The 72089-nt window shown below is 44.7% G+C and overlaps 1 protein-coding gene and 1 long non-coding RNA gene across 2 annotated transcripts; one reads left to right on the top strand and one right to left on the bottom strand.

The window, feature by feature from the left end:
- The first annotated feature begins 12521 nt into the window (after positions 1-12521).
- LOC147429909 (uncharacterized) lies at positions 12522-62281 on the top strand. The gene is made up of 2 exons (XR_015185910.1): positions 12522-13105; positions 61565-62281. It is a non-coding gene; the product is annotated as an uncharacterized LOC147429909 (long non-coding RNA).
- On the bottom strand, positions 61022-64912 carry LOC147429908 (uncharacterized). Its single transcript, XM_086496102.1, has 7 exons — positions 63954-64912; positions 63809-63868; positions 63044-63115; positions 62764-62898; positions 62499-62624; positions 62363-62419; positions 61022-61434 (listed from the first exon to the last, which is right to left on the bottom strand). The coding sequence occupies exons 1-7, from the start codon at positions 64695-64697 to the stop codon at positions 61348-61350; spliced, it is 1281 nt and encodes a 426-aa protein (XP_086352228.1). The 5' UTR covers positions 64698-64912; the 3' UTR covers positions 61022-61347.
- Positions 64913-72089: the final 7177 nt, after the last annotated feature.

Genomic DNA, 72089 nt, shown 5'->3' with positions numbered 1-72089 from the left:
CCTAGTTTGACATATTTCGGCTACTTTGAGCTTGACATCAAGAATTGAAACGCTGTGTCCCGGCTCGCATTTTAAGTATATCCATTGAAGTAAAGCGTCCTCTTCCTCTGTTGCAAGTTGAGTGGGGGGGCCTTTCTTCTTAGTCTGCGTCCTCCTTTCTTCCCAATTAGATATGGCAGTTCTACTCATGCCAAATTGGAGAGAGCATTTGTGTAGAGATAGGCCATTTTCCCTTGCTTGAAGAGCCTTTTCCATGTCTTGCTCAGTCCAAGTGAGTTGATTACGCCTCTTTGGTTTAGCTATAGCATTCAGCGAGTCGTCAATGGGCTGAGGTATCATTGGTCGTGTGTTGATTGTAACCATCTTGGGCTTTGGAAACGTAGGCCTTGCCATGAGAGCAAGTGGAGGTTTAATGATGGTCTGCCCTTTTCTTGAACAGGGTTTAGTGGATGAAGCTCTTGTCCCCAGTCTGACCGTGCCCTCAAGATCCCTTGAAGAGGATGTTGAAGGACACAAAAGTGATGAGTTTAGTCTCCGAGATTTGCTACATCTTGCATGTTTGGGAGACAAGACTCTCTGCTTTCTCTTTCCTGTAATGCCTACACATAAAAGGAACAAATTACTTGTTGTGAATGTTTATGACAGCTTGTGAAGTTGTAATATATTACCTTTTCTTGTATGCTTTGGAGGTGGTGTAAATGATGAATTTTGTTTTCTCTTCGCCATAGTGTCTACACAGAGAAGCAGCTACTCATTTGATGTGAACACATAGAAATAGTAAGCTGTTTGATGTGGATTTTGGTTGTTGAACATATCTTGATATGAAAAAGATGATATTTGTAAGCAAGGCAATTAAAATTGTACTTTCTTACCTATTCCTGTTTGCTTTCGAGGAGGTGTAAATACTCCTTAACCGAGAACTTTCTCTTTGGAGTGGCCTTTTGGTGGGCTGCTTTCTCGACTATCCAGACTTTGTGCAGGAGTGGAAGATGTAGTTGATTTGGGGGTAATGAAGGGAGGTTTCTTGCGAGGCAGTTTGCACATAAAAATGGGCACTACGTGTACTCGCCCGCAACAACAAACGCGGCCGCCATGTTTGTGTAGCAACAAGGAGGTACAGAGTAGACCTTTGAGGGTGGGATGTCTTTCTAAAAGACACGCCTTGCACTCACATGGAGCAGATTGTGCCATTGAATTGATGTGGCATTCCTTATTGTTGAAACTTCTTTGTTGTGCTAGGCTGCTTTTGAGGCGCTTTTGCGGGTTGATAGTTGCTATGTTTTGGAAAGGTTGTGTCTTGTGGGCAAGGTTGGTGAATGGTTGACAGACTTTACAACTCATGGAGCTATGGATTTGGGCTTACTGGTTTCAATGAGTTGTTCTTGAATAACCGATCTTGTCAGTGTTCAAAGAGTTGTGGATTTGGGCTTGCTGGTTTCATTGAGCTGCTCTTGAATGGTTGGTTCTACTGGTTTGCATTCAGTCAAGGTATGGGTGATAGAAAGTGTGGTGAGCAAATCGTACACATTTGCATGTTTTGTCTGGGTTTTATCTAGAGAAGCGAGGGACTAGGGTAGAGGCTCAAGCGTGTCTAAATCTGTGTTTTTAGCTAATTTGGTGATGCATATCTCTATGATTCGGTGAAATCTCTTTCTAAATGTTTGCGCTAAATTTGAATAGTTGGTGGGTGTTGTTTTGGATTAAAAGACCAAGTCTTTACTATGATGAAGATCGCAGGCTGCTGATATGAGAAGACAGTGTGGTGGATCATAGAGATGATTGGAGTCGCATTGAAAACTTTGTAATTATCTTTTTGGTGGCGAGCGTGACCCAATACAGGGCAGCTACATGTATTTGAAATGGGAATTTTGCCACGTTAACAAAAGATCCATGTTTTGGTCTCGCTTTTTTCCACATGTGGCCTTTGTGTGCACCTAACTTTTGTCCCTCTATTGGTGCCCGGCACGCTATTGGCCCCTTTACCCTAGACCTTAAAAATCTAACCGACGGGGAAATGGCATAACCAATCTACCACACTTGGGTGATAGGAATAAAATACCATTTTCCTCTTTTTATTAGCCCGCACGCACACACACACACACACACACACACATCCATGAAGAAGATTGTTTTAACGTCATAGGAAACTATCCCAAGAGACCTTAAAGATCTATCCGACGAAGAGAGTTGAACTCAAGACCTGTTATTCAAGAGGGAAATGGTATAAGAAATCTACCACACTTGGTAGAAGAGAAGAGGAGGAGGAGGAGGAGAGACTATGGATTAAAGAGAAAAAAAATAAAACATACATGTATAGGAGCTAAGCATTGCCAACAAGGCGTCTGGAGACAAACGTTGGCACTACCTTTCACTCCGATTAGAGAGAGAGAGAGAGAGAGAGAGAGAGAGAGAGAGAGAGAGAGAGAGAGAGAGAGAGAGAGAGAGAGAGAGAGAGAGAGAGAGAAGGAGAGGACACGAGAGATAGACAAATAGATTGAATTATCGTCCATGAGGTCAGATATAACCTATGGGACCGAAAACTACAATAGGTTCTGCAAAGGGGTTGCAGGATACATCTCAATTAAGGACTAAGGGTCAAAAAAAAGGGGGGGGGGGGGGGGGGGGGGGGTAAGATAGGATTAACAAAACCTATGGAGAGGGGGGTGAGGAGGAAGCCGGTTTGGGAGTTTGGAACTCTTGAATAATGGATCTACCTCCGCGATAGACTGTCCATTTTTTTGTTGCGCATGCTTCTCACATCTTTTAGAGTTCTGCCTTCTTCTACTTGATCGCAATAGGCAACAAGTGCTCTTGAACTCGCCGAGCCTACGAGTAGAAGTGCAAATGCCAATTTGTATGGCCTCAATGCCCTTCCCTTGCTCTTCCCGACCACCTTCTCGAGCACAAGCTTAACTTTTACTCGCTATTTCATGTTAAGGCTTTCCCTAGAATTACAAAATAGTCTCTTCTAAACTCCTCAGTGTATGCGAATCCTTGGTACTACAAGCAGGAATCTCTTTGCATCTACAAAATTATCATCTAAACCTTCTTCAGGTGTGAACTCCTTCCAGTTGATAAAGTTTTCATCATCTTCATATACACATCAATTCTCTTCTTATGCACTTCTTGAATCAGCACCTTGCTTGCTTTATCAAAATAAACGAACAATTCCTCTGCACTTTCGACCTTGCTTGATAACCACATCAACTCGTGCTCGCTCTACTTCGTCCTTCCTTTGCTCGTGCTCCTTCCCTTTGCTCGACAGTTCTTCTCTCTCTCTCTCTCTCTCTCTCTCTCTCTCTCTCTCTCTCTTCTCTCTCTCTCTCTCTCTCTCTCTCTCTCTCTCTCTCTCTCTCTCTCTCTCTCTCTCTCTCTCTCTCTCTCTCTCTCTCTCTCTCTCTCTCTCTCTCTCTCTCTCTCTCTCTCTCTCTCTCTCTCTCTCTCTCTCTCTCTCTCTCTCTCTCTCTCTCTCTCTCCAGACGGCGCTTTGCCTCCTTGCCGCATGCCCTGGCGGCTCTCTGTCTTCACTTGCCGACCCACCACCCGGTGCTCTCAACTCCTGCAGTTGCCGACTCGACCACCTGGCTCTCACACCTGCGCTACTCTCGCTTTCAGAATGCCCTCACGCTGCCCTTGCTACTACAATTGACGCCACTTCCTTGATTTGCCACCAGATACACTGCTGCCTACCAACCAAGGCCACACCCAACTGCAACAAGCCCTCTGGCCTCTTTTCCTTGCTCGGATGACGGCTCCCTATCCGGCTTTCCCTGGTTTTTTTTCTCTACTGCTTGCTCGGCGGCACCATGCTTTTTCGCCCTCCAGCCGGCTTCCTCTTCAAGCGCTCGTCCTTCTCTGACTCCAGGGCACGCCCCTCCTTCTCTGATGGCGCGCTGTCTACTCTCGGCCCTGAACGACCAATCTTTGATGTCCCAATTGACGGCCAGCCCCACCACCTCGTTAGCTCTTGTCTTCTATAACCACCCTTGACGGCATGCCTTCCACCTGCTGCTTGACGGCCTTGCACCACCACTACCTCTTTTCCTTGCTACTCTCGGCCGTGGCTCTCTGACGGCTTAAACTCTGTCCCCCAGCGGCTCTTGTACGTCGCGCGCTCATCAACCTTTATGACGACGATTTTCCCATGCTTTTAAGTCACCCGACCCTTTATTATTAGGGAGCTCATCATTTTCTTATTCCCAAAATAACTTTTGTGTTCTATTAAACAGTAAGCAAGCATTCACATGCTCATGCCCCTTCAAGTTGGCCATCGCTATATTCAACGTATTCAGATCAATGAAAAAAATAAAGCCCATCAAGAACCTTTTGTGCTTTCACGAGCGCACCACCTTTGGCTTGTATAACAAACACTATGGTAGGTACAATGTGCACTGCCATCATTTTTGTAGCCTCCTTGACTTCGTCGATGTCTAGTTCGTAAAACACCACCATAGCTTTGATCTAGCTTAGCTCTTTAAGCACACATTATTCGTCACAAATATCGACCAAAGCTTCGCCAAGCGCAACCTTACGTTCATGAGTGCTTCAATCACTCTTGCATCATCGGCATGAGTGATACCGTCAGTCGAGGTCAAATCCCATAGCATAATCTTCACTCCGAAAAATTCTGACATTGACGACTTCAGACTCCAAGAAGTGATATAAAAAACCATTCCCACGCCACATGACGGCCATTGCAAGCTTTCCATAGTGCGAAAATGCTATGCTCCTAACCATATTCCGAGCCCTCATAAAAAACACTAAATATGTGACTCCTGTATGAAATTATCCATTTAGACGTACGACAGCACGACATCCACCCCCTTTGAACCTGCACATCCTCCGGTATGTGCCAACCATCTTCAAAATTTGTAAGTATAAAACTAGTTGGCATACAAGCAGTGGTCCATTGTAAGCCTGCTACCAATAACCTTAAAATTTTTGACTTCAGACAATCATAAGCCTCCAGGATCGAAGGGAAAACTCAAAAATTTTCCATCAATCAAGTAGATCCATCCAACAAAGCATAAGCATGATCCACTGCAAAGTCTTTAAATCTCTTGCCATAACCTGTAAGTATGATGAACACCACCTGGGTAATATGGTCTAAGAAGATGTTGCTTGAGTATGTGAGCTTCATAAAAAGCACATGAGCATACACTATCGGTCTCTGTCAACATCAAAAAACCTTGGTGTAAGCTTGTTCTTCCTGGATCAATCAGCAACAACCGATAACATTGTGCACCCAAAAGAACCAACCATATTCAACCTGCTTCTTAAGGACCTCAAAATCTCTTGGGTCGAATACCATAGCAAGCACATAGCATCTATGAGCCTCAGAGTAAAGTAAAACTTCCCTTGAATCATTATGCAATACCCAGTTTTCGTAAACATTTGACAGTTTTTGTCTCAACAAGCATATAAGAACACTGCATACCTTTTCCCGGTAACCATAATAGCACGGACATAAGCATAAGTAGAAAGAGTATATGGATCCAACCATAGCTAGAACCTCGTTGAAGAAACTGAAGAAGCATGTGCATCCTTTGCTTAATTGATAGTGATTCACCCCCTCCGACTTCATAGTTATCACGAACCTCTGAAAATATTGCATCAGTGTCAGAGTCATCATTACTTGGAACTCTAGCCTGACCATGAAAAGAGCTGTAAGTTGTGAATTTGCATCCACTTTTGGATCAGTAGAGCAGCGAATACTCTCATCATCTATCAAAGAATTGTGGGTTGCTTCCTCTTGCAGCTCATGAGAAATAACACAAGGAGAAACTTCGTGCCCAATATCCTGTACTTCAGTCATGTCAGAAATGTCAAGCACACACAAAACATCATCCAAGCAATCTTCTTAAATCTCTTCATCCTGTTCCACTTCACACACTTCTACGGTAGCCAAAGATCCATTGATATTCCCTGAAGACTCTTCATGCACCTCCTCTGAATAGGTACTAGCAGTAGAGAAATCATCCATAATATGTTGTTCATACATACCACAATCAGATAAAAAGACATCAATAATGGCATTCTCTTCTCTCAACCTTGACAACGAAGCATCTCTATTTGCATCTTCATCTTGCTCTGTGATATCAGTACGTGTAAACATATCGTCAGCAGCAATTGTAGACTCATATATACCCTCATGCACATCTTCTATTGACTCCATAATTTCTTGCACTTCATTAGTTACAGTATAAATGTTTTTATCAATGCAATCATAAACCTGTTGCTTTGCTTGACTTCACATGCTTTCATTGTGCTAAGAGGACCATCAACACCTTGTAAAGGAAGATCTTGAACTTCTTGAGAACAATCCATGCTGCAAAGATTACTAGTATGTGGAACACTGACAACAAAATTTTCACCTTCTTCACAAGAATCAATGATAGAAGCAGCTACCATATGAGCAAGCTTTGAAAATTTTTCATCAATGGATTTAGTATGAAATTTGTTATTTACCTGTGCTCGATTGCTTGAAGCATGATCCTCTGGGACAAAATTTGGTACTTGCAAAGCTGCATCTGCTTTAGCTTTACTTCTTGCATGAATCTGCTCCCAAAATTCATCATAGCTGATTGTCTGCAATTGATCTCCATCATCTTTATTGAAAGTAACCTGCTTTTTTTGATCCATCTGCTCTATTTCCAAGGCTATGTGTTGATCACCCACCTGTACAACTGCTTCTTCAAATTTTTTCCAATTATCTGCATACTTATTGATAAGCTTCTATATCTGATCACGTAATTCTGGAGCTACTAACCGGCCAAACTCCTTGATCATATGCTTAGTTGGAATATCCATAAGCTCCATCTCTGACCTGTAGCATGAAAGATATCCATCACTATCATAACCATCGAATGTGCCTCTTTCACCATAAACCTTATCCAATGCTTCTTCCACTTTTTCTTGCTTAATCTCCGCTTCATCTAAAAGAGAAAATCCTCGTGATAAATCTACGTGGCCCAAAGAAAATTGCTCATAAGTAACCTGATGCTGCTGCTGTTGCTGCAAGAAAGCATCCAATAGCTACATCATCTGCTGCACTTGAGACGTCGTCGTCATCCTCTCTACCAAAATTTTCCACCCCGGCTCGCTTCAGGTCGGGTTCACCGAAGATGTCGGGGGACTTTTATGTTCACGAGTTGAGCCGGGTCAGCACCGGGTTGCTCGCTGTGGGAAACGGTGAGAGAAAGATGCACATCTCAAGTGAATATAGCACAAAAGAACACCTTGCACACCTTGAATTGAATTACTTAATGAACTAAAATCTGAATACAAAAAAATAAACTTGATTGCAATAGGCAACAAGTGCTCTTGAACTCGCCGAGCCTATGAGCGGAAGTGCAAATGCCAATCTGTATGGCCTCAATGCCCTTCCCTTGCTCTTCCCGACCACCTTCTCGAGCACAAGCTTAACTTTTACTCGCTATTTCATGTTAAGGCTTTCCATAGAATTACAAAATAGTCTCTTCTAAACTCCTCGGTTTATGTGAATCCTTGGCATCTACAAGCAGGAATCTCTTTGCATCTACAACATTATCATATAAACCTTCTTCAGGTGTGAACTCCTTCCAGTTGATAAAGTTTTCATCATCTTCATATACACATCAATTCTCTTCTTATGCACTTCTTGAATTAGCACCTTGCTTGCTTGATCAAAATAAACGAACAATTCCTCTGCACTTTCGACCTTGCTTGATAACCTCATCAACTCGTGCTCGCTCTGCTTTTCATAACGCTCGGTCTTCCTTCCTTTGCTCGTGCTCCTTCCCTTTGCTCGACAGTTCTTCTCTCTCTCTCTCCAGACGGCGCTCTACCTCCTTGCCGCACGCCCTGGCGGCTCTCTGTCTCACTTGCCGACCCCACCACCGGTGCTCTCAACTCCTGCAGTTGCCGACTCGACCACCTGGCTCTCACACTTGCGCTACTCTCGCTTTAAGAATGCCCTCACGCTGACCTTGCTACTACAATTGATGCCACTTCCTTGATTTGCCACCAGATACACTGCTGCCTACCAACCAAGGCCACACCCAACTGCAACAAGCCCTCGGGCCTCTTTTCCTTGCTCGGATGGCGGCACCCTATCCAGATTTCCCTGGTTTTTTTTCTCTACCGCTTGCTGTCGACGGCACCATGATTTTTCGCCCTCCAGCCGGCTTCCTCTTCAAGCGCTCGTCCTTCTCTGACTCCAGGGCACGCCCCTCCTTCTCTGATGGCGCGCTGTCTACTCTCGGCCCTGAACGGCCAATCTCTGATGTCCCAATTGACGGCTGGCCCCGCCACCTCGTCAGCTCTTGTCTTTTATAACCACCCTTGACGACACACCTTCCACCTGCTGCTTGACGGCCTTGCACCACCACTACCTCTTTTCCTTGCTACTCTTGGCCGTGGCTCTCTGACGGCTTAAACTCTGTCCCCCAGCGGCTTCTGTACGTCGCGCGCTCATCAACCTTTATGACAACGATTTTCCCATGCTTTTTAGTCACCCGACCCTTTATTATTAGGGAGCTCATCATTTTCTTATTCCCAAAATAACTTATGTGTTCTATTAAACAGTAAGCAAGCATTCACATGCTCATACTCCTTCAAGTTGGCCATCGCTATATTCAACGTATTCGGATCGATGAAAAAAATAAAGCCCACCAAGAACCTTTTGTGCTTTCATGAGTGCACCACCTTTGGCTTGTATAACAAACACTATGGTAGGTACAATGTGCACTGCCATCATTTTTGTAGCCTCCTTGACTTCGTCGATGTCTAGTTCGTAAAACACCACCATAGCTTTGATCTAGCTTAGCTCTTTAAGCACACATTATTCGGCACAAATATCGACCAAAGCTTCGCCAATCGCAACCTTACGTTCATGAGTGCTTCAACCGCTCTTGCATCATCGGCATGAGTGATACCGTCAGTCGAGGTCAAATCCCATAGCATAATCTTCACTCCAAAAACTTCTGACATTGACGACTTCAGACTCCAAGAAGTGATATAAAAAATCGTTCCCACGCCACATGACGGCCATTGCAAGCTTCCATCGTTCGAAAATGCTATGCTCCTAACCATATTCCGAGCACTCATAAAAAACACTGAATATGTGACTCCTGTATGAAATTATCCATTTAGACGTACGACATCACGACATCGTGGGCAAGAGAATTGATTGTTACTGGATCCCATTGTACCATGTGAATTACAGATTGGATGCGGACAGAGGACTCATGAAACTTGAGGTCCCCTTCCCCCTTCCAGTCACTTGGGAGCCTGACAATGCGAACATTAAGGGCGATATCCTCTTGTCGTTGTCGTTCGCATAGTGTGAATGCCACCCGGTCTTCGACCTTGCGAGAGATTACCTCCCGTACTTGGCTTTTGATCTCCTTTGTGAGGGTGGTCTCGACTTTCTCCGTTACCTCAGTAAAATTGACTTCCATCTGTTTCACTTCCTCTTTATAATTTTCCATTGTGGCAAGCTGATCCTCGAGGGTTGCAAGCCTTTGTTTTAGCTGAGCATTCTCCTTACGGAGTGATTTGAATTCAATTTGAAGGCGGGTGATGATGTCCCCCTTCGGAGGTGTTGCCACGACTCCGGGGAAGCTAAGTTTACCGTGAGACGAGGCACGGGTAGCCATGGGACTCCCTTCTTAAGGAAAACACCCTTCTTGAGGTCGAATAACAAACGCCCTTCTTGGGAGGTTGATGTCGTGCAGGTTGTTGCCTTGCTTGGGAGGTTGTTGTCGTTGCAGATGTTGTCGTAGGGCAACAGGTTGGAATCGCAGCAAGTTGTTGCATCGTTGTCATGCCAGGTCGCACAGTTGTTGCACCAGGTTGCAGCAGGCCATTGCTTGATTTGGGGGACGGGGCTATGGATTAATGTATCCCCATAGGGCAGCCTCTTGTCCTCGGGGAGGCTGAGGGGGAGAGGATGATGACAAGTGTGACAGAGGCTAGGGTTACGATGCGAGAGAGAGAGAGAGAGAGAGAGAGAGAGAGAGAGAGAGAGAGAGAGAGAGAGAGAGAGAGAGAGAGAGAGAGAGAGAGAGAGAGAGAGAGAGAGAGAGAGAAGGAAACAAATAAGAAGAGAGATTATAGATTGAAGAGGAGAAAAATAAAACACACCTTAATTTGAAGGATGCTCCGTTGTACACGTGCTGAAACTCCCTCAATATTTTCCCTTCCTTTTTTGTCGAAAGACAGTGCCAAAAAAGGGCCAGCCACATCCACGCATTGTGTGGTGAGAATGAAGCCCAAGCACTCTCTCTTTCTCTTTCTAATTGTTCCCTTCGTGACAGTTTGAACGTGGCCCCGAACACCTCATGAGGCAGTGATCATGGGAGGCATTTGTTATCAGTTATTTTTCTTGATATGGTCACACGCTTAGATGTCCCTGGCATCATGCAACTATGCACACAAAATTGTAACTATGTTGAATTCATCATAGTTGCAATTGTAACCTGTTAATGCACTGATAACGAGACTTTGTCCGCAACCGGCAAGCGTTCGTGTTTCCACATACACGCGCTAGTCGTCTTCGATCGAGTTTTCAAAAATTGATAATTGTATTATGTATGACCACGTCCTGAATTGTGTACCAATCACATGGGCACATAGTGTCTCAACAATTTTAGCAAAATATCACTTCAAAGTTGAGTCACCCTTTGTATTTGTAAAAGTAAGGGCTTTACGGCCTGGTTCAAAGGAGGCGATGGAAATCCATTACACAGGGCGTCAAAGCTCGGTGGCAAAAGCTGATTCGATGTAGCTAAGATTGTCTTCCTTTGGCAACAACTGATTTGTTGTAGCTAAGATTGTCTTCCTTCGGGCCCGCCATTTTCCTTCCGACCTCCCCCCCCCCCCCCTCCCCCCCCTTGGAGGAGCTGATGGCCTCTCTCAACCTCTCTCTCTTTTTCACTCTTCATCGTTCAGACGAGGCGTTGGTAGACCTGCACCAAGCTTTTCTTCCTCCAGCCTTGTCTGCACCTAGCCTAAGAATATTATTGTGACAGACTGGTCTCATATTTATTTCTTGAGAAAAAGATCCTTCTATTAGTTAATAAACTGCCCATAGGGCTACAACCACCTCTACAACATAGGGCTACAACAATCATGATGGGGAGACTCTCCCAATGAAAAAATAGCATATGTTCAACGAGGCTAAATCAAGAGATGGGAGGAGGAAAAAGCCACATAGGTGGACGGTAGTGCCATCTGAGCACACCTTGGACCATGGTGAAAAAAGACCCAGGACGCCGGAGTTGAAGGAAAGCCTCTCTACGCTCTCACATGCATCATGAGCAGCTTGTAGTTGTGCCTCTCTCTTTGCCTACATCACTCAAAATGACAGAATAATACATTGCATCCATTTTGGCAACTCACAGACAATTCCATGATCAACATTCACTCACTTGACTAGTATTTATGGACAAAAAAGTGCTACCAGTATTTTGAAGGAAGCCAGTATCATCTCGAGCTCCGGTGCCGTCTAATAAAATGTCAAATGCAAATATATGAGAAGATGGAAGTCAACTCAGAACTTTTGGAAAATACTAAGACAAAAGAAAGTTGAACTAAGGATAAGAATTGAGAGGAGAAATCTCCAAAATAGTCAAGCTTGGCATCATCATCTAATGGGGCATTCTTATTGAAAACAAACCGCTCCCAATCAGCGTCAACGCCCTTAGCTGTGTCTTTGGAAACTGCAAAAGGCAAGGCCTTGTTTTCAAATGCCTGCCCCAACCTGTACATTACATTAATGGCAGCAGCGAGAGCAGTAGTTAAGTAGAACACGTAAACTGTGGGCAGGTTCCGTTCAAGCTAGCAAAAGCTTATAATTAACGTTGTAGGGAGTATTTGGACTGGTGTAGGAGAGCTCTCTCTTGATCACGAGTTGGTTATCTCTTCAATGATATTGAGTCGTGGCCACACTTCCGAAAAACAACCCTGCATCAAAGGCGTATGCAAGCAATACCACTTTCAGAGAAGAAACCATATTGGCTTACCGATACACACCACCCAGCTAGTAAGCGCTGCAAGAGAGACTCACAGGTAATGGAGAGCTTGAGTACATGAGGAGAGTCCAACAGTCGATACAAGCAACAAGCCCACGCACGCACTTTGTTGGGGGGGGGTGTACACAGTCCCCTCGTGTACCACCTTCCAGTGTACACAGTCCCCTCGTGCTTCCCTGCAATAACACAGCCGAGTGGGATAAGCGGCATCCAGATGGGGGCACGCCATTGGTTCTTCATGGGGTTTCCAATGGAAAACGAGTGGTAGCCCCCCGCCTTGTATTGGGCAATTATCACACTGACTAGTCACCACCTTTCGACACTTCCCATGCGGACTATTATCACCTCATGCAACCCCTTTTTTTAACACATGAATTCAAAAAACCTTAATTTATCCCACCTACCCTAAAAAAAAAAGCCACCAGCATACATTCACATGTAGAATGACACCTAGCGACCCTGGCCAATACCCCAAGTCCGCAAAATTTTTGAAATTTCCCACCCTTCACTCCTTAGGTGGCACTCTTTTGGCCCCTTTACCCTAGTTTCCTACGGCGTTAAAACAATCTTCTTCTTCTCCTCCTCTCTGTCTCTTTTATTGTCTTTTATTGGAGTGAAAGGCACCGTCTCCAATCGCCTTGTGAAGGTGACCTCTTTGTTGGTAGCAGGCTGAAGGATGGGCAGAAAACGAAATGCATTAGGCGGGCGAAATAATTAGTGGAAGGGAGGTTAAGATCTTGATCATGGTTGTTAGATAGCTGGTGACGAGGTGCTGATAATTTGCCATTTGGAGTGGAACTAACAGGAGCTCTGTGCATGGAGGAGGCAAGAATTTTTTGTGACTCTTGTCATAGGTGCCACAGACAGCAAGAAGGCAGCCACACAACCGAACCACAGACAGGATATTTCTATACTTGGTAGCACGTGAGTTGCAAGTTGGACAAGCATCTTTCATTAGGGCTCAGATGCAAAGGACAAATGCCTGTGGAGATGGTGGCCACCAAAGTGCGGCTGTGAAGACAGTTGCAAAGGCAGAGGGCCTGCGCTTCTTCTACCGCTCCAGCAAACAGACTTTTTTATGAGAGCTTGAGGTATTTTCCCATTCAAAGCATTTGGGTTTTCTAACTAGGCGAGTCTGTGGAAAAGGGTTACTATGTTTCGTGTTTTCGGGTGTTTTGGGGTTTAAGTTGAGCTTGACATTTATGTTTTTTGGAAAAATCACCTGGAACCTTGAACCAAGTTGTTGGAAAGTGTGCTTCATCATCGTAGCGTTGTAGTAGTATTAAAATAGATTTGAAGGCTTAGAAACTATTTCCAAGGCTATGTAAACTCAAAAGCAAAAGCAGAAGGCACAAAAGAATGATTCATATGGTATTGGTGAGAGATCCAAGGAGGAGGTGATGTGTCATAAGTGTGGAGAATGGGGGCATATACGGATGAATTGCTCGAAGAAGTCTGATTTTTACTTGGTATCTTGTGAGGCGGCTGCTATTGCACTTGTTCTGGCCTTCACACACTCGGTTCACCTATCTCACTTTCATCAGGGACTCACTAAGACGTGTAGGTTGATAGCACTCTTGTCAGATTTCTTTCACAGCTTCAAGCTCGGGCGGTGGCTTCTACTTCCTTGACAGAGATTAGAGGACTTGTTTAGTCTTTGAAGGATGGTGTGGTAGACAGTCAAAGTTTGTACATCTTTGTGATAATCGGGCACAAGATGTGTATATTGGCTTCTGGCATTGTGAACTGGACTTTGGAGCAGGATGGCTCGAGTAGTGTAATAGGCTTGGACACCCAAGCGAGAAATCAATAGCAATACATGAATAGAAATTGCAACAAAGTGAAGCATATCTCTCTCTCTCTCACACGCGCGCGCGCACACACACACACACACACACACACACACACACACACATATATATATATATATATATATATATATATATATATATATAGAGAGAGAGAGAGAGAGAGAGAGACGAAGTGGTGGAGTTCCGCTTCCAAATGCACCGGCCCCAAAGTCTGGTGCTCCTCTCGGTACTTCTTTCTTTATTAATGATCATAGTGTATATATATACATACATACATACATACATACATACATACATATATATATATATATATATATATATATATATATATATATATATATATATATATATATATATATATATATATATATATATATAGAGAGAGAGAGAGAGAGAGAGAGAGAGAGAGAGAGAGAGAGAGAGAGAGAGAGAGAGAGAGAGAGAGAGAGAGAGAGAGAGAGAGAGTGTGAGTTCCACTTCCAAATGCATCGGCCCCAAAGTCTGGTGCTTCTCTCGGTACTTCTTTCTTTATTAATGATGATAGTGTATAACTGTTGGGAGGTAAGCTCTGCAATTTGCTTCCAAGTCGATCTGCTAGAGCCACCCTCGTGAGAGACTTACATAGGTTACAAGGGGCCCCTAAAGTGGGTGTCCCAATTTGCTTTTCATCGTCTTAACACAAGGACCAAAAAGCTCATGCACAATTGCCTATAGGTTGTTGCATAGATTGCCATGTGACAGTCCGCAAATCACGGTGCGTTTTACGAGTAGCAGTTACACGTTATCAACTTCGTAAATTTTTGGTCCGACCTCTTCTCTTCTTGCTCAATTAGTAAGTACATGCCATGTCATCACAACTGCGACATTATCCCCCTTCCCCCGAAAGAGGGTAGTCACCCTCGATTATGCTTGCAAGACAGACAAAGGACAAAAACTAGCTCGATAGACATTGATTCTATGCACACATTGTATTAGACTACATACATCCAACACTTGCACAAAGACACCAGTCATTGAACAATCATCATCACATTCACATCATTATTCCCATTGAGATCTTAGATTCAAATTATGATTATTATTTAGCAATCGTATCCAAACTGCGTTGATCTTTTCACGAATGTCTTGATCTACTAAATCTTGTTACTATTATATTCACATCACCTATTATGCGAGCATATTATCTTTTTGACACATACTCAAACATGCACACATAAGGGAGAACATGTAACAAGTTCTTCCAATTTCAATGTACATTTTTGATAAACTCATTACCCTAGAATACTGTCAACTTGTCAGTTGTCAGGTGCAGCGGAATTGAAATGGTGAAGATATGGACTTTACACTTCCATAAATCTTATACTTCTTTCTTTGCTTTAATGTGTGCTGCTTAGCACGAATGATGGTTCCTTTTATTTCTTTGTGGAGAGAGAGAGAGAGAGAGAGAGAGAGAGAGAGAGAGAGACTCAATGGGGTCCCAATCAACTCTCTCAAGGGCCCCCACACTGTTGCCGATATGGTATTTTCTTTTGATTGCGTTATTGGAATGTACACAAATGCAATACGTTAATGGAGACTCTACTAACTCAAACGGAGGATGTCGCCGCTGTGTCAGAAAAGTTACATAGAGACATTGCTATATAAGTTTGGTCTTGAGGATTGCAAACCTATTGCCACTCCCATGGAAACAGGTTTGAAGTTGAGTCTTCATGATGCTGGTGATCGTATTGATGTCACTCTTTACCAAACTGCTGTTGGTTGCCTCATTTATGTATGCAACACGAGGCCGGATATTCAGTTTGCAATCTCATAGGTCAGTAGATTTATGCATAGCCTAGGGTCTAAGCATTGACAAGTTGTCAAGAGGATTTTTCGCTACTTGAGTGGCACTTTACATCTTGGCTTGTTTCATTCCAAGGGGGGATCATTGTTGCCCATTCAGATTGGGCTGGTTGTTTTGACACACGAGTGTCCAGATGTGGTTTTTGTTTCATGCTTGGCAGCTCATGCATATCATGGTTGAGCAAGAAGCAACCTATTGTGGTCACTTCCAGTTATGAGGCTGAGTACAGGACATTCTTCACAGCTACGGTTGAGTGTGTATGGCTCAGACGCCTTATGGCTGATATGGGTGTTGGATAGGACATTGCCAACACTATCTACACTGAGAGTCAGAGCGCATTAGCAGCTGCGAGGAACCCATTTTTTCATGCTCGCACAAAGCACATTGAGGTGCATTACCACTATGTTAGGGAGAGGCTCTCATTAGGAGAGATCAACTTGGCTTATGTGCCAACACAGGACAACCTTGCAGATCTTTTCACAAAGGCATTGTCTTGTGAGAAGTTCGAAGCTTTTCGCAAAGCTTTGGGCTTACTCCCGTTTGTGGACTGATCATGTTCTCAGGGCATGGCAGTGGGCACTTCCCTTTACTCTATGTGCCAGCTCTCATTCACCGCATCACTCCCAGGGGGGATTTGTTACCATATACATGTGGTAGTGATGTGTGTGAACACACTTAGGACTGCCGAGCCAATTTTCCCCTCACTAGGAGGTTTCTTCCTCCTTGCATTGTATATACACCCATCACTCTAGGGCTAACTTATCTATCCATTGCACACGAAGTAATATACTCTCTGTTGTGTGCCTTGAGCTTTCTTCGTCTTCTCCAAGCTTTGTGTGTTTTCCTGCAACGCTAATTCCAACACCTCCAATGTATGATATCTAGGTCCAACAACTTACGATTCTGTACTCTACCCAAGCAGGCTAGAAATTGTGCTTGACCCCTTCCTCTGTCAAACAATGGATAGATACCACCTCTCTCTCGGTGGTTGGGGGCAATTCGGCGCATAATGTCCTTCTCCACAATTGTAACACCTGCTCGATAATGGCCTTGCCCTGCCTCTTGCTCCTATTGGTTTCCCTCTATCCATCACACAAAACTGCAATTCTTGCATTTGCTCGGATAAATCCTGTACCGTTCGCACCCAATTTTGTGGAACAACCGCTACACCTAGGTTTCTATGATTCTCCTCATGAACAACCTCTCTTGGACCCTAAGGTTGGGTAGGAACCATTGCTTCATAGCCAGACACGCCTTGCTCAATCTTCTTTTTTGTCTTTCTGCTCTTGGCCTTTGCACTCGCCACTGCACCATTATAATTATTTGGGCTTTTAAAGTCCACCTTTTCTCTCACTTTAAATTGTAGGCATGCCAAGAATTTGTCTAGTTTGAAGTAGTCGCCATTAGCCAACTGTATGGCTTTGCCCAACATGCTTCAAAATGATCCAAAAACAAACTGAATTCTTCACTTACATCTTGCTTGAGTGCCTTTAGTTTGGCATCCATCTCGACTGGAGACACCTCTTTGCGAAAATCATGTAGAAAACATGCCCATAGAGCCGGCCAAGCATGCCTCGTCTCATCTTCCAAAGCTTTATACCATACTTTCGCTTACCGCGTATCACCAAAGGGAATGTCTATATCTTGTTGACTTCGTTTGGCATATGTAGTGATAGTATGTACAACTCCAAATCTGCAATTCACTCATCAAGACTCTCTTCACCTGTGAAAATTGGCCCATAGCTTCAGACGCCATGTCCACCAAAGCAAACACCTGTGCTTTCAAAGCTTTATACCATACTTTCGCTTACCGCGCATCACCAACGGAAATGCCTGCATCTTGTTGACTTTCTTCGGCATACACAGTGAGACAGCACATATAGCTCAAATCTGCAATTCACTCGTCAAGACTCTCTTCACTTGTGAAAATTGGCCCATAGCTTCGAGACGCCATGTCCATGCCAAAGCAAAAACCTGTGCTTTCTCATCTAACTGAGAGCAATTAGTGTGCTCTTCTGTGGGGGCACCAGAAGATGTAGAGGGGGAATAGGGAACACACCCGAAACACAAACACATGCCTCTCTATAGCTCAGGGCATTCACAACACCCCTATCCTCTCAGAAACACCTTCAAAAGATGCTAACAAGCCACTACCTGCACACCTCTCAATGCACACGCTAGCAAGACCGTCATTAAACTCACACACATTGCCAATGCTCGTTTCAACACACCCAACGCACACCGCATCTCAATTTTCACTCCCTTTGCACCACAAAGCGGCCTGCGGCGGACACACACTTACACGCACGCAAAGAGCAAGGGAAAAGAGAGGGAGAGGGGGAAACAACACTGGGAACAAGGGGAACGGCTTCCAATTGCTCAACACAACGCACTTACAACCATAACATCGCTCATCGACGAGCTCACACCAGAACAAATAGCCCCAAGGGCTCACTCTGCTTTCTCAAGACACACAATCCAAAACTTGGAAAAAAGCTCTTTAAAATTAGTAAAAAGGGGGTTTTATAGAGGGTCCCCACCCTTTTTAGCAACTTCAATTTTGATTGGGCCTTTAGGAGGCCTTATTTGACAATTTTTGCAAGGTTTGAACTCCCTTGGCCTATTTCCTTCGCACTCCCTCTCACTTCATCACACTTGAGCTCTCGAGGATGAACGGTAGTGCCTTCCTCATTTTGCCTTCAAAATTTTGGGGGCTCAGAGAGCCGCGTGGGAAACCACCCATAGGTAGGGCTGCCACGTCATCACTGCGGATTATGGCCGTCGGCAACCGCCATCCAAGACCAGCAACACAAGTGTCGCCACAAGCCGCCTCGCACGCCCAGAGCCGCTTAGCAACGCCCCTGCAGGCTCCGCCCCCATGGCCAAGGCCTTGAGGAGCTCCAACTCCACTGCGTTGCACAATGAAGGGACAACCACCCACATAATACGCACTCGTCCCCGGGGCTCACATGTGGGCTAAAGCGAGCGCCATGTGGGGCTGCCTGGATGCCCCAGCCTCCTTGGGCTCCAAAAAATTCCAGAAGTTCCCCATAAAAATTTCAAAAGAAGCCCTCTTTTTTTACCCAACTACCTCAGACCACGTTCCTTGCTCAATGTCCGATGGTCGAGCCGTAACATCCACCTGAAAGCCTTTAACCCGGCCTTCAACCTGTGCAAGTCCCACCGCCTTCGGACTCAAGGCTGCAAAAACCCGAGAGAAGCACCTGGCATCATGCCCCAAATACCCTGACAATGCAACCGAAGTTTGCCAATGACAGGTGTAATGGCTACGTCCCTGCCGGGTGTTGAAACCGGCCCGTAGGACGGTAGGCTTTGGCTTTCACCTAAATTTTTTTACTTTAGACACACACAGAGAGAACGTGCAAAGGAAACCTGCGACGGGAATTAACACTTAAGCACACACACGGCTCGGAAGCTAGAATGCTCTGAGCAGACGCCGACAACCTGTAGGCCCCAAAATTGGCAGCCCTTTCGATAGTTCTTTATACTTTGAGAGGGTAAATTAAAAAGTAGAGTCCCGGGAATCCTTTACCTGTATCCCGCTAGATACGACCTGTTTTGGCCAAATTTCGGCAGCATAACAGCCCCAAAACTTGCGCGAAACCAATTCCGATGTTGGAACTCACTTCCATTGGCATAAACCCTCTGATTGCCGTAAATTCAGCACACTGTATTTACTGGTTTTTGCCCTGTTTTCAGCCCTAAACAGTCCCCGAACTGTCCTCTGTCAGTGGGGCAATGTTCCCAATGGTTCTCGCGTCCGTATGTCTGAAAAACAGTCAATTTACAGCGCATATGCAACGTCGAAAACGCACCTGTACGGTGAGGTTATGACCCTCACCAGTGCCTGCTTTGGAGTAGCAATTAGCTACCCCTGTTCCTGCTCGAGGAGGCTCTTGCCTCAGCACAAAAGCATGAAACCACACAGCTGTACAACAGTCAAATGAAGAGCCCTCTTGTGGGGCATCACATAATTGCACGTAGGGGAGAGAGAGCAGTGTGTAGTGCGCAGGGCATCACTCCTAGCACCACACTATACATAGAGTGGAAAGAAAGCACTCCATAGCTCTTAACCTGTGCAGTTGCAAAATGAGGCCTCTCCTAGCTAAAAATTCAACGCCCATTTTTTTGCATGAGGCAAGTACACAAGAAAGTGCCACTTGGCACATTTACAAGCATTTGCCTGTTTCGGGGTTGCCGCCTAAAAGTCTCCCGACTGGTTGCCCAATTGACTTTGCGGCAGAGTTGTAAAGTGTTCCCTTGGTCATACCGAACGTAATGACGCGAACACATTTCACGGCCCAAAATAGCAGTTCTTTAATTTTTAGAAGATGCTTCCGTTGGCTCCCATCGGTCATCTGACCATCTATCCTCATTGGGACCGCATCCAAAAGTGCAATGTGGCCCAACTGTCGGATACTTTCTGTTGGTGATCCCACCTTGACTACATGCCTTTATTGAGTTCACTTCCTAGTATCCACCAACTTGCTAAGTGCGACGGGGGGACCTACATGACCTTGCACTGAGCCTAGACATCCTCTTACTATACGAATTCCAGTGCCGACCAACTTCCCGTCTGCGGGTGAAACTACCGTTCACATTGGCCATACAATGTCTGTAACCGGCCTGTTAACTTCAAAAAGGGCGACAGACTTTACTTCAAACTTTGATTTAGCTTTCACCCATTATTAGTCGTCTATTCTACCTGTGCTATAATGACACAAGAGAGGGGAATGGGATACAGATGCTAGAATGCATCTGTATGCGAGTCAGACACTAGATTGGCCCCTAAATAGGCGCCCCTTTCGGTATTTCTTTATTCTTTAAAAGAGGGAATAAAAGCTGTGGTTCCCTACAAGTTGCCCCGCACAATGTCACCAGCGTGTGACTACTATCTATCCTTTTTGTTGATTTCTTTCTTATTATCTATTTACTTTCACTTTTTGGAAACACCCCTCGTGAAATCTAACTGCCCTGCATTGCATAGCTAGTGTGGAATTGTCCAGAGGGAGTCCAGGCCTGAGGGCAAGAGAGCACTAAGGTTGGACAAGGACTATGGTTAGCCAACTGGGGTCATTGACTAGCCAAAGTGGAATCCTTTGCTACAGAGGCTACATTTTAGTTTTGGATGTGGCCGCGGTGTACAAAGAGGGTCGGATGACCTAGAAAGATCCTAAAATTTAGGGAACTGCTATTTTGGGACCTGAAAATGTGTTGGCGTCATTACCTCCGGAATGACAAGGGGAACATTTTCTTACTCTGCCGTGAAGTCAATTGGGCAACCGGTTGGGAGATTTTTAGGCGGCAACCCCGAAACGGGAAAATGCTTGTAAATGTGCCAAGTGGCACAATTCTGTGCACTTTCCTCATGCAAGAGAAGGGGGTGCTGAATTTGAAGGGGAAAGGGGCTGTTTTTGCAGAATTTGTCACAAGTTAAGAGCTATGGAGTGCTTGCTTTCCCTCTTATGCACAGTGCGGTGCCAAGAGTGATGCCCTGCACGTTACGCACTGCCCTCTTTCTCCCCTTTGGCAGTATGTTATGCCTCACTAGTGGGCTCTTCATTTGACCAATGTACAGTTGTGTGGGTTCATGCGCGATTGCCGAGGCAAGATCCTCTTGCACAGGTACTGGATTAGCGAGCGCCTAATTCCCCGCGCAGGTACATGTGAATTCGGAGAGGTTTCACGTTAGAAATCTCGTCCGATTCAAAGGGCAAGTAGCTCTACAGGTGCAGGAGCTCGAGGACTTGCTATGGATGCGACCGGCACGCGAAACGGAGCCCAAAACAGTGAATTACAGCCTGCTGTGTATTTTTGCAGGTTTAGGGTTTTGGCCCTAAACGGACCCTAATATCCCCAGGAGGTTCGGGGACGCAAGGGGACCGCTGTCTAGCGCATTTTCGGGGCTGAAAACAGAGAATTCAGCGTGCTGCAGATTCTCGCCAGGTTTTGCAAAGTGCCTGTATGCGTCGGGAAAGTCGGCCAATGCGTGGGAATACTGACTGTGAAGGGTTCTAGTACAGTTATGTTGCCGAAATCAAGCCAGAACAGTCAAAATTCAGCCAAGGTTGTGCGGGGCAGCTTGGAAAGAACCACAACGTATATTCCCTCTTTTGAACAATAAAGAAATACCGAAAGGGCCACCTAAGTTAGGGGCCAATCTGGTGTCGATCTACTCATACAGGTGCAATCTAGCATCTGTATCCCATTTCCCTCTCTTGTGTCACTATAGCGCAGGTATAATAGACGACTAATAATGGGTGAAATCTAAATCAAGGTTTAAAGTAAAGTCTACCGCCCTTTTTGGATTGAACAGGCCGGTTACATGGTTCCATCGACGCGATTAAATCACTTTTTCCCATAGAAGTGAGCCTTGGTCAGTTTAGGCTTGAAGACACAGGGGATCATAGACCAGACACAGGAAATTGCAATTATGGCTGACAGACCAGATGATGTGACTGAAGAGGTTTCCTCTTCACAGGGTCAACAGGCACATGAAGTGGGTGAGTCCTCAAGACCACCACAGACAAATGATGATATATTCAGGACCCAGTTGGCTATTGCTGTGGCTACTGCTGGATGGACAATGTCATGAACACTATCTTCTTAAAGATGGGTTCATGATGATGCATGGCAAATTGTGTGTCACAAAGCCATTGCGACGCAAAGTTATGGAAGAGAATCATGTCCCACCGTATGCAGTGCTTCGTGGTATCGATGCTACAGTTAAAGCGGTTGAGACATTCTTCTACTGGCCTACATTGAGAAGAGATGTGGATGCCTTTGTGCGAGAATGCCTAATATGCCAAAAGGTCAAGTTTGACAGGCAAAAGACACCATGGTTATTGCAACCACTACCTATTCCAGATAAACCATGGGAAAGTATTGCTATGGATTTTATCTTTGATCTTCCGAGAACGAAGACAGGAAACGATGGTATTTGGACCATTATTTGCAGATTCAGCAAACAGACTCATTTTATTCCTGTCAGGAAGAAGATAAAGCCAGATCAGATAGCATGCTTGTTTATGAGCAATATTTTCAAGTATCATGGCATGCCACAGTCGATTGTTAGCGACCGTGATCCACGCATGACAAGTTTGTTCTGGAGAGTCTTGTTTGAGAATATGGGCACCACGCTCAAATTCTCTTCGTCATTTCATCCTCAAACAGATGGGCAGTGAGAAGAGGCAAATTCTACTGTCCTAGATCTGCTGAAGTGTTATGTGTCAGAGCATAAAGGAAAGTGGGAGCAGTATTTGCCATTGGTGGAGTATGCATACAATAATACAGTGCATTCATCAACTGGCAAGGCACCCTTTGAGATAGTTGAAGGTGGCAAGAAAGTTCCTCTCATACTGCATACAAAGGACAAGATATTTGAAGCAGATAAGTATGTTCAGGACATGGATGAAATGTATAAGAAGGTCAAAGTGGCCTTAGAAAAGACTCAAGCAAAGCAAAAGAAAGCAGCTGATCGTCACCGTCGTGAAGTGGTATATTCACTTGGTGATTGGGTGCTTTTACGCTTTGAAAAGGCAAGGTTAAAGAAGATGAAGGGCAAGGAAAGACTGTTTCCAAAGCTCAGCATGCGTTACTATGGGCCTTTTCGAGTGTGCGACATAATCAGTGATGTTGCATATAGGTTGAAATTGGTTGACAGTTGGAAGATTCACAATGCGTTTCATGTGAGTCTTCTCAGACCCTATGTGGGTGAGGTGCCAGAAGATATGCCAGTTGAAGATCAGCCGGAAGTCGAGGAACTTGACGAGATCTTGGTCCCTGAACATATTTTGGCACAAAGAAAGGAAAGTGAAAGGCAAGGTTGCTAGGCGTTACTTAGTAAAGTTCAGAAACTATCCACCAATGGATGCTAAGTGGATGGAAGAAGGTGAACTTGCAGAATCACCAACTGTGTTATCACTTTACCTTGAAGCCTTCGGTTTGCAACCTACCTTGACCCCTTGAGTTTCAGAGCTACATGGATTGTCAGTGTGACAATGGCTCCTGAAACAAATGATGTACATGGTATTTAAAGTGAGCTCAAATGAAATACATGTTACATGAATGTTACAGTTGTACAGATTGTCAGTTTGGCAATTGCTCTTATGGAATGTCCAAAAGTTTGGTTAGTGCTATAGAAGTGAGTATTTCTTGTCAGTTTGTCAAGGATACAGTAATTGCTTCTATTAAAGAGTACATGTGTAACTGCATTCTTAAACTGTCGGTTTGGGTATGCTTGAAAGTGTTACGGGATCCAACGTGTACTATAAGACAGTGGCAAAATGTGCAGCTACCATTTTGTCATTGGAAAGTTAGTGACTCAAAGCAATGGCAGAGTGCGCAGCTACCACTATGTCATTGGGACAGGGTTCACACGCAGGCAATACATGAGTCGACGAGGTGTTGAATACACCAGGGTTGACAATGAGCATGTATGTGTCGTACATGTGTCGACAGGTGTTGAATACATCAGTGTTGACCGTGAGCATGTACGACATAGATGCAAACGAGGACGTTTGAGATTTCAAGAGGGGGGTATGTCACCAGCGTGTGACTACTATCTATCCTTTTTGTTGATTTCTTTCTTATTATCTATTTACTTTCACTTTTTGGAAACACCCCTCGAGAAATCTAAATGCCCTGCATTGCATAGCTAGTGTGGAACTGTCCAGAGGGAGTCCAGGCCTGAGGCCAAGAGAGCACTGAGGTTGGACAAGGACTATGGTTAGCCAAGTGGGGTCATTGACTAGCCAAAGTGGAATCCTTTGCTACAGAGGCTACATTTTAGTTATGGATGTGGCCGCAGTGTACAAAGAGGGTCGGATGACCTAGAAAGATACAATGGCAGCATCTCCTAAAATTTAGGGAACTGCTATTTTGGGACCTGAAAATGTGTTGGCGTCATTACCTCCGGAATGACAAGGGGAACATTTTCTTACTCTGCCGTGAAGTCAATTGGGCAACCGGTTGGGAGACTTTTAGGCGGCAACCCCGAAACGGGAAAATGCTTGTAAATGTGCCAAGTGGCACAATTCTGTGCACTTTCCTCATGCAAGAGAAGGGGGCGCTGAATTTAAAGGGGAAAGGGGCTGTTTTTGCAGAATTTGTCACAGGTTAAGAGCTATGGAGTGCTTGCTTTCCCTCTTATGCACAGTGCGGTGCCAGGAGTGATGCCCTGCACGTTACGCACTGCCCTCTTTCTCCCCTTTGGTAGTATGTTATGCCTCACTAGTGGGCTCTTCATTTGACCAATGTACAGTTGTGTGGGTTCATGTGCGATTGCCGAGGCAAGAGCCTCTTGCACAGGTACTGGATTAGCGAGCGCCTAAATCCCCCCGCAGGTACAGGTGAATTCGGAGAGGTTTCACGTTAGAAATCTCGTCCGATTCAAAGGGCAAGTAGCTCTACAGGTGCGGGAGCTCGAGGACTTGCTATGGATGCGACCGGCACGCGAAACGGAGTCCGAAACAGTGAATTACAGCCTGCTGTGTATTTTTGCAGGTTTAGGGTTTTGGCCCTAAACGGACCCTAATATCCCCAGGAGGTTCGGGGACGCAAGGGGACCGCTGTCTAGCGCATTTTCGGGGCTGAAAACAGAGAATTCAGCGTGCTGCAGATTCTCGCCAGGTTTTGCAAAGTGCCCGTATGCGTCGGGAAAGTCGGCCTATGCGTGGGAATACTGACTGTGAAGGGTTCTAGTACAGTTATGTTGCCGAAATAAAGCCAGAACAGTCAAAATTCAGCCAAGGTTGTGCGGGGCAGCTTGGAAAGAACCACAACGTATATTCCCTCTTTTGAACAATAAAGAAATACCGAAAGGGGCGCCTAAGTTAGGGGCCAATCTGTTGTCGGTCTACTCATACAGGTGCAATCTAGCATCTGTATCCCATTCCCCTCTCTTGTGTCACTATAGCGCAGGTATAATAGACGACTAATAATGGGTGAAAGCTAAATCAAGGTTTAAAGTAAAGTCTAATGCCCTTTTTGGATTGAACAGGCCGGTTACACACAACCTTGGCTGAATTTCAACTGTTCTGGCCCGATTTCGGCAGCATAACTGTACTAGGACCCTTCACAGTCAGTATTCCCATGCATTGGATGACTTTCCCGACGCATTCTGACCCTTAACAAAACTTGGGGAGAATCTGCAGCATGCTGAATTCTCTGTTTTCTGCCCCGAAAATGCGCCATATCACTTGTACAGTGGTCCCCTTGTGTCCCCGAACCTCCTGGGGGTATTAGGGTCCGTTTAGGGCCGAAACCCTAAACCTGCAAAAATACACAGCAGGCTGTAATTCTCTGTTTTGGGCTCCGTTTTGCGTGCTGGTCGCATCCGTAGCAAGACCTCGAGCTCCCGCACCTGTAGGGCTACTTGCCCTTTGAATCGGACGAGATTTTTGGCGTGAAACCTCTCCGAATTCACCTGTACCTGCGGGGGATTAGCCGCTAGCTAATCCAGTACCTGTGCAAGAGGCTCTTGCCTCGGCAATCGCGCATGAACCCACACAACTGTAAATTGGTCAATCTGTTGAGCCCACTAGAGGGGCATAACCATAAAGAATAGGGGAAAGAGAGAGCAGTGAGAGGTATGCAGGTCATGACATCCTGCACCTCACTGTACATAGAGGGTAAGCCAGCACTCCATTGAAGCTCTCCCACTTGTGACAGCACTCAAAAACGAGCTCACACCTGAAAATCACGTTTTTGCCTTCTCTTTAAGTAGTAAACTGGCCTCAGAGTGCCAAGTGTCACTCATTTGTACATTTTCCCGCTTTAGACCCTCGGGTCTAAAAATATCTCACCTGCAACCTCTGTTGACTTGGCCACAGAGTAACAAAATGATCCCCATGTCAAACTGCACGTAATGACGCGAAGACATTTTGCCGTCCAAAAATAGCAGTCCCTAAAATTTAGGAGTTTCTGCCATTACATTCTTCTAGGTCATCTGACCCTCTTTGTACACTGCAGCCACACCCAGAACTGAAATGTAGCCTATGTAGCAAAGGATTCCGCTTTGGTTGGCCAATGACCCCACTTTGGCTAACCATAGTCCTTGTCCAACCTTAGTGCTCTTTAGCCCTCATGCCTGGACTCTCTCTGAACAGTTCCACACTGGCTATGCAATGCAGGGCAGTTAGATTTCCAGAGGGGTGTTCCCAAAAGGTAAAACAAACGAAATTCCCCAAAGAAAGAGAAAATAAACAAAAATGGAATTGCCACTGGCTGGTGACAATGTCCGACCATTTGCAACTTCAAAAAGAGGGTCTCAAAAATAAAATAAATATCATGGGAAAGAAACCAACAACTAAGGTTAGCATTTGCCACGTCCTCGTGACATAGTTAACAATTGCCACGTCCTCGTGACATACCCCCCTCTTGAAATCGCAAACGTCCTCGATTGCATACCATAAATACACGCCATTGATGGTCTTGTGTTGTTAGCACTCTTTTATCATCACATGTATCCGCAAGAAAGGTCGTAACACATAGATACAAATGACTTAATGAGACCTTCATACTTTTGTCATTTCCATCTATTACATTGAATTCGTATCATTACCCCTCCTTTGCACACGTTGGGTTGGGGCATAAGTAGGTTGTAACCCAAAGGCTTCAAGGTAAAACTGCAATACATTTGGTGACTTTGACAGTTCATGCTCTTCCATTCACTTTGCATCCATAGGCGGATAGTTCTTGGACTTCACCAAATAGCATCTTGCAACCTGTCCTTCAACTTTTCAGTCCTTATGTGCCAAAACTTGCTCAGGTACCATGATCTCATCAAGTTCCTCAACTTTTGGCTGATCCTCATCTGGCATATCTTCGTGCACATCACCCACGAAGGGTATTAGAAGACTCACGTGAAACGCATTATGAATCTTCCACGCATCAGGCAATTTCAGCCTGTAAGCCACATCGCTGATCTTGTCAAGCACTTGAAAAGGCCCATAGTAACGCATACTGAGCTTAGGAAACAACCGTTCCTTGCACTTCATTTTCTTTAACCTTGCTTGTTCGAACCTTAACAGAACCCAATCACCAGGTGATAACAACAATTCACGACGGTGACGATCAGCAACCTTTTTCTGATTTGCCAGAGTCTTCTTCAAGGCAACTTTAATTTTCTTATACATTTCATCCATGTTCTCAACATATCGATCGGCCTCAAAGATCTTGTCCTTTGTATACAAAATGGGAGGAAGTTTTTTGCCGCCTTCAACAATCTTTGAAGGTGCTTTGCCAGTCGACAAATGCACCGATTTATTATACGCATATTCAAGCATAGGCAAATACTGTTCCCACTTGCCCTTATTATTTGACACATAGCATTTCAACAAATCTAAGACAATAGAATTAGCCTCTTCTGACTGTCCATCAGTTTGTGGATGAAATGAAAACGAGAACTTGAGCGTAGTGCCCATGTTCTCAAATAATCCTCTCCAAACAAACTAGTCATGCGAGGTTCACGACTGACAATCGATTGTGGCATACCATGGTACTTAAACACATTGTACATGAACAAGCGTGCCATCGGATAAGATTTTATCTTCTTCCTAACAGGGATAAAATGGTCCTGCTTGCTGAACCTGCAAATAATGGTCATTCCCTGTTGGCGTTCTTGGAAGATCAAAGATAAAGTTCATAGCAATGCTTTCCCATGGCTTATGCGGAATCGGCAGTGGTTGTAACAGCCCTGGTGCCCTTTTGGCAAATTAAGCATGCTCGCACAAAGGCATCCATATCTCTCCTCAAGGTAGGCCAATAGAAGAATGTCTCTACCGCTTTAACTGTCGCATCAATACCACGATGCCCTGCATACGGTGGGACATGACTCTCTTCCATGACCTTATGTCGCAATGGCCTAGTGACACAAAGTCTGCCATGCATCATCCTAAAACCATCTCTGAGGAGGTAGTGCTCATGATGTTGCCCTCTTGCAACTGTTCAAAGATTCTTGCAAAATCTTCATCAGTAGCATACTGTTCCTTCATGTCATCTAATCTAACTCTTGATAATAAGGAATTGACACAACTGAAATTTGTGGCTTCCTTGATAATGCATCAACCACAACATTCTTCTTGCCTTCCACATGCATAATCTGGAAGTGGAACATAGAAAGAATGTTTGCCCATCGCATATCCTTTTTGGATAACTTTGATCGTGTCAAGAAGTATCGCAAGGTCTGATGGTCTGTCTGGACAACAAAATCAACACCTAAGAGGTAGTGCTTCCAGCTAGAAAGCGCATGAATCACGGCCAAGAGCTCTTTCTCATAGACTTGTATAGTCTTCTATGGCCCTTGCAAAATTCGGCTTTCATAAGCTACTACCCGTCCATCTTGCATTAGCACTGCTCCGATGCTACTGCCACTCGCGTCACACTGGACAACAAATGACTTCCTGAGATCTGGCAAAACAATTACTGGATCTGAAGTTAACTTTTCCTTTAAGAGACTAAAAGCTGAAATCTTTTTTTGGGTCCATTTGAAAGTGACCTCTTTCTTTTGCAAAGCGTGAAGAGGTGATGCTATCTGTGCAAAATTTATGATAAACCTTCTATAGTAGGAAGACAATCCCAAGAAGCTTCTGACATCGTGCACAGTCTTCAAGTCTGGCCATGTCTTAATAGCTTCGACCTTTGCAGGATCCATTCTGACACCATCCTTTGAGACTGAGGCCTAGAAAGTGGATCTCTTCCAAGAAGAATTCACTTTTCTTAGGATTGACAAGTAACCTGTGACTGTGTAACTCTTCGAACACAATGGTCAAGTGACGCCTATGCTCCTCTTCATTCTTCGAATAAACTATCATGTCATCGAAGAACGTCCCAACAAATTGCTGATGCGAGCAGAAAATCCGGTGCATCATTCTGTTGAACGTGGCAGGAGCATTTGTTAGCCCAAACGGCATCACTAGAAACTCATAAAGACCAAATGCCGTTTTGAACGCAGTTTTGTGCACATCCTCTGGCCTTATACGAATTTGATGGTACCCACTCTTAAGGTCTATCTTGCTCAAAATTGTAGCTCCCTCTAGGAAACCCATTCTTGATGGTATTCTTATTCAACGCACGGTAATCAATACACATGCGCCATGAGCCATCCTTTTTTTGCACTAGGAGTACTGGGGAGCAAAAGGGTGAAGAACTTGCCTGAATCTGCCTCTTCTCTACTAACTCCTCAACCTGGCCCATAATCTCTTTCTGCTGCGCCGCACTAACCCTATAGGGAGGTCTATTTGGTGGGCTACACCCTGGCACCAAATCTATCCGATGGTCCTCAAGTCTCTCTGGCGGCAATTGCGACGGTAATGAATCAGAAAAATAGTCACTAAACTCTCGCAAGAATGCAGACCTTTCTTTATCTAACACAGATAAATTTGACTGATCATTATCTGAGGCATCAGGTGCAAAAATCAAGTACACAGAAAGATGATTCTTTATTACAGAAGTGGTAGTAGAAGGAGATACAATAGAGTTAGACTCCCCTCTGAGCTTTACATCCAAAACATGAGTTTTGCCCCTATGTTGAAGGGTGATCGTCTTTCCGAATAAGAATACCATTCTTGATGGTATTCTTATTCAACGCACGGTAATCAATACACATGCGCCATGAGCCATCCTTTTTCTGCACTAGGAGTACTGGGGAGCAAAAGGGTGAAGAACTTGCCTGAATCGGCCTCTTCTCTACTTACTCCTCAACCTGGCCCATAATCTCTTTCTGCTGCGCTGCACTAACCCTATAGGGAGGTCTATTTGGTGGGCTACACCCTGGCACCAAATCTATCCGATGGTCCTCAAGTCTCTCTGGCGGCAATTGCGACGGTAATGAATCAGAAAAATAGTCACTAAACTCTCACAAGAATGCCGACCTTTCTTTATCTAACACAGATAAATTTGATCGATCATTATCTGAGGCATCAGGTGCAAAAATCAAGTACACAGAAAGATGATTCTTTATTACAGAAGTGGTAGCAGAAGGAGATACAATAGAGTTAGACTCCCCTCTGAGCTTTACATCCAAAACATGAGTTTTGCCCCTATGTTGAAGGGTGATCGTCTTTCCGAAGGCATCCAGCACACCATGTACTCTGAACATCCACGGAATCCCAAGTAGCGCATCGCACCCTTCCAATGGCATGACATAGAACTCTTCTGTGTCCACATACGACTGAATATGCAGACGTAGCTTTCCAATAATGGGAGTGACACACTCTGAGTGGCCAGGACATGCCAACCCTGCCTGTGCTGTGTACCCCATCTCTTCAGCTCTGATGACCAGCTTCATAGCTAACTCGGGTGAGATAAAGTTTGCTTTGGCACCTAGATCAAAGAAGATGAGTGCCGTTTGATCCCTAACTTTACCCCATGTCCTACATAACTCATTGGCATCTGTACTGGGCCTATCACCCACCATGTTTGGCACCAAACCTGCCGTGGGTTTAGGTTTCTTGCCTTTCTGGTCCTCTTTATCATCTGAGTCAGCTAGTCTTTTCCTTTGTGGACAATTGGTAGCAAAGTGACCAGGTTGCTCGCATATAAAGCATTTTCAGCCATTAGGACCTTCTTTTCCTCCACCAACTTGTGCACAAAAGGCTTCCTTTTCTGTTTCTTTACCTGCGCTTCAGAAGTCCCGGCTGAATCCTTATCTTTGGTGGCCTTTTCCGACCCCTGTGACGCTTCAGGAGCCCTTTTCACAAAGGATTTCTTCGCTGAATTTTTCATTTGCTGCCCTCCTTTCTCGTTGCTCGAAAACCCACTGTCCTCTCCTTTCAACAAGGCAAGACCAGTGTTAGCAACTTCCATAAGCTGAGTGAGGGTAGCCACTCTGTTCTTGGTACAGTAATCACACAGCCCTCTAGGCAGCCCACAACAATATTTCTCTATCTGCTCTGCCAATGGCTCAAATCTGTAGGAGGTCATTGAGAGTAATGCTTTACAAAACCTCCGATTGTACTCCAGCAAGTACTTGCATGTAGCTGAAGTTGGCTGGTGCCAATCTGTCATGACGGCGGCTTTAAATTCATTTGACAACCAAGCATATGCAAACATTTGCTTGAAGTAAAACCCAAGTGGCGGGTGCCTGTCCTTGCATTAACACCATGTAATCGCATCGCCTTTAAGAAAGTGGCAGCTTTTCTAACCTAGAGGCCTTTGTAAAATTCCCTCCTGCATAGGCTGTATTAAATTGCTGGAGGAAAGTGAGAGCCTTTGCTTTATCCTCGAAGCCACTGAAAGTGCTGAACTTTACAGCTGCACCACCTTCTTTGTAAGCTTTCGGCTTTTCCAATGCCCCCAAGCTATCATAAGGAATGGTCTGCAACATGGGCACTGTAGTAGGCATGATCGGCACATCTTGGCCATTAACATTTTGCGTTAGAGGTGCGATATCTGGCTGCTGTCCAGAAAAACCAGCCATGCCAAAATGACCCTGTGGCACCCCAAACTGGCCCTGGCTGTAGTGAAAACCTTGCTGCATGCCGATACTACCATACATGGGGTTTGACATCATGCCTTGTATATCCCCAAACACTATTCCTGGCATGTACGACTGACTTCCAGGCGCATAACCAGCCATACTTTGGAACACTGATCCACCCCCGAAATACCCAGGATGTACCGTGGGTGGTGGAAAAATTGGGTGCATTGCCTGGGAACCAATTCCCTGTCCATTCAAGACAGCATGCGGGCTTTGAAAGGTGGCGGGCTGAATTGGCATAACCTGTGGAATAGGCGTCCTAACCACCTGTTCAAGCACGGGAGGAACCTGTTTTGGAGCCCCTGACTCCGCCACATGCGAGTGTTCCCTATCCTGCTGAGTCGCATGAAGTACTTGGGCTTGAGCCTCAACAAGCTCTTTGCGTGGTGTAGGTTGTCTATTTTGCTGTTGCACTGGTGGCGCTTGCAAGAACTCCATAAACCTTGGATTTTGCACTAGTATCGAAAAGACATTCACCGTGGCAACTAACTGAGTCCTGAACGCATTATCCTCAAGTTACCCAGTCGTACTATTGGTGGGACATTCACATCAACAGGAGGTACAGTCTGACGTGGCCGTGAGCTCTCGCCAATCTTGAACACCATAGCAGTTTTCTGTCTGCCCTTTGAAGAGGAACCCTCTTCCATAATACCCTTCCCTTTGTCCGCCATAGTGTAATCCCGCGTTCTTGTACTCTGTGTCTTTACCCAAAACAATCGAGGGTCACTCTTTGAGGAAAAGGTGATTGATGTCCCGGTAGCGGAACCTTGAAACCGGCCCGTAGGGCTGTAGGCTTTGGCTTTCACCGGCAATTCTTTACTTTAGACACACACAGAGAGAACATGCAAAGGAAACCTGCTACTGGAATTAACACTTAAGCACACACACGGCTCGGAAGCTAGAAGGCTCCGAACAGACGCCGACAGCCTGTAGGTCCCAAAATTGGTGCCCCTTTCGGTATTTCCTTATACTTTGAGAGGGTAAATTACAAAGTAGAGTCCTGGGAATCCTTTACCTGTATCCCGCTAGATACAACCTGTTTTGACCAAATTTCGGCAGCATAACAGCCCCAAAACTTGCGCGAAACCAATTCCCCTGTTGGGACTCACTTCCGCTGGCATAAACCCTCTGATTCCTGCCCAAAAACAGTAAATTCAGCACGCTGTATTTACTGGTTTTTGCCCTGTTTTCAGCCCTAAACAGTCCCCGAACTGTCCTCTATCAGTGGGGCACTATTCCCTATGATTCTGGCATCCGTATGGCTGAAAAAGGCCAATTTGCAGCGCATACGCAGCGCTGAAAACGCACTTGTACGGTGAGGTTATGACCCTCACCGGTGCCTGCTTTGGAGTAGCAATTAGCTACCCTTGTTCCTGCTCAAGGAGGCTCTTGCCTCAGCACAAAAGCATGAAACCATATAGCTGTACATCAGTCAAATGAAGAGCCCTCTTGTGGGGCATCACATAATTGCATGTAGGGGGGAGAGAGAGAGCAGTGTGTAGTGTGCAGGGCATCACTCCTAGCACCACACTGTTAACCTGTGACAGTTGCAAAATGAGGCCTCTCCCAACTGAAAATTTAGCGCCCATTTTTCTGCATGAGACAAGTACACAGGAAAGTGCCACTTGGCCGGTTTCGGAGTTGCCGCCTAAAAGTCTCCCGACTAGTTGCCCAGTTGACTTCGCGGCATAGTTGTAAAGTGTTCCCTTGGTCATACCAAAGGTAATGACGCGAACACATTTCGTGGCCCAAAATAGCAGTTCCCTAATTTTTAGAAGATGCTTCCGTTGGGCTCCCACATGGTCATCTGACCATGTATCCTCATTGGGACCGCATCCAAAAGTGTAATGTGGTCCAACTGTCGGATACTTTCCGTCATAGTAACAGGGAATGGCCATTTTTAGGTCCTCGTTCCCCGTTCCCATCCCAATTTCCCGTTCCGAATCCCCGTTCCCTGTTTCAAACGTGAGTATCCGAAACAGGGAATGGCATTTCATGCATGTTGCCATTCCTCGTTCCCCGTTCCAATTTCCCGTTCTTGGTAACTATGCTTTCTATTGGTGATCCCACCTTGACTTTATGCCTTTATTGAGTTCTCTACCAACTTGCTAAGTGCGACGAGGGGACCTACATGACCGTGCACTGAGCCTAGACATCCTCTTACTATACGAATTCCAGTGCCGACCAACTTCCCGTCTGCGGGTGAAACTACCGTTCACATTGGCCATACAATGTTCAACATTTGCAACTTCAAAAAGAGGGTCTCAAAAATAAAATAAAAATCATTGGAAAGAAACCAACGACTAAGGTTAGCAATTGCCACGTCCTCGTGACATACACGTCCTCGATTGCATACCATAACTACAGGCCACTGACGATCTTGTGTTGTTAGCACTTTCTTATCATCGCATATATCCGCAAGAAAGGTCGTAACACATAGATACAAATGACTTAATGAGACCTTCATACTTTTGTCATTTCCATTTATTACACTGAATTCATATGGACATCTGATGTGCTAGCCCTATCATTACCCCTCCTTTGCACACGTTGGGTTGGGGCATAGGTAGGTTGTAACCCGAAGGCTTCGAGGCAAAGCTGCAATACATTTGGTGGCTCTGATAGTTCATGCTCTTCCATCCACTTTGCATCCATAGGCGGAAAGTTCTTAAACTTCACCAAATAGTGTCTTGCGACCTGTCTTTTAACTTTTGAGTCCTTATGTGCCAAAACTTGCTCAGGTATCAGGATCTCATCAAGTTCCTCAACTTTTGGCTGATCCTCATCTGGCACATCACCCACGAAGAATCTTAGAAGACTCACGTGAAACGCATTATGAATCTTCCACGCATCAGGCAATTTCAGCCTGTAAGCCACATCGTTGATCTTGTCAAGCACTTGAAAAGGCCCATAGTAATGCATACTGAACTTAGGAAACAACCGTTTCTTGCCCTTTATTTTCTTTAACCTTGCCTTTTCGAACCTTAACAGAACCCAATCACCAGGTGATAACAACAATTCACGATGATGACGATCAGCAGCCTTTTTCTGATTTGCCTGAGTCTTCTCCAAGGCAACTTTAATTTTCTTATACATTTCATCCATGTTCTCAGCATATCGATCTGCCTCAAAGATCTTGTCCTTTGTATGCAAAATGGGAGGAACTTTTTTGCCACCTTCAACAATCTCAAAAGGTGCTTTGCCAGTCGGCTTTTGTTCTAAGCAGTGATCTCGGATCTCTGTAGGAAGACCCAAGGTAAACGGCTCAATCTGTTACTTGAACGAGATCTTCTTAAATGAAGAGGCGAGTAGAAAAGAGCTCCAGAATCTCTCGCAATAAGCGGCCACTGTATCCTTCTTGGTCATCCGAAGATGGTTCCAAGCAGTTCGTATGTGGCGTTCATACTCTCGAGTCAGCCAAGAAGAAATAAAAAGCCTTTTGAATTTCAGCCATTTGACTAGCGCTGTCTTGTTTAAGAGAAGCGTGGATTACCAAGTTCGAGAATTCCCCTTAGAGTAAGAGACAGCCCTCCGAATCTTAAGTGCTCTGAGTAACGCCCTCATGAGAAAGCTATGTCAAACTGCTGTATAAAAGACAAAGCCTTCGAAGCATCTCTATAATTAGAAAATGTGTCAAATTTAATTGACTGTCCACATTCCTTAAACTCTCGGACTTTCTTGCTTTTATCTTCCAAACAGTCATACTGGTTGGCCTTATAAAAATTCTTCTTCTTTGCGTAAAAGGTGCTGTCATCAGAGTCCGAACTGTCTGAAGACGAGTCCTCTGTAGAACTCTCAACCACGGCGCGAGATTTAGGCTTCTTTGCCTTTTTCTTGCCCTTTTTGAAGCTTTGCTTTTTGCTTCGCTTTTTGCCTTTTCGGTCTTCTTCGCTCCCGTCAGAGGAGCTAGAGGAACTGTCAGAAGAAGAATTGGGTACTCCTTCAAATCGAACACGCTTCTTCTGCCTTCTTGCCGATTCAAAAGTAGATTGACGACCCAAATAACCCGGGAAGTCAGCGCCTTTCTTTTGCTTTTTGTCGTGCTTTTTAGCTTTGTTCTGTTCGTCAAAAAGCTGAGCAATTCGTGCATCAACCACCTCTTCTAATTCTTGCTCTGTGTACATTCTCGGAGTAAGAGAGCCGGTTTGAGGGGTGGCTCTTTGGTCTGCTGCCACTGTGTAAGCACCTCATCGAAAGAAGTCTCGCTCATATATTTTGCAAATTTTGGGTCCCTCGCAAAATTAAGCATCATCTTTGTTGCATCGCCGATCAGTCGTCGACGCTCCATCTCTTCGAGCTCCACCTAAGTAGGCCGAGGCGGGCCATATTCCTCGCGTGAATCTTTGTTGTGGTCTCTTCCCGTATCTTCGGATGCAGAGGAGGTCGAGTGATCTTAGCCTGAAGCCATAAGTGCCGCGTAATAGGGATCAGATTTCCCGTAGAAGAGAAATCGGCCGTGCTCTGATACCTTTGTAACAGACTTGGACACTCCAAGTCAAGAATCTACCGCGACACCACCAATAATCTCTTTAAAACAGTTCACAGTTCACAATTGATTCGACACTGGCCCGACGAAGTTTCGTGCCTAGAGATATTGGCCCCAAAGACTGGCGCCCCTTTCGGTACTTCTTTATATATTAATCTGCAACTCAAAGTACAAGCGAGTCTTCGAGACTCACTCTCAGACTCTGCGTCCAGATGCTCTGCAGAGTGGGAGCCCAAAGGCTAATTTAAAGAGTTTACAAGGGATGCTAAAAGCAGAGCCCAAAAGCTTCAAAAGCTGTCCATTAAAACTGCCTCTAAAATAGGCTTACAAAAATAAAGCACTTAAAAATTAAGCCTTCTCTCTCTCTCTCTCTCTCTCTCTCTCTCTCTCTCTCTCTCTCTCTCTCTCGCTGCCTGGCCTTCAATAAAGCAAGGCCAAAAAAACTGCGTAGACTTCTTGTGAAATTTTATGGGGAACTTGTGGAATTTTTTGGAGCCCAAGGAGGTTGGGCGCTCGCTTTGCCCACATGCGCAATTACAACCCCAGGGGTGAGTGCATATAATGTGGCTGGTTGGTTGTCCCTTCATTGGAGCTCCTCTAGGCCTTGCCCATGGTGGTGGTGCCCGCAGGGGCGTTGCTGAGCGGCTCAGGGCACACGATGGCGGCTTGTGGCGGCGCTTGTGTTGTTGGTCCCTGCCGACGGTGGCCGGAGGCCGTATTCCGCAGTGATGACGTGGCAGCCCTGCCGACGGGTGGTTTCGGGTTCCCTAAAATTTTGAAGGCAAAGTGAGGAAGGCACTAGCGCCCCCTCATCCTCGAGAGCTCAAGTGTGATGAATGTGAGAGGGAGTGAGAAGGAAATCGGCAAAGGGAGTTCAAACCTTGCAAAAATTGTCAAATAAAGCCCTCGAAAGGCGCAACCAAATCGAAGTTGCTTCTTTACTCATTTTAAAGGGCTTTTTCCCTAGTTTTGGATTGCATGTGTTGAGAAAGCCAAGAGTGAGCCCTTGGGGTTGTTCTTTTTTGCTGTGAGCTCGCTGATGAGCGATGTTATGGTTGTAAGTGCGTTGTGTTGAGCAATTGGAAGTCGTTCCCCCCGTCTCTGGCATCATTTCCCCCTCCCCCTCTCTTTTTTCTTGCTCTTTGCGTGCGTGTCGGTGCCTGCGGGCTGCTTTGTGGTGCAAAGGGAGTGAAAATTGAGATTTGGTGTGCGTTGGGTGTGTTGAAACGAGCATTGGCGGTGTGTGTGAGTTTAATGAAGGTCTTGCTAGCGTGTGTGCGTTGAGAGATGTGCAGGCGGTGGCTATTGTGAGTCCCCTGAGCTATAGAGAGGCATCTGTTTGTGTTTCTAGTGTGTTCCCCATTCCCCCAAAGTTGCATCCGTACGTACGTACGGATTCTATCTGTACCGTACATCCGTACCGTACGGTTCAATACGTACGAATAGGTTCCGTACATGTTTTTTTTTAATAAAAAATTTCAGCCCTATTTTAGCCGATTTCAGTTCTCATCATCATCTTCAGTCCTATTTCAGCCCTATTTTAGTCATCATCATCTTCAGTCCTATTTCAGTCCTCTTCATCGTCCTCTGATGATGATGATGGCTTCTGAGTGCAGTGCTGAGCATGCGGTTTTTAGTGCTTACTAGTTATTAGAGTCAAGACTTCAGACTTCAGTCTTGGATTTATCTTTTTCATGATTCATTATGTATTTATTTTGATGGTCTTAGTTTTTACGTGACCATGGTAGCAGACATCTGATACTATTTGTTTATAGACATTGATCAATGGTTAGCTAATCTCAGCTTTACGTTTTCTTTGTTCGGTTAGAGTCGTGGACTCCAGTTTTTGGCATTTGTAATTGTGTACTGTTGATTTGGTAGTCTTTATTTGAAGTCTTGGTGAATGCATAAGTAAATGTATGACGTACTCTAAGTTATATACTTCAGTTTCTGAAGTACCAACCGAGGATGAAGACATCAATTATCGCGAGTGAGCGTCTAAGTACAAGCAACGCCTGGAATTGGTCCTGGTCCTAACTATAAAGGATTGCAAAGATGCACATGATCTCTTGGAAGGCTTGAGCGGCTTAAAGAGGATAGACCGTGGATTATCGCCCACAATAGGGCTACAACCATTTGACGATTGACAACACCAAGTCCCATTTTTGTAACTCCGTTTTTGTAACCCTCAAGTACTATTGATTACTACATTGACGATTCCTCGTGTTTCGATCCTCGTCAATCATTATGTGCATCTTTAAATGGTTTAGGTTGTTTGTGTTGAGTATTAATTTTGATTGTCTACTACCTCTATCTTCTTAGTTTCTTTCGTGCTTCTGGTGCTTGGTCTTTTATTGCTTCTTTGCTTGGGGAAAAAGATACTTCTTGAGGCAGTACCTCTTTAACTTTAGAGGCAAGCCACAACAATACTTTTTTATCTCCTCGACCAAGGTGACCAATTTAAAAGAGATCAGAGGTAAATATGCATCCCTAGACTTTTGGTCGTAAGTCTTTAAAGTGTGATTCTCTTCAAACCTCAAGTGGTTTCATGCACATAAGATGAAGAAGCAAGCAAACAATTGCTTTAACATAAGCCTAGTCTTTCATGCCTAACCATGGAATCAAGAAGGTAGGGAGAGGACCATTGCAATGCCCCCTTTAAGAAAGAAGCCTCTCACTTTAGTGGCCCAAAAGGATACCCTTGCATGCCAGGCGTAGGAACACCATCAGCCCAACAACCTCCCATGTTTCCAGGCATCTCTGTAAAAGGTGGAACTCTCCCTAAGTGTCCAGGATTATTGGGTATCCATCTGTTGCTGCAAGAATTGGTCCTGGTGCTGTTGTTGCTACATGTGGTGGTGATGTGACAGGTTGTAGCGTTACTGCTACTGCAATTTGCTTCTGCACAAGAGACCACTAACTCGGCCTCCACATGGGCAATAATTCCAACATTGATCCTCCTTCTGGCATCAGGAAAGAACTGGAGAGAGAGAGGGATATGCCTCTAGGCTGCTGGTGTGGCTGCCCTCTAGAGAATATGGGAGTCTGCTTTCTTAGGCTTGCACTATAGCAGTGCCCTGCCTCTACATCTGATGCACACCGAATGGCTTTCCTTGAGTAGAAAGCTCCAAGGAGAAAAGTTGCTTCCCATCGCCCCAAGTGAAGGAACACTCGTTGAAGATCTGCACCTAGGCTGCCCACTGCTGCCACAAAAACGCCAGAACGCTACCCACCAAAAAGGCTAGGGAGGGGCCTGCAGAAACGCAGATCTGCCTCCCCTACATCGCAGGCTATGAGTGGCAAAGAGCTGCCCACAGAGGGTGCCCGGCTGGGCTGCACTGCCTCCATAAGGTGAACTCCCCTAGGCCCATATATAGGACAGTTACCCATAACGGGAAATGGGGAACGGGGACATGCATGAAATGCCATTCCCTGTTTTGGTTACTGACGTCTGAAACATGGAACGGGAAATTGTCACAAAGTGATGATGTGGCTGCCCGAGAGCATTCTGGAAACCCTAACCCTAGCTGCTGCTGAAAACCCTAATTCTGGAAACCCTAACCCTAAAACCTGCAAACCCTAAAACCTGCAAACCCTAAAACCTGCAAACCCTAAAATCTGCCAGAAACCCTAACACTAACCCTAATGGCAGCAAGGGAATCCCGGAATTTGCGGAGACATGATGACGTGGCACCGAACGACAGTTTTCCGAAAATTGCGGAGATGCTTTTACGGCAGATTTGCTTTTTGTTCCACGCAAATTGCAAAAAGAGAGAGAGAAAGAAACTTTGCTTTATTTTCTGAAGCTCAAGAGAGCTGGTGAGAGAAAGAGCCTTTGCTTTTATTTTTAGGCTTTTGATTTGAAGCTTTTGGAGCACTGCTTTTGGCAACCCTTGTAAAATAAATAAGTGGATTGGGCTCCCACTCCGCAGAGCATCTGGACGCAGAGTCTGAGAGTGAGAGCCAACCACTCTTGTACTTTGAACACTGATTAAGACAAAAAGAAATACCGAAAGGGGCGCCAGTCTTTGGGGCCAATATCTCTAGGCACGGAACTCCGTCGGGCCAATGCAAATCTATTGTGAACCGTGAACTGTTTTGAAGTGGTTATTTGGTGCTGTCGCGATTAATTCTTGACTTGGAGTGTCCAAGTCTGTTACAGTGGTATCAGAGCACGGCCAATTTCTCTTCTATGGAAAATCCGATCCCAATTTTTTTCCGCGGCACCTAAGGCTTCACGCAAGGATTAGTCGACTCCCTCTGCATCCGGAGACGCGGGAAGGGATCACAACGAAGATTCCGACAGAGAGTATGGCCCGCCTCGGCCTACTCAGGCGGAGCAACGAGAGATGAAGCGTCGTCAATTGATCGGCGATGCAACAAAGATGATGCTCAGTTTTGCGAAGGACCCAAAATTGGCAAAATATATGAGCGAGACTTCTTTCCAAGAAGTGCACGAGCAGTGGCAGAAAACCACAACACCACCCCCGAAACCCGCTCTCAAGAAACCTTTTGCTCACAAGTGATATTCAGAGAAGGAATTAGAAGAGGTGGTTGATGCACGGATTGCTCAGCTTTTTGACGCGCAGAACAAAGCTAAAAAACACGGCAAAAAGCAGAAGAAAGTCACTGACTTCTCGGGTTATTTGAGTCGTCAATCGACATTTGATAGGGCAAAGAAAGAGAAGAAGCGTGTTCGATTTGAAGGAGTACCGAGTTCTTCTTCTTCTTCTTCTTCTTCCAGTTCTTCTAGCTCTTCGGATTCGAGCGAAGAAGATAGAAAAGGCAAAAAGCGAAGCAAGAAACAATGCTTCGGAAAGGGCAAGAAAAAGGCAAAGAAGTCTAAATCTCGCCTAGTGAGTGACAGTTCTACAGAGGACTCGTCTACAGACAATCGTCTACAGACAATTTAGACGCTGATGACTGCAACTTTTATGCGAACAAGAAGAATTTTTATAAAACCAACCAGTATGACTTTTTGGAAGATAAAGCAAGAAAGTCTGAGAGAAATTTGACACTTTTTCAGGATATAAAGTCTTTGTCTTTTATACAGCAGTTTGACATCGCTTTCGTGGGAGGACGCCTACTGAGAGCACTCCAAGATTCGGAGAGTTGCCTCTTACTTAAGGGGAATGCTTGAACTTGGTGGTCCACGCTTCTTTTAAACAAGACTGCGTCAGTTAAATGGCTGAAATTTAAGAAGCTTTTTATTTCTTCTTGGTTGACTCAAGAGTATGAACGCGAGATACGAGCTGCTTGGAACCATCTTCGGATGACCAAGAGAGATATAGTGGATGCTTATTGCGAGAGATTTTGGAGCTCTTTTCTACCCGCCTCTTCATTCAAGAAGATCTCGTTCAGAGAACAGATTGAGTGGTTTACCTTGGGTCTACCTACAGAGATCCGAGATCACTACTTGGAATAGAAGTCAGCTTCTATTCAGGAGTTGATGAGTCATGCGAAACGGGGCTTTGCCATTCACTCTGGCAATTTGACCTACCCCACTGATGAAGTCATGACACAACGAGCCAAACAGACTTCAGCGAATGAAAGTAGAAAGAGAAAGAGCAACCCAGAAAGGAAGGATGCATGACCCAAGCTCAAACTTCGGTTGCATTGTCAGGGGTATTTGGGGCATGAGGACTTTTTCATAATGCCTTTGGAAGGTTGTGATGTTTTCTTGGGAATTCCCTGGTACCACAAGAACAACGCCGTGGTCGATTATCGGGTGAGGAAAGCGACATTGACTACAGAGAAGGGTAGAACCATTGTACTTGACATTAAACTGAATGGCGAGTCTGTCCCTATTGTATTGGCTTCGGCCATTTCTAAATTAATGAAATCCAATCTGTTTGTTTACTCGATCTTTATGAAAGAATTGAGCGATAAGGATAGGATAAATATGTCTAAACTTGAGAACGCCAAGATTTTTTCCACTCTCACACCGATTGCTTCTCAGAGGGCCTACCAAGCGAGTTACCACCTGCTCATCTTGAAGATCATACCATTGATCTGATACCTGGAAGCACACCGCCGAACCGGCCACCTTACCGTGTGAGCCGAGCACAGAATGAAGAGATTATGAACCAAGTGAAAGACCTCTTGGAAAAGGGTCTTGTCTAGCCTAGTACTTTACCGTTTTGCTCTCCAGTGTTGTTGGTTTTGAAGAAAGACGGATCTTGGAGAGTGTGCATCGATTATAGAGCTCTCAACAAAATCACCATCAAGAACACATTTTCGATTCCTAGGATCGATGATATACTCGACAGATTACAGAGATCCTCGTGCTTTAGCAGGATTGATTTGAAGATTGGATATCATCAAATCAGAATCGTGCCGGGAGACGTCTACAAGACAGCTTTTCGGACGACTTTTGGGTTATTTGAGTTTTTGGTGATGCCTTTTGGCTTAACCAATGCTCCTGCGACATTTAACCGGATGATGGACAGGATTTTTCGAGAGTACAGGCTATTTGTTGGCACTCTCTTTGACGATATAACCGGCCTATACAACGTAGAGGACGGTACTATTTCAATTACTTGTAAACTTTACACAGAGCATTGAGCAGGGAAGAGAACACAGTTGCGTCCAACGATTAGAATGTCACTGCGCACACGAAACCGACACCCTGTAGGCCCCAAAGACTGGCGCCCCTTTCGGTATTTCTTTAATTTAGAGAGAGAATTACAAAAAGAGAGTCGTTGGAAGATAACACCTGCATCCAGCTAGTACGCTCCAGATTCGGCAGAATTTCGGCAGCATAACGGTACCGAAATTAATCCGAATCAGTTTCCAAGCTCAGGACTCTATCCCACTGGCATTATCCCTCAGTCGGGAGCACAAAACAGTAAATTCCAGGTCGCTGTAATTTCTGGTTCAGTCCTGTTTTTGACTTGATTTGGGCACACGACGGTCCCTACACTGTTCCTTGCACCTTGAGCTTGGTGCCCCTTGATTCTGGAAGCATCCCGGGCACAAAACAGTCTCAAAACAGAGTAAAAACAGCAAGCAAACAGTGCTGAATTTACTGCGCAATCGAGAGGTTATCACCCTCTCGTGGACCTGCTTTGGTGCAGCAACTAGCTACACTGGTTCCTGTGCAAAGAGGCTCTTGCCTCGGCATGAAAGCATATTCCCCCACAGTTGTACATAGGTCAAATGAGAAGCCCACTAGTGGGGCATAACATATTGTACGTAGGGGAGAAAGAGAGCAGTATGTAGAGTGCGGGGCATCACTCCCGTCACCATACTGTGCATAGAGGGCAAGGTAAGCATTCCATAGCTTCTGTACCTGCTACAATCCACCTGAGGCTGAAAATGGCGCCCCCTTTGTTGATATGCAGCTCTTTTTTGCCTCCCAGAGTGGTAGAATCGCTCACAGGTTGACACGTCGCCCAGTTTCCGAGTTTGGGCTTTCCCTGCTAAAAATATCTCAACTGGTGCGTCAGTTGACTTGGCAGCAGGGCAATAAAATGTTCCCCTTGTCATTTCAGAGCTAATGACGGGAACACATTTTCCTTTCAAAAATAGCAGTTCCCTAAATTTTAGGAGATGCTTCCATGGCGTCCCTATCGGTCTCCTGACCATCATTGAAGACTACCATTTGACCAACATCTACAATGTGGGTTAATTTACTGGCCCCTTTCAACTTATAAAGTTGCAGTGACTTGACGAGTGGTCCAAATTCCAGTTTGGCGCACACGAGCTTCCATACTCATCAGAATTCAGTGCTAACTGGCCCGGGCAGGCCCTGTCTGACCGAACTAGATCCCGGATGTGAGAAACCCATTTGGCTGCAGCCGTTTCACACTGGCCATGCAATACCAACTTGCACCTTTTCAAGGGTTCCGGGACAAACAAGTAAAAATAAAATAAATATATCTAATACTTATTTACGGAAGGCAACATGAAAAATACACCTCCTGGTGACACACCCCACCCTTGAAATACTGCAAGCGACCTCGCTTGCATGCCAATAATACATGCGGATATCTCCTGATGTCACATATATTCTATGATGGGAATCCTAGATATACATGCTTCCGGAAATGTAGCGTTGGACGATTAAACAATCCCACCAACCTGGCTACGACACATATATCAAGCATAGAAGTCTTCTAGTGTACTCTTGAGCACAAACTTCTCTAGGTAAATTCTGTATGGAAAGGGTAGATACAATTGCTTAACTACTCTCTTGAGCATCATGAACCATGCTCTTGCCTTGCTCCAAAAAGGCTGCATCAAGTCACTGTGGGTTCCATCTGAAAGGCTTCAAGATACAATTGCAATAGCTGAGGTGAATCAACCAATTCAGGCTCTTCCATCCATTTGGCATCTAACGATGGATAGTTCTTGAACTTCACCAAATAGCGTCTTGCAACTTTTCCTCTAACCTTTCTTTCTTTATGTGCCAATATCTGTTCAGGAACAAGGATTTCATCCAATTCTTCCACTTCGGGTTGTTCCTCATCAAGCATATTCTCTGGCACATCACCAACAAAGGGCCTTAGAAGGCTGACATGAAAAGCATTATGTATTTTCCAGCCTTCTGGTAGCTTTAACCTGTAAGCTACATGGTTGATCTTTTCTGAAATCTGAAAAGGACCATAATATCGCATGCTGAGCTTAGGAAACAAGCGTTCCTTGCCTTTCCTTTTCCTTAACTTGGCCTTTTCAAAACGCAAAAGTACCCAATCACCAAGTGAAAATACAAGTTCACGACGGTGACAATCAGCAGCTTTCTTTTGCTTAGCCTGAGTCTTCTCAAGAGCAATCTTTATCTTCCTGTATGTTTCATCCATATCTTGCACATACTTGTCTGCCTCAAATATCTTGTCCTTAGTCTGCAAAATGGGCGGGACTTTCTTTCCTTCTTCCACTATCTCAAATGGTGCCTTACCTGTTGACGTATGCACAGTGTTATTGTAAGCATATTCAACCAATGGGAGATGGTGTTGCCTTGTGCTCTGAGACATAATAACATTTGAGCAGGTCCAAGACAGTAGAATTTGCCTCTTCTGACTGTCCATCAGTTTGCGGATGAAACGAAGAAGAGAACTTGAGCGTAGTGCCCATGTTCTCAAACAATGCCTTCCAGAAAAGACTCGTCATACGTGGATCCCTGTCACTGACAATTGACTGAGGCATCCCATGATATTTAAAGATATTGCTCATGAATATCTTGACCATGTGTTCTGGCTTTATCTTCTTCCTAACAGGAATGAAATGGGCCTGCTTACTGAACCTACAAATGATAGTCCAAATCCCATCATTTCCTGTTTGCGTCCTTGGAAGATCAGAGATAAAGTCCATTGCTATACTTTCCCATGGCCTATCAGGGATCGGCAATGGCTGCAACAATCCCGGTTGCTTTTGTCTGTCAAATTTGACTTTTTGGCATACTAAGCATGATCTTACAAATGTGTCAACATCTTGACGCAAAGCTGGCCAATAGAAGAATGCCTCAACCCCTTTCACTGTCGCATCAATTCCACGATGCCCAGCATAAGGTGGAGCATGACTTTCCATCAAAATCTTTGGCCGTAATTGTTTAGTAACGCATAACTTTCCATGCATCATGAGAAAGTCATTCTTAAGCATATAGTGCTCATGATGTTGCCCATCAACAAGCTGGTCATAGATCCTTGCAAAATCTGAATCTTCAGCATATTGTGTCTTCATTTCGTCTAGTTCACAATGGTACGGAATTGACACTGCTGAAATTTGGGGCTTTCATGACAACGCATCAGCCACCACGTTCTTTTTTCCTTGCACATGCACAATCTAAAAATGGAACATTGACAAGATGTTTGCCCATCGCATGTGCTTCTCAGACAACTTCGTCTGTGTAAGAAAATATCGCAAGGTTCGATGATCCGTTTGGACAACAAAATCAGCCCCTAGCAAATAGTGTTTCCAACTAGTGAGAGCATGAATTAGTGCCAGCAATTCTTTCTCATAGACTTGCAAGTTTCTTTCAGTTTTCAAAAGAATTCTGCTCTCATATGCAACTACTTGACCATTCTGCATTAGAACTGCACCAAGACTATGGCCACACGCATCACATTGAACCACAAAAGGTTTAGAAAGATCTGGCAAAATAATTACCGGATCTGAAGTCAGCTTCTCTTTCAGGTGTTTGAACGCTAAAATTTCCTTGGCTGTCCACTTGAAAGTAACTCCTTTTCCATGCAGTGCATGGAGTGGAGAAGCAATCTCAGCAAAATTTCGGATGAACCTCCTGTAATAGGAACATAAGCCTAGAAAGCTTCGAATGTCATGTACGGACTTCAAGTCTGGCCATGACCTAATTGCTTCCACTTTAGCGGGATCCATGCGTACCCCATCCTTTGAAACAATGTGCCCAAGGAAGTGAATCTCTTGCAAAAAGAACTCACTTTTCTTCGCATTAATGAGTAGCCTATTCTTGCGTAGCTCATTGAAAACTACGGTCAAGTGATCCCTATGCTCCTCTTCAGACTTTGAGTAGACAATCATGTCATCAAAGAAGGTACCTACGAAGTTTCTATGTGGTCTAAAAATTCTGTCCATCATTCTATTAAATGTGGCAGAAGCATTTGTGAGACCAAATGGCATGACAAGAAACTCATAGAGACCAAATGTTGTCCTGAACGCAGTCTTATGGACATCTTCTGGTCTAATGCGTATCTGATGATACCCGCTCTTTAGGTCTATTCTTGTAAACAATGACGCTCCCTCAAGCCGATTAAGAATGTCATCTATCCTCGGTATGGGAAACCTGTTCTTGATGGTATTCTTATTCAAGGTGCGATAGTCAATGCACATGCGCCATGAACCATCCTTCTTTTGCACTAAGAGTACAGGCGAACAAAAAGGGGATGAACTGGGCTGAATCAGCCCCTTCTCTAAAAGCTCGTTGACCTGACCCATAATCTCTTTCTGTTGGGTTGCACTAACCTTGTATGGTGGTCTATTCGGTGGACTAGAACCTGGCACAAGATCTATAGTATGATCCTCAGGTCTCTCAGGAGGTAACTCCCCTGGCAAAGAGTCCGAAAAACAATCACTGAAACCACTCAAAAAAGTTGACCTGTCTTTATCTAAGGTAGACAAATTAGATACAACTTGAGGTACTTCTTTTGCAAAGATCAAGTACGCAGAAAGATGATTCTTTATTACAGATGAAATAGCAGAAGCAGAAACAACTGGAACAGACTCGCCTTTAACCTTTACATCAAGGACATGAGTCTTTCCTCTATGTACAAGGGTAATCTTTTTGTTGTAAGTATCCACCATAGCATGCAACCTGTAACACCATGGGATACCCAATAACACATCACAGCCCTCAAGCGGCATAATATGAAATTCTTCCGCATCCACATAGCTCTGAATGTGCAGACGAAGCTTTCCCAGAATGGAGGTAACAGGCTCTGAATGTCCTGGGCATGCCAAACCTGCTTCGCCTGTCATACCCATCTCCTTTGCACGAATGCCCAACTTTGATGCCGATTCTGGTGATATGAAATTTGCACGAGCTCCTGGATCAAAGAAAACCAGCACTGTCTGGTCTCTAACTTTGCCCCAAGCTCTGCACAGCTTCGTGGCATCTGTGTTTGGCTGATCTCCAACCAAATCTGGAACAAGTCATGCACTCGGCTTTGTCTTCTTCCCTTTATGGTCTGACTTGTCATCCTTATCCTGTGACTTCTTCTGTGGGCACTCATTTGCAAAGTGTCCTTCCTGTTCACAAATGTAGCATTTCTTGGTCTCCCTAAGAGCTTTCCTTTCTTGAAAAGTTTTGCCAGAAAAATGCCTTTTTTGTCCTTGTCCTCGTTCCGAAGAAGATTTAGACTGCTTCTTGGACGTATCAGCTTCTTCAATGGAGGGCTTCTTTGCAGGAGACTCAGAAGGCTTTGCTGCAACATTGCCCTTGGCTGAAAACTGTTTGCCCTGGGCCCCTTTCTTGTGGCTATTAAATCCATGGGAATCTCCCTTTGACAGATTGTTGGCCACTCTTGCATTCTCTATCAATTGAAACATATTCATGACAGTAGTCTTTGTGCAGTAGTCCCTGATTTTCTTGGGCAATCCGCAACAGTACTTCTCAATTTTTCCTGACAAAGGCACAAACCTGTAAGAGGTGACTGGCAACAATGCGGCCTAAAACCGTTTATTGTACTCTTCCAGATTCGCACACTGTTTAGCATTCAACTCGTGCCATTCCGTCATCACATCCACTTCAAAAGTGTTTGTCAACCATGCAGGCGCAAAAAGTTGTTTGAATTGGACCCACGTTGTTGGGGCTTGACCTTGGTTCAACAATGCGGTCCACCATTGAAGCGCATTCCCTTTCAAGAAAGTGGCAGCCTTGCGTATTTTTGAAGATTCCGTGAAGTTGCCTCCAGCATAAGCTGCATCGAATTGCTGTATGAAGGTCAAAACCTTTAATTGGTCCTCAGTTCCTCTGAAAGTTTCAAACTTCACTCCCTGCCCACCTTCCTTGTAATCCTTAGGCTGACTCAAAGGAGCCACATTATCATAAACAGGTGCTTGTAACAGTGGTGCTCCATGAGTGTTCATTCCAGCACTTGCATCAACTGTTTTCCGTGTCATATCTGCATTTTGTACGTATGGCTGCGAAAAACCAGCCATACCAATTGTGTTCCAGGCACTCGAAACTGGCCATAGGCACCCTGAAAACCTGGTTGGACACCCATGTTCGCGTACATAGGGTTACCCATGCCTGTTTGCATTGTCCCGAACACATTCCTTGGCATATAACCTGTGGAAGGTCCAGCCATAGCTTGAAACACTGAACCACCACCAAAATAACCAGGATAAGTATTAGGTAATGGAAGGGTCTGACGCATAGCCTGTTCATTGCTCCCATGACCATTCACAAACGGTTCCTGTCCAGCTAAAGCAAGTTGCTTTGGATCATTGGGCACCGCTAGTTGCTCAACCACATGGGCTTTCCCTTGAGCATCATGAGTCCTCTGCGCATTGGAAATCTTCTTTTCCTGCAACGGCTCAGTCATGCCTTGTGTAGGAGGTTGAAACCCCGGTGTCGGAGCCTGTAAGAATTCCTGCATCCTTGGGTTGTTAGCCAACTGTTGAAACATGTCCATGCAACAACGCAATTGAATTCTAAACAACCTGTCCTCTTCTTGAAGAGTTGAAGGAATTTTCTCTATGCCATGTGAGGAAGATCCCTCTTCAGGTACTTGGTCTCTCTTCTTTGCCATATCGACAAACTCTGTGTTGCTTTCACCCACAACAATCCACGTTGCACTTTTTGAAGAAAAAGTGACTATCCCGTCGATGGAACCATATAACCGGCCTATACAACGTAGAGGGCGGTACTATTTCAATTACCTGTAAACTTTACACAGAGCACTGAGAAGGGAAGAGAACACAGTTGCATCCAACGACTAGAATGTCACTGCGCACACGAGACCGACACCCTGTAGGCCCCAAAGACTGGCGCCCCTTTCGGTATTTCTTTAATTTAGAGCGAGAGAAATACAAAAAGAGAGTCCTTGGAAGATAACACTTGCATCCAGCTAGTACGCTCCAGATTCGGCAGAATTTCGGCAGCATAACGGTACCGAAATTAATCCGAATCAGTTTCCAAGCTCAGGACTCTATCCCACTGGCGTTATCCCTCAGTCGGGAGCACAAAACAGTAAATTCCAGGTCGCTGTAATTTCTGGTTCAGTCCTGTTTTTGACCTGATTTGGGCACACGACGGTCCCTACACTGTTCCCTGCACCTTGGGCTTGGTGCCCCTTGATTCTGGAAGCATCCCGGGCACAAAACAGTCTCAAAACAGAGTAGAAACAGCAGCAAACAGTGCTGAATTTACTGCGCAATCGAGAGGTTATCACCCTCTCGTGGACCTCAGCAGCTAGCTACACCGGTTCCTGTGCAAAGAGGCTCTTGCCTCGGCATGAAAGCATATTTCCCCACAGTTGTACATAGGTCAAATGAGAAGCCCACTAGTGGGGCATAACATACTGTACGTAGGGGAGAAAGAGAGCAGTATGTAGCGTGCGGGGCATCACTCCCGTCACCATACTGTGCATAGAGGGCAATGTAAGCATTCCATAGCTTCTGTACCTGCTACAATCCACCTGAGGCTGAAAATGGCGCCCCCTTTGTTGATATGCAGCTCGTTTCTGCCTCCCAGAGTGGCAGAATCGCTCATAGACTTACACGTCGCCCAGTTTCCGAGTTTGGGCTTTCCCTGCTAAAAATATCTCAACTGGTGCGTCAATTGACTTGGCAGCAGAGCAATAAAATGTTCCCCTTGTCATTCCAGAGCTAATGACGCGAACACATTTTCCGGTCAAAAATAGCAGTTCCCTAAATTTTAGGAGATGCTTCCATGGCGTGCCTATCGGTCTCCTGACCATCATTGAAGACTACCATTTGACCAACATCTACAATGTGGGTTAATTTACTGGCCCCTTTCAACTTATAAAGTTGCAGTGACTTGACGAGTGGCAAATGGAGTGCAAATGGAGTGCAAATGGATCTGGCCAAGATAGAGACTATCCGTGATTGGCCCGATTTGAAGAATGTCCATAAAGTTAGAAGCTTCTTGGGACTATGTTCGTACTACAGGCGGTTCATTCAAAAGTTTGTAGAGGTTGCTTCCCCTTTGCATATCTTGACACAGAAAGGAGTCCCATTGTCGTAGGGACCCACTGAGGTGACTGCCTTTCAGACATTGAAAGAGAAATTGACTACGGGACCAATTTTGACTTTGCCGAACTTGCAGAAGTCATTTGAAGTATATTGTGATGCTTGTGGTCGTAGTATGGGTGCGGTCTTAATGCAAGAAGGCCATGTCATTGCTTACGAGAGCCGATTGTTCTCAAGACCAGAAATGACAGCATAGATTTATGAGAAAGAGCTTTTGGCGGTTATCCATGCTCTTACTCAGTGTCGACATTACCTACTCGGAGCGAATTTTATTGTCTTTACAGACCATCAGAGTTTGCGCTACTTCTTGTCATAGAAGCAGCTTTCGGAAAAGTAGATGCGGTGGGCGAACATCTTGTCACAGTTTCACTTCCAGATTGTCCATGTGCAGGGACATAAGAATGTGGTGGCAGATGCTTTGTCTCAAAAGCCGTTGGTTCTGGCTATTTCCCGATACATGTAGGAGCTTTGAGGATATTGTCGACCAGTGTGCCACACATACATATTTTGCAGACGTTTTCACACGGATACGGGATGGGGAGACAGTAGCGGGATATTCCATTCGGGATGGCTACATGATGAGAACACCCATGTTGTGTGTTACACAGCCGTTAAGGGAAAAGGTTATGACTGAATGCCACTCTCCACCTTTTACGGGTCACCGTGGCATTGCTACCACCATGAAAGGGGTAGAGAGATACTTTTTTTGGCCGAGACTCAAGAAGGATGTGGAAGAGTTTGTGCGCAGTTGCTTAGTATGCCAGAAGGGCAAGCTTGACAGGCATAAAGCACAGGGATTGTTACAACCTTTACCCATACCCACCCGCCCCTGGGAAAGTATTGCAATGGATTTCATTTTTTATCCCCCGAGAACACAGAGTGGTCACGATGGTATCTGGACTGTTATTGACAGATTTAGCAAACAGGCTCATTTCATTCCAGTGAAGAAAACAGTCAAGCCAAATCACTTAGTGTAATAGACTTGGACACTCCAAGTCAAGAATCAATCACGACAACACCAAATAACCACTTCAAACAATTCACAGATCACAATAGATTTGCACTGGCCCGGCGGAGTTCAGTGCCTAGAGATATTGGCCCCAGAGACTGGCGCCCCTTCCGGTATTTCTTTTTATATTAATCATATCAAAGTACAAGAGAGTGGGTCGGGATTCACTCTCAGACTCTGTGTCCAGATGCTCTGAGAAGTGAGGCCCTCACCACTAATTTAAAGGTTACAAGGGATGCCCAAAAGCAGAGCCCCAAAAGCTTCAAATCAAAAGCAATTGCTCTCTCTCTCTCTCTCTCTCTCACAGAGAGTCAAAACTTGAAAGCAAAAGCATTCTCTCTCTCTTTCTCATTTTGTAGAGAAAAAGTAAAATTTGCGTCGCTCATCATTTTCCAAAAAAAAATCCGCGGTTTTCGGAAATTAGGGTTTTTGGCAGAAATTAGTATTTGCAGGAATTTTAGGGTTTTTGGCAGAAATTAGGGTTTCTGCTGTCCGTAGCCACGTCATCACTTTGTGACATACCCCCCTCTTGAAAGCATTGTAATCGACCGCGATTACGCTTGCAAAACTGACAAAAGCCATAAACCGTCTTAGCAGACAGTGACTTTTAGTACCTACGTACTAGGAACACACATCTAGCACATGTACAAAATCGACAGTCACATCACACGACATCACAGGACATCACCAGATATCACAGGACATCACATGACATTCAACATTCATTCGGATCTTAGACCATGATTTATCGGCAATGTAGCTAGCAATCACATCTAGGTCCAATCGGGACCTCAACGATGTCCGATTGACTAACCCCTATTGCAACCATGTCTATTCGAGATCAATCAGACCAAAATGCTGCAGTCATTTCGTCTATCAGTTCCTGCACTCACAAGAAGTCAAGAACAAATCAGGATCATTGTCAGGAATTCCATTTCATAAAGTCATCCAGCAGAATACTGTCAGCTCTCAGTATCCCTGAAGCTCAAAGAGACATCAGTGACTTTAGTATCAAAATCGAGGCATCTGTTGGCAAAGGAGCGGAGTAACTCCCCTCTTGTGCATCCCACTGCACTAGATCTTCGGCCAAGCTGAGTTTCTGGGTTCCGTTTGGAGTAGACTATGCTAAACCAAAACATTGAGGTAAAGTTTCACAATCCGAGGAGTATCTGCTAGGTCCTCCTCCTCCATCCACTTCGCATCAAATGCAGGAAAGTTCTTGAACTTAACCAAGAACCGCCTTCGGACTTTACCTTTCTGCGTATCGTTATGTGCCAAAATCTGTTCAGGAACAAGGATCTCCTCGTTTTCTTCCACTTCGGGTTGCTCATCAGGCTCCCCATGATCAGGCACATCACCCTTAACAAATTTCAAGAGACTCACATGCAATGCATTGTGAATCCTCCAAGTATCTGGCAGTTTCAATCGGAAGGAGACATCATTTATCTTGTCAGTGATTTGGAAAGGTCCGTAGTATCGTATACTAAGCTTTGGAAAAAGCCTCTCCTTTCCCTTTTTCTTTCGATGGCGTGCCTTCTCAAAACGTAAGAGCACCCAATCATCCTCCTTCAATTTCAAGTCGCGACGATTGCGATCCGCTGCCTTTTTCTGTCGTTCTTGAGACTCCTGCAAAGTCTCGCGAACGTTGGCAAAAGCCGTATCCAAATCTCGCGAATATTCATCCGCTTCAAATATCTAATCTTCGTGCTCAGGAAGGATGGAACCTTCGCAGCACTTTCAACAATCTCACATGGCGTCTTCCCCGTCGAAGAGTGTATCGTGTTATTGTAGGCAAATTCCACCAAAGGTAAGTTCTTTTTCCATTGAGTCTTCTGATCCGAGATACAAGACTTCAATAAATCTAAAATCACTGAATTGGCAATCTCAAATTGCCCGTCAGTCTGCAAGTGGAACGATGATGAGAATTGCAACTGTGTGCCAATGTTCTCCCAAATTGCCTTCCAAAACAAACTCATAAATCTGGGGTCTCTGTCGGAGACAATCGTCTCAGATGTGCCATGTAATCGGAAAATCATCGTGATCATTCTGTGTTCTCGGGAGATCAAAAATGAAATCCATTTCAATACTTTCCCAGGGGCGAGTGGGTATGGGTAAAAGGGTGTAACAATCTCTATGTCTTATGCCTGTCAAACTTGACCTTCTGGCATACTGCACACAACTCTTCCATGTCCTTTTTGAGTCACGGCCAAAAGAAGTATCTCTCTACCCCTTTCATGGTGGTAGCAAGCTGCGGTGACCTGTAAAAGGTGGACAGTGGCATTCAGTCATAACCTTATCCCTCAACGGGTGTGTAACGCAAAACATAGTCTTTCTCATCAAGTAGCCTTCCCGAAGGGAGTATCCCGCTACTTTCTCCCCATCCCGTATCCGTGTGAAAATATCTGCAAAATCTGTATCTGTGGCATACTGATCGACCATATCCTCAAAGCTCCTATGATGTATCGCGGAAATAGCCAGAACCAACGGTTTCCTAGACAAAGCATCTGCCACCACATTCTTCTGTCCCTGCACATGGACAATCTGGAAGTGGAATTGTGACAAGATGTTCGCCCAGCGCATCTGCTTTTCCGAAAGCTGCTTCTGTGACAAGAAGTAGCGCAAACTCTGATGGTCTGTAAAGACAGTAAAATCCGCTCCGAGTAGGTAATGCCGCCACTGAGTAAGAGCATGGATAACCGCCAAAAGCTCTTTCTCATAGATCTGTGCTGTCATCTCCGGCCTAGAGAACAAACGGCTCTTGTAAGCTATGACATGGCTTGCTTGCATCAAGACCGCACCCAGACTACGACCACAAGCATCACAATACACTTCAAATGACTTCTGCAAGTCCGACAAAGTCAAATCTGGTCCTGTAGTCAATTTCTCTTTCAATGTCTGAAAGGTAGTCACCTCTGTGGGTCCCCACGAGAAAGGTACTCCTTTCTGTGTCAAGATATGCAAAGGGGAAGCAACCTCTGCAAACTTTCGTATGAACCGGCTGCAGTACGAACACAATCCCAAGAAGCTTCTAACTTCTTGGACATTCCTCAAATTGGGCCAATCACGGATAGTCTCTATCTTGGCCGGGTCCATTTGCACTCCTGCTACTGTTGACACACTGTGTCCCAAAAAGTGTATCTCTGGTAGGAAAAATTCACTTTTCTTTGCATTAATCACTAACTTGTGATCTCGTAATGCCTGAAAGACTTGAAGCAAATGATCTCTGTGTTCTGCCTCATTCTTGGAGAAAACAATGATGTCGTCAAAGAAAGTGCCAACAAATAGCCTGTACTCTCAAAAAATCATGTCATCATCCAGTTAAATGTCGCAGGAGCATTGGTTAAGCCAAAAGGCATCACCAAAAACTCAAATAACCCAAAAGTCGTCCGAAAAGCTGTCTTGTAGACATCTCCTGGCGCTATCCTGATCTTATGATATCCACTCTTCAAGTCAATCCTGCTAAAGCACGAGGATCCCTGTAACCTGTGGAGTATATCATCGATCCTAGGAGTCGGAAATCTGTTCTTGATGGTGATTTCGTTGAGAGTTCTCCAAGATCCGTCTTTCTTCAAAACCAACATTGGAGAGCAATACGGTGAAGTACTAGGTTGGACAAGACCCTTTTCCAAGAGGTCTTTCACTGGGTTCATAATCTTTTCATTCTGTACTCGGCTCTCACGGTAAGGTGGCCGATTCGGTGGCGTGCTTCCAGGTATCAGATCAATGGTTTGATCTTCAGGCCCTTTGAAAAGCAATCGGCATGAGTGTGGAGAAAAATCTTGGCGTTCTTTAGATCAGGTCAAAACATATTCAACCTTTATCCATCGTTCAGCTCTCTCCCAAAAGAATGAGTAAGAAATTGAAGTTTATCAAGTACAATCTCTAAGCCCTTCATTTATCAAAGTCGCTTTCTCAACCTGATAGTCAACCACGGCGTAGTTCTTGTGGTACCAAGGGATCCTGAGTAGAACGTCACTCGCGTGCCCTGAACACCCCTGTCATTGCAAACGAAGTTTGCAATGCTCGGTGTAATGGCAACATCCCATCCGGGTGCCAGTCGAACTACCTCCGTCTGTGGCGTCAGTTTGTCGGGCGTAATTCCAAATCGAGCCGCCAATTCCAAGTGAAAAGAAGTTGGCCTTGGCTCCTTCAAAAGAGCTTCCTGATCCTTGACTTTGCCTCAAAAAGCGGCAAAGTTTGTACCTTCATTCATTTGATTCGGTGCAAGTCCCACGCCATGTGGTACCAGTTCTGCTTTTCTATCTGCCTTTTTTGCCACATTCCTCAGCTGCTCTCGAACTCTCAGGCCTGTCGTCGTCTTTATCATTCTGTTCTTTCTGTGTCTTTTTAGGGCACTTCACGGAGATATGTCCATGTTCCCCACATCCAAAGCACTTCCCCTCTCTGATGAAGCGAGCTCTCTCCTCAGGAGTAAGCTTGGGTCGTGCATCCTTTTTCTCTGGGTTGCTCTTTTTCTTTCTACTTTCATTCCCAGAAGTCTGTTCGGCTCGTTGTGTCATGGCCTTATCTGTGGGGTAGGTCAAACTGCCAGAGTGAATGGCAAAGCCCTGCTTCGCATGACTCATCAACTCCTAAATAGAAGCTGACTTCTATTCCAAGCAGTGATCTCAGATCTTTGTCGGTAGACCCAAGGTAAACCGCTCAATCTGTTCTTTGAACGAGATCTTCTTGAATGAAGAGGCGGGTGGAAAAGAGCTCCAGAATCTTTCACAATAAGCATTGATTGTGTCTTTCTTGGTCATCCGAAGATGGTTCCAAGCAGCTCGTATATCTCATTCATATTCTTGCGTTAACAAAGAAGAAATAAAAAGCTTCTTAAATTTCAGCCATTTAACTGGCGCAGTCTTGTTTAAAAGAAGCGTGGACCACCAAGTACGAGTATTCCCCATAAAGTAAGAGGCAGCTCTCCGAATCTTGGAGTGCTCTGAATAGCATCCTCCCACGAAAGCGATGTCAAACTGTTGTATAAAAGACAAAGCCTTCGAAGCATTTGAGTATCCTGAAAAAATATCAAACTTGATCGAGTGGCCACCTTCCTTAAACTCTCGGACTTTCTTGCTTTTATCTTCGAGAAAGTCATACTGGTTAGCTTTGTAAAAATTCTTCTTGTTCGCATAAAAGTTTCCGTCATCGAAATCTAAGCTGTTTGTAGACGAGTCCTCAGTAGAACTGTCAGTCTCTGGGCGAGATGTAGCCTTCTTTGCCTTTTTCTTGCCCTTTCCGAAGCTTTGTTTCTTGCTTCGCTTTTTACCTTTTCTGTCTTCTTCGCTTGAATCTGAAGAGCTAGAAGAACTGTCAGATGAAGAAGAAGAAGAACTGGGTACTCCTTCAAATCGAACATGCTTCTTCCATTTCTTTGCCGTGTCAAAAGTCAACTGACAACCCAATTATCCCGGGAAGTCAAGGCTTTTCTTCTGCTTTTTGCCGTGCTTTTTGGCTTTCTTTTGCACGTCAAAAAGCTGAGCAATCCGTGCATCAACCACCTCTTTTAATTCCTTCTCTGAATATTTCTTGTGAGCAGAAGGTTTCTTGAGAGTGGGTGTAGTGGTTTTCTGCCACTGCTCATGCACTTCTTGAAAATAAGTCTCGCTCATATATTTTGCAAATTTTGGGTCCTTCGCAAAATTGAGCATCATCTTCATTGCATCACCGATCAATTGACGACGCTTCATCTCTCTTTGCTCCGCTTGAGTAGGCCGAGGCGAGCCATACTCTCTGTCTGAATCTTCGTTGTGATCCCAGCTCGCATCTCCAGATGCAGAGGGAGTCGACTGATCATTGCCTGAAGCCATAGGTGCGACGGATTTTTTTTTTTCGGGGATCGGATTTCCCGTAGAAGAGAAATCGGCCGTGCTCTGATACCACTGTAATAGACTTGAACACTCCAAGTCAAGAATCAATCACGACAGCACCAAATAACCACTTCAAACAATTCATAGATCACAATAGATTTGCACTGGCCCGACGGAGTTCCGTGCCTAGAGATATTGGCCCCAAAGACTGGCGTCCCTTTCGGTATTTCTTTTTATATTAATCAGATCAAAGTACAAGAGAGTGGGTCAGGATTCACTCTTAGACTCTGCGTCCAGATGATTTGAGAAGTGAGGTCCTCGCCACTAATTTAAAGGTTACAAGGGATGCCCAAAAGTAGAGCCCCAAAAGCTTCAAATCAAAAGCAATTGCTCTCTCTCTCTCTCTCTCTCTCTCTCTCTCTCTCTCTCTCTCTCACAGAGAGTCAAAACTTGAAAGCAAAAGCATCCTCTCTCTCTTTCTCATATTGTAGAGAAAAAGTAAAATTTGCGTCGCTCATCATTTTCCAAATTATTATTATTTTTTCCAATAGCCTCCGTGATTTCCGGAAATTAGGGTTTTTGGCAGAAATTAGGGTTTGCAGGAATTTTAGGGTTTTTGCAGAAATTAGGGTTTTTGTTGTCCGTAGCCACGTCATCACTTTGTGACACTTAGCGAGACTGTTTGTGGCTCAGATTTTCAGATTACATGGCATGCCTGAGACGATTGTCTCCGATAGGGACCCAGATTTACGAGTTTGTTTTGGAAGGCAATTTGGAAGAACATTGGCATGCAGTTGCAGTTCTCGTCATCGTTCCACATGCAGACTGACGAGCAATCTGAGATTGCCAACTTAGTGGTTCTAGATTTATTGAAGTCTTATATCTCGGATCAAAAGGGAAAAGTACCTACCTTTGGTGGAATTCGCCTACAATAACACGATACACTCTTTGACGGGGAAGGCGCCATTTGAGATTGTTGAAGGTGCTGCGAAGGTTCCACCCTTCCTAAGCACGAAAGATAAGATTTTTGAAGCAGGTGAATATACGCGAGACTTAGATATGGCTTTTGCCAAGGTTCGTGAGGCTTTGCAGAAATCTCAAGAACGATAGAAAAAGGCAGCGGATCGCCATCATGGCGACTTGAAATTGAAGGAGGATGATTAGGTGCTCTTACGTTTTGAGAAGGCACGCCTGAGAAAGAAAAAGGGAAAGGAGAGGCTTTTTCCAAAGCTTAGAATGCGATACTACGGACCGTTCCAGATCTCTGAAAGATAAACGATGTCTCCTTCCGACTGAAACTGCCTGATACTTGGAGGATTCACAATGCATTTCATTTGAGTCTCTTGAAACCTTGCAAAGGTGATGTGCCTGATGATGGGGAGCTTGATGAGCAACGTGATGTGGAAGAAAACGAGGAGATCCTTATTCCTGAATAGGTTTTGGCACATAAGGATACGAAGAATAAAGGTAAAGTTCGAAGGTGGTTCTTGGTTAAGTTCAAGAACTATCCTGCATTGGATGCGAAGTGGATGGAGGAGGAGGACCTAGCAGATACTCCTCAGATTGTGAAACTTTACCTCGAGGCTTTTGGTTTAGCATAGTCTACTCCAAATGGAACCGAGAATTCAGCTTGGCCGGAGATCTGGTGCAGTGGGATGCACAAGAGGGGAGTTACTCCGCTCCTTTGTCAACAGATGCCTTGATTTTGATACTAGAGTCACTGATGTCTCTTTGAGCTTCAGGGATACTGAAAGCTGACAGCATTCTGCTGTATGACTTTATGAAATGGAATTTTTGAATATGATACTGATTTGTTCTTCTTTTTAAGTGCAAGAACTGATAGACGAAATGACTGCAGCATTTTCGTGTACTTGATCTCGAATAGACATGGTTGCAATAGGGGTTAGTCAATTGGACATCGATGAGGTCCCGATTCGATCTGGATGCGATTGCTAGCTACATTGCCGATAAATCATGGTCTAAGATCCGAATGAATGTTGAATGTCATGTGATGTCTTGTGATGTCGTGTGATGTTACTGTCGATTGGTACATGTGCTAGATGTGTGTTCCTAGTACGTAGGTACTAACAGTTAGTGTTTGCTAAGACGGTTTATGGCCTCTGTCTGTTTTGAAGGCGTTATCGAGGGCGATTACAATGCTTTCAAGAGGGGGGTATGTCACAAAGTGATGACGTGGCTGCCCGAGAGCATTCTGGAAATCCTAACCCTAGCTGCTGCTGAAACCCTAATTCTGGAAACCCTAACCCTAAAACCTGCAAACCCTAAAATCTACGAGAAACCCTAACCCTAACCCTAATGGCAGCAGGGGAATCCCGGAATTTGCGGAGACATGATGACGTGGCACCATACGGCAGTTTTCCGGAAATTGCGGAGATGCTATTACGGTAGATTTGCTTTTTGTTCCATGACCGGTACACACGACAAGTGCTAGAATATGTCTAGAGCACGTTGAGTTTGAGTGGTGTGCAAGTTGAGTTGATGATTTTCAGGCTGGAATATAAGGACATGGTGTGCGATCATAGTTTATGGCTTAACATCATGCCCAATCTGTATGCTGTTTCTAATAACAGGAATACAGTTTAAACAGTACTCGGTGTACGCCAGAGAAAAGAATCTCAATAAATATGCATGGTTAGAGGTTTTTACCTTTGTCACTGACAAGTTATAGTGCCTGTAAACTGTGTGTAATGCACAAATAAACTTTGACACCCCTTCAGAAGCAGAAATATTTTGGTAGGAAAGAGATACCCTTCAGTTTAAAACAACACTGGCCTTCAAACCTGTCACAACATGTTTGAGTCTTATTGTGCCTATGCTTCAAATGTTGGCCATGTATTCGTCTCAACATGTTTTATTTTTTTGTAGCCAAGCTTTAAACATTGGGGTTGTATCAACATGATGAGTAAGCTATACATTGGTACAGATATGGAGTCTACCTGAAAAGGCTTTCAATGGCCACTGTCCTTGCTGCAAACAAGACTAATGTAAAATTTTGTGACAGGGCGGCGTCAACTATCAGCCAGCCTTGTTTCTTTGATGATATTCTTCGCATACATGTTTGGAAATAACAAGGGACGTATGGGGATATGTACAATTGTAGTATCTCACACTAGACTAGTGTTTTCTTTCCTTTTTCCCTCTCGGAAGAACTACTTGAAAGATCAGCCTTGGATAGGATTCGTCTTTTCCCTTTTCCTCTTTTGGAGGAGTTTTTCTAGCTCAGTTCGTCCACCAACCTCCTCCAACTCCTGTGCATTTAAATCCAAGAGAAAAGTGTTAAATTAGAATTGCATGATCGTATAGGATGAGGCAAGATATTAGTGCCTTGTTTGGTTTGTTATTCTTAAAAATTGCTAATTTTCCCTTGGAAATGTGTAGGCATACAAGAAATGAACCAACCAGCAAGGTCATGTATTTTCTTTCCCATTGGCATACAAGACATAGTGATTGGACACACATAATGCAAACTTTTCCAAGGAGGTGTGGCAGATTGTAGCGGAGCTGTTTATGGCAATCTAATGGTGATCGAAGAGAGCAATGCACAATGCTGAGCAGAAAATTTTCACTAACAGTGAACATGCATTAAGAATGTTTGAAACCCTTTCAATGTTGCAATCGACAATTGATGACAAGGGGAACAATGTGTTCCTTTTGTGGTCTCAAGCCACAAACACAAGGCTCTCAAAACAGCCAATTAACCTTGAGACATGTGTCCATGTTGATAATCAGGAAAAAGCACATGATTGGAGACTTGGATCATTGATTTGAAGATGGCCCCAAGTTTGGGACTCAATGTAGCGGAGGCTGTTGATGACAAATAAAGAATCCAATAAAAGCAGCAATTTGAAGGTGGAGAGCTGCTCTTATTTGGAAAGAGATTTCAATCATCAAGTGATTGGGATTTATGGAAAGGGAACACACTTCACGTGAGGTCCCGAAAGTGACGTCGTGTGAAAATGGTAGTATGGTAGCTATTTTAGGATAAATTTGTTCTCGACAGTTTTTAAATTGAAAAGCATTCTCCCTCTACCACTTCTTACAGGGAGAAAAAATAACCTCAAACATCTATCAACAAGATCATGTGTGTTGAATGGAGAGACTTCCTCATGAATTATGAATTTAATGAAAAGCTACTTTAAACTTCAAGTATGCTAAATAATTGGCCTAAGGGCTTACCATGGGTCCCAGAAAGAGCCCATATGGAACACCGTTGAAAGTTTCTGCGTGGTGCAGCTGCACAAATCAGAAAGAGGCTAAGTTGGAAAGTCTACGACATGAATTTCCTGGATTTGCAATGGTTTGGACTAATTACTTGATGGGCTGCGGCTACTTTCTGAAAGTAAGGAACATCGGCAATGGGTCCAACAGGAAATCGTCGGTGCACCAATCCATCATGCACAAACATGTATGCAATGCCGAATACGGTGATACCAAGGCCCTGTGTGGAGCATATTATGGTTATTAATTTTGCCTATATAAACCCTTCATTTATTGTAATGAATTTACTTGAAAGAGAACAGCCCAATTATGACATTTTTTGGTGGTTGTATGTATTTAAGCTGTTCATGTGACCTTACCGCTCCAAAGCAAAGTCCAGGTACCAAGCCTTTGTGTAGAAAACCGAACGCCATTAAGGCTATCGCAGGGATTGCGTTGATGATGGCAAAAACATCATTCAGCTCAAATGGGCCATCTCTGGGTTGATGGTGAGACTGGCAATTAGAGAAAGAGAATTAGAAGGGTGTCCATGTGTGTGTGTGTGTGTGTGTGTGAGAGAGAGAGAGAGAGAGAGAGAGAGAGAGAGAGAGAGAGAGAGAGAGAGAGAGAGAGAGAGGCATTATGAAGAAGGAATTGTACCTCGTGCATGCTCCATAGCGATGCATGCCACAATACGCGATGGGCCCAACGAGCCCAATATTCCATACCAACCTGCAAAGAACAAGCACATCAAAGTCCATTTCTGATTTGCTCTACCTGAGATGGCCATCCATGCATTTGGAATTCATGTGATAGCGAACACATTTGATATAGCACAGCTATCTCCTGGGGTCTATATTGTCGCCATTGATGCAAAGCTAAGATTCTGGCCTTTGATGATTGTGCCAGTAAGGTGGGAGTTACTGAATTAAACAAGGGGGACATGGAATAAATGACATGGCATGAAAAGATGTTTTATTTCTCAGAGGGGGAAACTTGCTTCTCACCCCCGCCTGCTTGCCAACGGTGGGAGGCTCTTTTCCCCTTGTTGGCTTGCCGACTCTAGCCCGGAAAAGTAAAAAGGTTACTGAATTAAACAAGGAATCCAGCTTATTGATAATCACGTTTTTGTTCCTGTCACTTTATTCCTTGACAATCAGAAGATATGGACACACTTTATAGACGAAGTTCTTTCTCTCTCTCTCTCTCTCGCGCACGTGCACACACGTACGCACGTGCACACACATTTGCACGCATGTTTGCGCTTCCAAGTGGGTGCATATGTGTGCAGGTGGGCACACATACATGGCGTGGATATTTAATTGAAGCATTTTCTTAGTTGTAAGCTGGTCTCATCGCTGAATGACCTAGTATGCTCTTCATGATTCACTATTTAAGTCCACCATTTTTATCTGAAACACGTACCGCAGCTCCGAGAGCGAGGGAGAAAGTTCCAAACATCTCAGTCCAAGGCACTTCTCCCCCCTGCATTTAAAGCTTTGCAGGCATAAACCTGGTGTATGTGTTTGAGATGGAAATTCCAGAGCAAAAGCAAAACAGATTTAACCACCTCCACTTGCCAAGCGAATCTATAGTAGACGGATGCCCCGGCCAGGAAGGTGATGCCAACGCTAGAAGCGAGGGCAGCGAAAAGGTAGGTCAGTTGCTGGCTTTTTCTCTTGAGAATCCTCTCCTCATTTTGAGGCGGTATGGCCTCAGAGTGAGCATGTGTGAAGGCATTGTAAGTGTGTGCAATTTGTGTAGGGCTACTACGATGCGGTTGCAATGCCAACACAAGCATTTCTGCAGTGTTGGGATATGCATTGTCATCAGTAACAAGAGGAAGAAGTGTGTCAGATGGAGTAAGGGGCTCCTCAGTTTCAATGCCAGAGTTTAATGCAGATTGCTTGGCAGTAAAGGCTTCATCATCCATGAATGCATCTTGTTTGGATTCTGTGTTATCGGCAGCAGTGGTCGCGATGCCAAATACGAGCAGCGCCTTCCTTCTTTCATGCGGCCTTGGAAGCCAGTGTGCGGACTTGAGATATTTACTGGACATGAAAGGGAGTTTGATAGTCTGCTGCTTGTGGGGGGTAATGAATAATTGGCCATGTCTTTGGGAAGCTGTGAAAATTGGGCAATGCCGCCTGCGTTGTCGGAGATGCATAGCGGGGCTGGCAAGAGGGTTGCTGCGGCTAATGAGGTCCTCCATTATGAGAGCGAGAGAGAGAGAGTGAGTGAGACTGAGAGTGCGGAGCCCTGAGGCCATATAAAGGGCGGGGGCCATCGTGCACGCTGTGCCACGCGTCGCCATGCTACAGGGAGTCAATGCCTACGCACAATCTCCTTTCGTAGAAGTAAGGTAGCAATAGCCCACTCCCTCATTTAGTAAACCCCCCAAAAATAAGGGCCGGGGCCCCAATGTTATAAAAAAACCAGGGTCCAGTGCTAAAATCCCAGTTAGATTTTGAGGTTGCCTTAAAGAAAACCGAGAAATTTTAACAAGTTTTAGTGTAACTAGTACGGCCTCTGTCTCTCTCCCCATCTCTCCCTCTTTAACGCATGCAAAGGGCCTTTTTTAGTTTTGGACTTTAGCCTTCAGGTCGTAGATTGCGACACGTGTAAAGGGCTCCCCCTTCCCCCTTCCACCGTATTATGTTAGTAGATTACTTTAAATTTTGAAAGTGGGAGAATTTCAAGTTTGCCCTTATTTTCTTTGGTTAGGAAAAATGTATTTTTTCTAGCCGTGCCCAACCCTACATTTTACCAAATTATTTACTTGTCCCATATTCATAAATTCAGTATTAATAGAGCCCCGTCTCACCACGGACTTGCAACGGTTCAAGAGCAACTCTTGTATGCACTGTAAGGGTTGTGCGAATTTCAAGTGTGATTCGTAGGAGAAGGTAGAACAATGAGGTCAAAGCACCTATTATCCAAGAAAAGAACAACCACCTACTATTTTTCCACTCGCATGCCATGCGAAGAAGCTAAGCGTTCGCTAAATTCAAAATTTCTCTAGGGGCTACAACACTTATGCCAAATCTCAGAAGCTTAATATCTATATAAGTTTCAAATTTATTAACTATTTTTGTAGAAATATTTGAGATGGATTTGGTTCCTTCTATTTGAATTTAATTTCTTGGGTTGAATAGGATTTGGATAAAGTGAACCTATTGTTTCCCAAGCCGCGCTCCATCACAGCATTGAGTGACCATCACCGTTGTCTCGATAAAATTTGACCGGCTTCCTTTGGAAAAAGGTAAGCCTCTATCTCCCCCTTCTCTTAACTTTCAATTTTTTTAGTGGGGAATCCTACAAGCCATCTCATGGACGGCCAAGGATTAAGACAAGCAATCGCAGGAATGTAAGACATCGTGCTAATATAGCATGGGTCATAGATTCTTTTCCTCCCCACGTGAGAACCTTTTAGCTTTTGTTCTTAAGAAGTCTTTGTGTGGTACACTCATCTTCTACAATGCTCTCATTCCGTGGTTGCAATGTGCATTCCACACTTCTACCTTCAATTTGGGATGTTGGCAACACTTCTTTTGTCCTTTGATCGGCTCGTTATCGATCCTGTGATTGGCCCGTTACAAAGCCTGAATCAATTCGGCTACTACACTCTGTAGATGCCTTTATAATTTTGATACTACAAATTCGAAGCAGTTTCATAACATGATGCTTTATATTGTCACATAGTGCAACTTTGTCCCATTTCTAGCAATATGCCAGGACATCACTTGAAAACCATAAGATTGCGGCATTGCGTCTTTATCGTCGATGGGTATTTGAGGCATGTACATATCAACATCGCACGAGCTTCTTCTTTTCAAAATTTTCTCCTCAAAATGATTCACAAGGGATAAATCATAAACTTTGAGAATTTTCTTTTTTTCTTCTGACAAGAACTTGATGTCAAACTATACTTCTAAGTGCTTCAAGTATTTGACCGTTCTTACCATTTTCCTACAAGATTCCCTTTGGACTCAATTGCTTGCGGTATATTTGGAAGATATGTGCAAGGGAATGAGAGGGCATGATGTAGGTATACTTCGAGCACATATGAATGTGTGTGTGTGTGTGTGAGAGAGAGAGAGAGAGAGAGAGAGAGAGAGAGAGAGATGGAGAGAGAGTAGGTGTGTTCACAACGTTTTTTGGGCTGCATTAAGGGGATTCCCCTTTAGTTTTTGTGCAAAGTGATGTTCAAAGAGGAAAGGGAAGGGGCGAGGGCAGTAATTTTTTTTTTCTTTCTACGTATCTATGATAGATTTTTGTCTCCTTGTCGTGCATTGCAGCCTGGGTTGGGCAAGACGACCCTCAACACTAAAGGGCACAGGGTCTTTGATGAAGACCCCATCATGGGATCTATGGCCAACAAATGCACACACGAGATGCGAGGTAAACTCGGTCATTCGATTTTAAAGGGACGTGTTCGAGTTTACTTTCTTTGTCCTAGTTTACTTCCGCCTACAAGAAAATATATTATAGGTTTTTGTTTGGGCATTTGGGACAACAAAACACATGCCCCTGCCTGGTTAGCCCGTTTTGTTGCTATAGCCTAGGTAAGGGGTTCAAGTCCATGGGAGGAACCAATCCACGTATTTTTGCTAGCCGTCCAATGTCCTCGAGATTCTCGTGCGCACTTCTCAGTTGTATATTCCACAACGAGGTCTTCATTGAAGACTTCGTGCCATTTGGTGTTGTGATAGGACGATGACCTGAGCTCTGGAGGGTATGAGTGTTGGGGGCTGTAGCTAGGATCATAGAGGAGGATGGTAAATTGAGATTGGGTGGGTGTGGGATACATGCCTCTCTCTCTCTCTCTCTCTCTCTCTCTCCACACACACACACACACACACACACACACACACACACACACACATTTTTTTTGGGCTGCAAAGTGATGTTCAAAGAGGAAAGTGGAGGGACGAGGGTAGACATTAATTTTTTTCCCTCTTTCTATGCGTGTCTGTGGTGGGTATTTGACTCCTTGCGCATTGCAGCTTGGATTGAGCACGGTGAGGACCTGAGCTCGTGAGGATTATAACCAGGGTCATAGAGGAAGCTGCGAGTTGAGGTTGCGAGGACACCAAGCGTAGGCTGCATTCTATGTGTGTGTGTACACGTGCGCGTGCACGTGCAAGAGTTGTGTCTTGTGTGCAAGAGTTGTGTCTGTGCGTGGGAACATGGGAGAAACGGCAGGGTAAAGTTTCATATGCTAAGTTGTTGTTTTTTTTTTTTTTTTGGGGCAAAACTCATAATTGCTAGTGATTGTATTAGAATGCCACGAAGAAATATACACATCAGCCTCAAGCTCATACCGAGCCTTGAGGGGCATATGATTACATTAGTAACATACTATTATCAAAAGCCTAGTGCTTTACAAGGCAAGGCCCAACCGGATGCGAGGGATGCCCGAAGCCAATCATCCGAGTTTTCCACCAAGGCACATATCCTTCTTGAGAAACCCTATCTTCCATGTTTTTTGTATCCATTTGCACACCTTCCCTATCATGCCTTTAATTGTCGGGCATTCCATGAAAAGATGGGTGAGGTCTTCGCTAGCTAATCTGCACCCTATCTATCTATCGAACCTGATATCACATGCCTGAAACTTGACGCCCTTCGGCAAAGCCCCCACAACACCTTCCACAAAAATATCTTCATAAAATGATGCCACCGTGGTTTCCAAATGTTCTTTGTGACCTCAACTCCTTGAGCTTCTGGCCATTGTATCTTCCACTGTTTGTTCAGAGGGGTGAACCAATTAGCCTTGTGCATTAACGCTTGGTAGATGCCCTTGGTATGAGGTTCGAAGAATTGGCTACTCATGGGCCATTTCCAAGCTTTCTACTTAAAAGTAGATTCCCAAACCGGCATCAGAATATTGTCCAGGCCTTCAACAACTTTGTTGACAAGTAGCTTCTCAGTGCCATTGAGTTGAAACTGGGCATCCAACTGGTTAGAGGATTTCCAACACTTGTTGTCCCATAAGTGGATCAACCACTGCAGTCCTTTATTGTTCATGCTTCTTGCAATTTCTCTCCAATAAGGGTTCAAAATTACATTAGTAACTTTAGATAGCCAAGGGAACCAATGCGAGATGGAGTTCTGGAAGTATCTGGTTAATTCACCCCATTCCAGTACTCATGTTACTCTATTACACATTTGCACCAACTCTCCGGTGATGCCACCCAGTCTCAAGGTAGACCACCTTGGGGCCAATAGTTTGTCATGCACCTCAATCCCTTTCCACTTACCATCTTTAGAGCAAAGTTTGGCCTTGTCTATCACATCCCTAGTCATGATAGCCCAAGACTGATCTTGTTTTGCAAATGACCACAAACTTGGCACACAGAGGACCTCAACATGGACAACAGGGTTGAGAATTCCGAGGCCACCTTGGACTACCGATCGAGCGATTACTTCCCAGTTTGCCCATTGCCATGGCGACGAGGCTTTGGTGTTGTTCCTCCATGAGAATCTTTTAACAGGTTTCAAGTTGCATTTGGCTATTTTGAGGACCGTAAAAAATTTGAGGGCCCTTGATGTTAGTTATTGGCAAAGGTTAATTGAGGGCCCTTGATGTTAGTTATTGGCAAAGGTTGTTTCTGGCGTCACAAGCTTTCATGAAAAGAAGACAATTTGTCAAAGCCACAAATTGATACGTCTCTAATTTCCTTCTATACAAACGTGTCAAATATGATCCAAGGCTTTTCTCTAGTGCGCTTGCTTGGGGCTCATAGTGTTTCTCGGACAATCTCGAATGGGAGACAATGTTACTATACGGAATAGTGACCGTGTAGGGGTAACAAGATTCACGTAGCTTACTAAGTCTTGTGATTCTTGGAGCCTTAAAGGTTGTGAGAGGTCCTTTCAGCTAGTACGTAGAGGGTATATGCTTAGATACTCTCTTGAAAGTGAGGGATGGGCCAAGTGGCGACGAGTTTGCAAGGAAGAGGTGCACGAGCCTTTTAGAGCATGGTCACGCGAGGCTTAGTTAGAACTAAGCCTCTGACAGACGCTCAACGCATCCATCGTCGGTAGTAGGTAGAGAGAGGAAGAGCAAGTCGCAAGTAGGAGAGAGAGAGAGTTGGCGCTGACCGGCAGTGGGTGGGCATAGTTGTGTGACTATGCTTTTTTAGGCATAGTTAGCGTACGAAGCCGATCAATACTTGTGAAAAGCTACCTCGCGTCAGACTTTGCCGGCTTAGCTTACGAAAAACTAAGCTTCGCGTGACCATAGCCTTATATGTGTGAGCGCGAAATGGGAGGAGAGAACTTATCCGGCCACTTGCCTCGTTTATAAGTGACACGGGGTGTCACTCGAGGGATCAACGGCGGGGGCGTATTTTCAGCGAGGCGGAGAGCCTTGGGCGGTCGGATCAACGCAGCAGGGGGGGGGGGGGGGGGGGGGGGGGGGGGGCAACACTTATATAGCGCAGGCCTCGCATAGCTTTTAACGTGGCGCGCTAGGCGAGATGGATTGAGCGTGGGAGTGTGAAGGGGCAGGTTGTAGGGTCGAACCCCGACGACGGACGGGGACCATTCCCTTATGCGCTTCCTCGAAATGAATCGATGGTGGATCCGTTGCTCGCCGTTGATCCCTTGAATCAACCCCGTGTCACCTATTAACGAGGGGCCACTTGGCTAGCGCAATGGATTAGTGTGAAGCTCTTGGTGTGCTTGGAGTGGATTCCCACCTGTGGATGGGCTCTGGATATTTCCTTTGTGTTTGCAACCTTCAAAAGATTCTGGAAAAAGGTCAACCTCTATCTCCCCCTTAGGCTAAGGGCTCTTACCTTTCAAGTAGTGGGGCATCCTACAAGGCCATCTCATGGACAGGGGGAGACACGGGGTCAAAAGCTTCCCTTTGGTCTTTCCACTATGCTTTTGTGATAGATTCTTTTCCTCCTCACGTGAGAACCTTTTAGCTTTTGTTCTTGAGAAGACTTTGTGTGTACATACATCTTTTTTTTTTTTTTTTAATAGCAAAACTCACAATAGTGAGTGAATTATATTTATCAACCCAAATAATTACAAGGTCTTGTCATGCTCGTGTTGAGCCATGACGTCATCTAGGGACCATAATTACATCGGCTATAAGGGCAGTTGGGTGTGGTACATACATGTTCTACAATGCTATTATACTGTAGATGCCTTTGTAATTTTGATACTACAAATTCGAAGCAGTTTCATAACATGATGCTTTATATTGTCACACATTTCTAGCAAGATGGACATTGGAAAGTGAACTACGATGACATTACTTGAAAACCATAAGATTGCGGCATTGCGTCTTTATCGTTGATGGGTATTCGAGGCATGTGCATATCAACATCGCATGAGGCTTTTCTTGTCAAAAATTTCTCCTCAAAATGATTCACAAGGGATAAACTTTGAGAATTTTCTTTTTGTCTTTTAGCAAGAACTTAATTTCAAACTATACTTCTAAGTGCTTCAAGTATTTGACTGTTCTTACCATTTTCCTACAAGATTGCCTTTGGACTGGATTGCTTGTGGTATATTTGGAAGATACGTGCAAGGGAATGAGAGGGCGTGATATACGTATACTTTGAGCGAGCATGAATGAATGTGTGTGTGTGTGTGTGTGTGTGTGTGAGAGAGAGAGAGAGAGAGAGAGAGAGAGAGAGAGAGAGTTCAACGCTTTTTTGGGTTGCATTAAGGGAATCTAAAGTGACCCCCCTATAGTTTTTGTGCAAAGTAATGTTCAAAGAGGAAAGGGAAGGGGCGAGGGCAATAATTTAAAAAAATCTCTTTCTGCATATTTGTGGCGGATATTTGTCTCTTTGTCGTGCACTGCAGCCCGAGTTGGGCAGGACGACCCTCAACGCTACCATGGACACCCCAGTAGAAGGCCTTGGACTACTGAATATACCTCCGTTTTGCTACCCTCAACTTTGTAGCTTAGAAGAATTCCATCTTGAGCATCGGTTACCTTTGTAGAAACTTTGAACTGTAGACCACACAACGTCCAAGAATCCCCGTTCCTGAACTGTGAACACATCACGTCCAAAATGTAATACTCCAAGATAATGAATTGTGGAACACATCTTGTCCATGGTCCGACAAAAAAAAAAGGATTGGTGTACTCATCCATAGTGTTTTAGATACGTCTAATTGGTTCCCTGCCAGATGCATGTGCATGGAACTCCGACCTACGGATCCAAACACGGATAACTGGAACCCCAACACAAGGGTCCAAATTAATTATACGGAGCACTGTTTCCCCCTCTCTGCCACTCACAAGCCTCTCTCTGACTGAAGCTGGTGACAACACTGGTAATTATGTGACTAGAAGGCGGGAGTCCGTGCCAGTGTAGTCATCACCACACTTGTAGCCTCTTTGCTATCCTTCCCTGAGTCACTATCACTGCTTTCCTCCTGATGCTTGCTTTTACCTTTGTCCTTTGTAGAATTTATGTCTTTGCCTTTAGATCTGCAATCCTTGGCCAAATGAACACTCTTTCCACCATTGTAACAACGGTTCTTGCTCCACTTTCTTGAATCCAAAGCAGCAAGTGCTTCCTCACTTGTTGTCTCAGAAATTGGAATTTGGCCTTGAGTTATCAACACGACTTCCTCCTCAATGAGAAAAGAGATGAGATCATCAAATTCCGGCTTTTCCTTCGTGACTTGTAGCCGAAGTGTCCTAGACACCGTTTCATACTTCTTAGGCAAC

Source organism: Adiantum capillus-veneris, chromosome 22 (assembly GCF_014529385.1).
Source record: "Adiantum capillus-veneris isolate H3 chromosome 22, ASM1452938v2, whole genome shotgun sequence".
Lineage (NCBI taxonomy): Eukaryota > Viridiplantae > Streptophyta > Polypodiopsida > Polypodiales > Pteridaceae > Adiantum > Adiantum capillus-veneris.
Note: the sequence above shows the minus strand (reverse complement) of the source record. Positions and strands in the feature narration are given on the sequence as shown.

Bases quoted from the DNA above. Each gene is read 5' to 3' on its own strand.
- LOC147429908 (XM_086496102.1), bottom strand. From the start codon at position 64,697: ATGGCGACGCGTGGCACAGCGTGCACGATGGCCCCCGCCCTTTATATG. The intron at 63,116-63,808 runs GTACGTGTTTCA...TGTTCTTTGCAG, and splicing joins CCCTCGCTCTCGGAGCTGCG to GTTGGTATGGAATATTGGGC. The intron at 62,899-63,043 runs GTACAATTCCTT...TCTAATTGCCAG, and splicing joins CGCTATGGAGCATGCACGAG to TCTCACCATCAACCCAGAGA.